Consider the following 55,708-nt stretch of genomic DNA (forward strand, 5'->3'; position numbering starts at 1 on the left):
TAAGATATTCATAAAGGAGACCATATCATATATTGAACATTAAGGGGATCATTTTAAATATTGTGCATTAAGGAAACCATTTAATATATTGTGCATTAAGGGGACCATTTTATATATTGTGTATTAAAGGAACTATGACACTTCGAAGAACCCAAAAGGGTCTAAGTCTTCAAAAATCTGAAATTCAGAATATAATACATCATATAAATACGGTTTATACTGAGTACATTTCACGGGAAAGGTGTTTAAGCAATGTGAAATAAAATTCATTTAATAAATTGTTTCTTTTTGTTTGGCCTTTTTTTTGTTTACATTTTGACGTTTCTTATTTACATATTGGCGTCATAATTTTGAATGTTCAACGTCACTGCAGGTATGACATCCGTAACAAGCAAAATAGCTCAGTTGGTTTAGACGCTGTATCATATTATTTCCTTTTATGACCCCTAACGGCCATCGTGGTTACACATTAAAATCCAGAGGGCGACACTGCGATAGTGCGAAAGTACGATGGCGACAATGCGATAGTACGATGGCGAAAATGCGATATTACGATGGCGACAATGCGATAATACAATGACGACAGTACGATAACGCGACAGTACGATGGCGACAATGCGATGATACGATGGCGACAGTATGACAATACGATGGCGACAGTGCAATAGTACGATGGCGACAACATGACAATGCGATAGCGCGATAATACGTTGACGACAGGGCGACAATACGATTACGACAGTGAGACAATACGATGGCGACAGTGCGATAGTACGATGGCGACAATATGACAATGCGATAGCGCGATAATACGTTGACGACAGGGTGACAATACGATTACGACAGTGAGACAATACGATGACGACAGTGCGACAATACAATGGCGACAGTGCAATAGTAAAATGGCGACAATGCCACAGTGCGATAATACGATGAAGACAGTGTGACAATACGATGGCGCCATCGTATTATCGCCTTATCGCCATCGTACCATCGCGTTGTAGGATTGTCGCCATCGTACTATCGCGTTATTGTACTGTCGTCATCGTATTGTCGCATTGTCGCCATCGTACTATCGCACTGTCGCCATCGTACTGTCGCACTGTCGTCATCGTATTATCGCATGATCGCATTGTCGCTCTAAGGATTTTAGTGTGTAACCACGATTGCCCAAATAGTAACAAACACACAGCGTGCTACATTTTAATGTGTGTGTAAGGATAACGTGTGCTACATCTTCGGTGACAGGCTAATTCACTAGTGTGCTACAAATAATGAGTGTGTGTTACCCAGCGTAACATACATCAGTTGTATGTACACATATTCCTGATTTAGGCATTAGAGGAACCGCACTATATATTCTGCATTAGGGGGACCATTTGTAAATTTGTTATATTTTTTTGTAATTGGGTGGTTTTATTTCAATAGATTTTCTATTTCCGAAAGCGCGTTTTCTAGCTCTAGAATGCCTACGTTACATCCGGCGACCTTCAACATTGGCGCACGATTAGAAGTCGTGGGAACTGACAAAAATTGCACTGTTCTCGGAATTATAAGTGATATTTTAGATATTTCAGCTGGTTGTGCTTTCCTTATTAAGCCGCGAAAACGGCACTATGATATCATTACAAAAGAATGCTAAAAAGAAATGTACAAAAATACATATATATTTTTTTATTCCCAATCTACATTTACAGTGATTTTCCTTGATTTATTCGTCTATTTATTCAAATGAATTTATTTGTTAAGTAATAAGTTCCTAATTCGATTTGAATAAGGCATAAGGAACCAGTTGTAAGGAGCATAAGGAACATTAATGGAGTTACCAAGACTTTCCCTCACGAGTGCGTATTCAAATTAAAAATGAATAAAAATTAAATGTGTCACTTATGTGACCAACATAATTCAAAGTTGCTTAGGCAATCTACAACAAAAAGGAATACTAATAAAGAATATAAATACATTGTAAACCTAAGGTGAATATTGGGATATGCGCCTTAGTAAACTTTTCCGAATTTATATTTAATTACGAAGACCCCCCCCCCCCCCCCTCCACCTTACAGTCAGTAAATTCACGGAGCATATATTGACTCATCTAGAGTCAGTGGTAATTTTTTGGTAATTCTGATCATTAATAAATATAATAGTTAAAATTAAATACTTGTAAACAAATTAGTTTTAAAATGAAAAATCACCTTTAGTGGCCATAAGCAACATGCAAACTTAACAATGACACCCACACTAGCATAAACGGGAGATATCAGGTGTCGTTACTGCCTTGGCAAACTTTTTCAGAATTCGTCAGTTGCAAATCAATAATCAGGTTTTGCTACTTCGACATACTTCGTGTTTTTGGTGTTTATACTAAGATATTAAAATGCTTGAAATTGTAAATACTTATCGGACGAACAAAGCGCTGAAACCGCAGTGTCTGTCTATTTAGCGAAAACACCATAAACAGCATAGAAGAAACACCGAACACGCAATTAATATTGTTTTAATGAATATGGCGATCGTCGTTATGTCGAACGCACAAACAAACGAACGTACGAACGAACGACCAAACGAACGAAATGAATAGATAGATAAATAGATAGACAGATAAATAAATAAAATAATTAATAAATGAATGAATGAATGAATTGATGGATGGATGGATGGATGGATGGATGGATGGATGGATGGATGGATGGATGGATGGATGGATGGATGGATGGATGGATGGATGGATGGATGGATGGATGGATGGATGGATGGATGGATGGATGGATGGATGGATGGATGGATGGATGGATGGATGGATGGATGGATGGATGGATGGAGAAATGGATGGAGGGACAAACGAACGAACGAATGGACGCACGAACGCACACACGCACTCATGAATAAATGAATGAATAAATAAATAAATAAATAAATAAATAAATAAATAAATAAATAAATAAATAAATAAATAAATAAATAAATAAATAAATAAATAAATAAATGAATCCATGTTCTTTTTACAAGTTTTGTTTATTATTTTTTGGTATTGCATACTTAAATATAATTTAACTACAAACAAATCATTATTTTTTTCAAAATTATGAATCTTTTGTACATTTCACAGGTATGACAAATAAACCCGCGGTGACAAGATTCGCTTCAGTATGTAATATATTTAATCTTAAAATGTTCCTAATTCCTTGAATCAAATATATATGCACTCAGGTAAATGTCAACTACCCAGTTGTGTGTCTTGATTTCACGCTAAACCATATGACCAAACACAAATAAAAAATTGAACAAAACAACACGCAAATCAACCAACTAAAACTAAACTTAAATGAAGGTCCACGGGTAATACAAAGCTAAGACATTACTATTTAAGCCAGAACAGTGATAGTGGTGTTTAAAATGATTCAATCTGGATAATATTGATTGAAATCATATCCAGTACGCCGGTCAAAGCAAGACTTCCACTGATTTTTTCGCAATATGTTGTTTGAGGTATAAATGATCAGGCCTAGAAAAAAAGAGAGAATGGCATGAAAGGGATAAATGCATGTGATTTTGTATTTTTAAATATTGTCCTACATCTGAAATTTAAACAAATGAAGATCATCGTAATTAAGGTAATACGGAAATTTAAAAATTATTTTTCCCTTCCATTTTTACCAAAACACTCATATCTCTCATATAGTCTAGCACTCCAATTGTCGAAAACTCATCAAAATTGTTTTCTTATTATGCTTGAAGATGAAATTCTGTGACTTTGAAACTCCAGTATATGTGCTTTTACAATTTAAATTACACTAATTCCAATCCGATAGGTTCCCATTATAATACTGCCAACTTTCAAACAATTTTTTGTCTGGCCTTTCCTTTTCTTGTTCCAAAGTATAATTTTAAAGACCGATATGTCGTCTTCCAATAATTTCAATACAATTTCAGACACCAGTTCAACCATCGTTTGGCAGCCATATTTCGACAAAGCATTTTTCGACATAAGCCCCATACAACATAAAACACACACTGAAAGTTAATATTTTAAGTTAGAATGTAATTGATGTCATCAAAATACTCAAGAAACATATATGATATCAGAAATAGCCCCATTATACAAGTCTCAGATTGTTAAATGGCTTCTATGCAAGAAGAGAAAAAACTCTTTAGAAATTACGCACTACGGAGGGATACTCGATGTTTTAGTGGAATGTAACCTAAGATGGCGGCGTTTGACAACGCATTTAACGAACGCACATAAAACATGCTTTTTAGTAACGAATAAAAACCTTATAATGTAATAAAAAGGTAAATATGCGTTTCTTACATGTATTACTCTCCATTTACTATAAATTTACGATGGTCTTATTCCTACAGTGTCAATTTCTGAAACAAATGAATCGCAAACTGAACATTTTGTCAAGAAAGATGAATGAGTTGCTCCCCTTTTCTTTAAATATCGTTCGGTGGCCTAGTGTCAAAATGGACCGTTTATCGATGATGTTGTCTACATTAATCAATGCGATGAAGGCAACGTAGTTGCTCGCCATTGCATAATATACAGACGTAACTCATTTTTCAAAATGAGATAATTGCTTTTTATGGTGGACAAACCAGTTATCTAACACCTAAGAAATTACGTAAAATTGCCTTAAAATTGAAACACGTACAATGACAAAACATTTTGTTCTAACAAATGACCAACAGTTCAATCATTGAATGATTTATCTGTAAAGTTTTCCAGCAAACTCCCTTCCAGAATTCATAACAATGATTCCCTGGTTATTGTAACCTCTAGCAGACAAAACAAAATGGCGGCCCATGTAAACATGACCTATTACCCGACACTTCATAAATACTACTCCAGTATATACCAAGTCACATGAATATCACGTGACCCGGACTCGGCGAAAAAATCTGTGTCTTCTGCAATCAAAATTGCAAACGGAAATATGCTTTTTGGTGTGTAAATGCACATTTTGATAAATGTATTCAAAAAGCAATAGCTAAAAACACATCAAACGGTGTAAATAGCAATAAATGCATTCCTTTAACCTGTTTTCGGCGCATTTGTTTCAAGCTAAGTAGGCAAGTAGGTCATGGACTTCATGTGCGACCATTTGTTTATCAATGTGTCATCATGCGCACTTTTGCGCATGTGCATACAGAACCAAAATAAAATGTCCGATAATAGGTGCTGTTCGATAACAGGTACTTACACCATAAATGCAAGATTGAAATAAACACAACCCACTGAAATTTAGAAAGTGTCTTTATCCAAGGTCGAGATGTGTTTGCACTGTTAATCATCCTATTTATGTTATAGCAATAATAAGACTACCAAATATAATGAAATGTCCCTTTAAGATGTTCTGAGAGCATTGTAAATATGATGAAAATGGTATATATAAATGAGATTTAATTAATATAAAAAAATTAATCAATCACCATTAAAATATCAGTGCTCACGCTGCTGCCAGACATTATCGCCATTTATTTGATCAAACTGGCTATTATGTCTTTAAATTGTATAGAAAAAATTGAGATTATTTTATTCGCCTACATCAAAAATAAATTTGCCTCTACAAGTTTTCCGGCGAATGCAAAACGCCTGTAAATCGGGCCATCAAGCAGGATAAATCGATAACAAGATTACCTGTGTAAACATTAAAGCCGGTGTATTATCATACACGTGTCAATAACTTCTGCGACATCGTGGCCTAGAGCGTTTTTCTAGTGTCAGACAGAACTGATTTATTTCGGAAATCAGGGGTTTTTTTTACTAAGAAAGTGACGCCGATATTCGGCGTCTTCCCCTACCAAAATTTTTCCCCTAAAACTACCATTTTCCCACCAAAAATATAATTTTCCCCAAAATATAATATTTTACCCTCAAAGAAATGTTTTTTTTTCTTTTGGAAAAAGACACTTATCCAATTTGTACCATGTACAACGATCTCGCTCTCTCTCTCCCTCTCCCGACGAACACTCAAATCTGGGAATCCCAGTGATTTTATATATAGCTCTTAAATTACGACATGGAAACCGGGCAACTAATCGTATTAATCATGTGACTATTTTACTGGATTCCGGTCTTGTGCGAGAAGGGTGTTTCGTCAATTAATTACCGGAAACCAGTCGAACTTTCATCCGGGTTATTGTGAAAGCCAAGATATAAACGTTAAAACAGAAAAAAGTCTCACAATTGGCGTTCATACACGAACAAAATAAAACGTTCGGACTCGGAAAATATTAATTGCGTTGACGCATTTTTTAAGAATGAATCATCAAAAACCGTTGAAACCCAGCAGGATTCGGAGGTACATGTAATCAACATCGATTAATACTGTCGGATTATTGTGAAAGTGAAAGTAGACAATCGGCAGCTGCCCCACCTTGCCCTTCCAATACTGTAGCAGATCTAGATAGTCAACCCATTCATCATGAAATTGAAATCACAATATTGACATCGTTCCCCGGCCCCAGTTGAAAACATTTCCCATTATTAGATCTACCCCTGCAACTTTATTTAGGACTTTGACTTTAATATCATACTTGTTCATGTGTTTAAGAAAAAAAGGTCAGAGACATGCCTCTTTTTCTAAAAAAAACAACCTGAAGTCTGTAGGCGAGTTATAGACATTGAAATGAACAGTTTTAATTTTTTCCCCAAATATGTCTCTTTCGCGCTCGATTTTCCCCTTTTACCCAGCGTCCAGCGTCTTCCCCTTTTTCTAAAAAGAAACCCTGGAAATAAATGTCTTAAATCTCCCAGTGTTCTACCAATTATGGTTAAATGTTAAATTTTCGTTATTTTTTTGCCAATTATTATGTAAGCGTCATTATTGAAAATCGCCGCGAATATTGTTGGCTGGTTCAGTTTTTCACGATGCTATTTTTTTCTGCAATAAGATTATGTTGAACATTGTTGATCGTATAATTATTAAATCGCCATCAACTACATGTAATTACATGTATCCCCGTCATTACCGCTATCTGTCATCTGCTTCAACATTTCTTGATGTGTGATAATGATTTCAATTTTTTGTGTAATTATTTTGTTTGCATTGCTCAAATGATACCGTAATTCCTTTAAAGTCAGCGGGTGCTAATTGTCGTCTGCTTTAATGTTTCTTTATAATAAAGAAGCCGATTGTGTTATTTTTCTATTATTTATGTGTTTTTGTTGCTCAAAATACTAATTAACGTTTAAACATTCGACACTACTGAAAGGTAAGTAGTATAAAAACTTAAGTTAAGCAATGTTGCAATTATTCACTTTTTCGCTTCTTTCTGAAAACTGTACCATTCTACACATGTTGCAAATGTCCCCCATCTCGCAATTTTAAATTATGTATCTATGGGTAAAGTAAAGCACTGCAATATCACATTTTAAAACAATATTTCAACCTACAGTACAGCCAACGCGGAACAAACATAATCCTCGGTTACGCCACGGACAGAATCTTAGTACTCGGCGGCCAAGTCGTGTAATCACGCGGCGTATCACTGAGCCACGCCGCATCGATCCGCGCAACGATGCTGAGTCTATATTAACCTTGCGTGCTTTCGCGGAATAAATCCGCCGCATATGTGCGGGGCGGATCGAGTGAAAAGATATCCACATACGTGTACATTTGTGTAGCGTAGAAACCTAGATTTACGCGAGTTTCATAATTATTATTTTCACGTTTTAGTAAGCGATATGACACGTAATGCGCGTTAACAAGTTATCGTTGAATTAATTACGCAAAACTGTAAATGTTTTGTTTAATTCTCAAATTATCATTTTTAGTTAGGCTGTTTTCGGAGAAAATCCGAGCTATTGTCAAAGCCAGCTTGTCCGCCGTAGGCGTTGTTCTAAAACCTTAACATTGGCTCTAAAATCAAAAAGCTTCCACCTACAATTTTGAAACTTCATATGTAGATGCACCTTGATGAGTTCTACACGCCACACCCATTTTTGGGTCACTAGGTCAAAGGTCAAGGTCACTGTGACCTCTTATATAAAACTTTAACATACATGTAGGCTCTTAAATCAAAGTGCTTCCACCTACAACTTTAAAACTTCATATGTAGATGCACCTTGATGAGTTCTAAACCCCATACCCATTTTTGGGTCACTAGGTGAAAGGTCAAGGTCACGGTGACCTCTTATATAAAACGTTAACATAAACCTTAACATTAGCTCTAAAACCAAAGTGCTTCCACCTACAACTTTGAAACTTCATATGTAGATGCACCTTGATGATTTCTACATGCCACACCCATTTTTGGTCACTAGGTCAAAAGTCAAGGTCACTGTGACCACTAATATAAAACTTTAACATAAACCTTAACATTCGCTCTAAAATCAAAGTGCTTCCACCTATAACTTGGAAACTTTATATGTACATGCACCTTGATGAGTTCTACACGCCACACCCATTTTTGGGTCACTAGGCCAAAGGTCAAGGTCACTGTGACCTCTTATATAAAACTTAAACATAGGCTCTTAAATCAAAGTGCTTCCACCTACAACTTTGAAACTTCATATGTAGATGCACCTTGATGAGTTCTACACGCCAAACCCAACTTTGGGTCACTAGGTGAAAGGTCAAGGTCACTGTGACCACTAAAAAAAAACATTTTCTGACAAGCTTTCGCAGCCGAGCGTGGGCACCCGTTATGCGGTGCTCTTGTTAAATTTGTAATCCGAAACACACTTCCGAACTGTAATGCTAACGCGACCTTTGGCAAATTCTAGCGTCAAATACACAGTGCTAAAAGATCCTTTGTCTCATAAAAAGCGCGCGAAAATTATGCAGACATGTAGAACATTGTTTGGAAAGTGTTGGTGTATTTTGTGTTTTATAAATACATGAACATCACGTCAGGCGTTAATCGCATGTTCAGTAGGAAAAAACGCCCCATTAGACGTTATTTCATCATCTCTTTAAATAGTAACAAATGCCAAAATGTATTTGATACTTAAAAAATATGGGGAATGTTTGTGTATCGTAAATATTTACCAGCATTTCCTTTAAAACTGGAATATACGGGATTATCAGGTAATTAGTATCGATTTTAACTGTATAATATGAACAAAATGAAACCAGTTTATATAAGCATATTCAAACGATAGTTATAATAAGACAATAATCAACAAAACAACAAATACGTCTTGACCGTCTTGATTATTGATGTGGCTTCAAACTGCTAATGCTAATTGGGTTGTTTACCCTCGGGACTTCGGTTAAAAACCATTGCCCAAGCACACTGCTTAACATAAAACTCTGCGTTAAAAAGCCGAAAACGGCCATAATATGGTTAGCCCGATTTTACTGGGCTGTACCAATTATAATATAACATACTTTGCAGTGTGGATGCAGTGCTTTGATAAAAATCTAGTAGTTTAAAAAATAGCTTTACTTTATTATTCAAAAGACGTTAAAAACGCAATACACAATAATTGGACAACGCCGTGCCTAACGCTGTTAAAAAGCGGAATTTTTATTGGCTGACAGCATTTTAAAAACATGGCTCTGATTGGTCGAATTTCCTTAGATGTAGTTGCAAGTAGGTAAATCCGTTTAGAGATACAAAAGTTTGGACAAAGATCTACAGAACACCACCAAGGGACCCAGAACACACGTGTGGGACTTGCCCACACACATTACCCATATGAGCGGTGTGTGTGTGTGGGTGTTGTATGTGTGTGTCCTGGTCGTACTTTCCGGGTGATGACGGGGTGTGGGTCGTGTTGAGTGTCTTGTATATAAGTAGTATGCGAGGCACTCTGCGTGATCCACACAACATCATCACCACATGGTACAGGGCACATTAAGGCCTCATTGGCCAGCGTGCACTGAACTCTCTTCAAAATAAAAATCATTTGGCGAATACCCGGGGAGCCGGGGTAAATTTGACTTACTTTGGCTCCAAATTAATCTTTTTCCCCTGAAAGGTCACAGGGGCAGGTCCAGCCTTAATGACCCCGTGAAGGGGCTCGACTGGACCTGTAAATAAACTCTGAACAACAACAACAACCTTGACATTAAGTTTGCTATTTATAAATGTAAACAATGTAGAATTTCATTAGAAAATATATGGAACAAGAAATGATAATTACATCCATTAATACTTAAATTTAATTGCATGTAGTATGATTGTTTTATACTGTCAAGGCCCTCAATCCATTTTAGGGGAAGCGGGTCGCTACCCTCATGAGGGGGCATTTTAGGGGAAGCGGGTCGCTACCCTCATGAGGGGGAATTTTCGCGGCATTTCCCTTTTTGGGGGATTTTTTTACTACTCTCTAATTATTACATTTGTACATGTTTGCACTATATTCATTTCTTTTTTCATAATTAAGTATGTTTAACAAGATTATATTGAAATAGAATTGAGATATAATAATCATGAGACACATCTTTAAAATATTTATTTTTTTTAATTAGGGGGAATTTTTCCCCACAAAAGGGGAAAAAAATATACTTTTCAGGTGGGGGACTGCGGCCGAAATTCGGCCGCAGATTTGATAGATTGAGGGCCCTGACTGTTGAAGTACCACGAAGATGTTTTATTATTATTATATTGATTTTATTTATGTTAAAAAGAAAGAGGAAGGAAGAGAATAGCCAAATTTATATAAGTAGTGTTGGTGAAAACACATATTATTATATGTGGCATCATCATTACTAGACTCATTGTTCACCATATGCTGCAATGAGTTTAGTGGAGTCTTTTAACTTTGTGGTTTGCATATAACAGTGTCCGACAAATCCATTGCCCGGAGCCCGGGGGCTACCAAAATTTTTCATCGGGCTACTGAAATTTTCCAGCTGACGCCCGCTGGGCTACTATAAATCTACAAGAGCGGTAGCCCGGTTTATTGTCAGACATACGTAGAATAAACACGCTGACCTTGTGTTTGTACACGGTGTATTGCTTATAATCCGATAACAACGTGCAATCAATTATCTAATCAGTCATCCATTGCCTGCGGTAATGTCGATTGTAAACAGTAACAGTGTATTTTAATCATCCAATCAGAATCAACATTTGTCGTCTGCTAATAATATAATGAGAGCCGAATGGATAATTTGCGCACGTGATGCAACGTCATTTCGCAATTTGGAATTCTTTGTTTTAACCGCAATAATGAGTAATAGCAACAACGTTTTTGATGTCGTTAAATATCCAAGGACGCCGAACGGTAACGAAACCGAAAATGAATATTAATTACACTGGTGTTAACGCGGTAACTGAGTAATAGCGACAACGTTTTTGATGTTAAATATCCAAGGACGCCGAACATTAAAGACATCAAAACAATAACGGATTCTTCAAAGCGGTAACGAAACTGAAAATGAATATTAATTACACTGGTGTGAAAGCGATTAACACCTGCTAATTAGTTTGCATTGTCAATTAATGATTCGATTAAAGGAGCGACTGTTAATAATAAAGGTAAGTTTGATTTCAATTGAGACAAACACTGTTTTAATTATTTGATCGAGTTGTATATAAGATGCACCGAATTTGTATCTTTTATTATAACGTATTAAATTAGTTTTGTTGGTGAAATGCAATATGTGACTGGATTAATATAAAGTGATTGGATTTATGAGCTGTTGTGTTTTTAATTTGAATTAAAGTGCACATGTGTTTAAACTATATATGCTCTAGGATATTTGTGCAAATAGATTTAATTACAAAATGGACCGTTTTGTTGTTCGTTCTTCAGGACCACAGGAACCAACTGCAAAGAAGAGATGTCTAGATGAGCCACAGCCGGACACATTAAAACGTGCAAAATTCTCGGACGAGGACTATGATGCAAATAAAAGATTGCGGAAATTCCAGGAATCTTGGAAAGTGACATACCCCTGGGTGACGCATGAAGCTTATGACGATGACCAAAAACCAGGACTCATGTTCTGTGCTACATGCAGGGCCTATCCTGACTTGGCAGACAAGAGTTCAGCACTCTATGTTGGATGCAGCAACATGAGAGTGGATCCTTTGAAAAAGCATGAATTCTCATCAGCGCACATCAAAGCCACCAACAAGAAAACAAAGGACACAATGACCATGAAGGAAAGGAGTGAGTTGGCAACCAATAGCCCTATAGTCAAAGCAACAAAACGGTGCATGCAGATAACTATGAACATCTTAGTAGTCATGTTTAACACTGTATACTCACTAGCAAAGAAATGCAAACCGCTAAGTGACTTTGAAACACACATGGAGCTTCATGTAAAGAACAAAAAGGACATTGGTGGTGACTACATGGATATTGGAACTAATTATCACAATGAAAAGAGAGCGAAAGAGTTCTTGATGTCGATAGGGGAACAACTGAGAGTAACCAAGACACGGCTTATTGAAAAAGTAAGGTTCCTCACAGTGCTGGCAGATGGGTCTACTGATTCTTCGATGACTGAACAGTACACTGTTTTAGTGAGGTACGTCAGCGAGGGCTATCCGGTTACCACACTAGCATCGATAGAGGACATTGAGAACGCCAATGCATTTGGAGTTAAGAATGGAATTGAGAATGGACTCAACAAAATAGGGATAACAGATTCTTCCAAAATAGTAAGTGTGAACTTTGATGGAGCAGCAGTTATGATGGGATGTAAATCTGGTGTGAGTGCTTTGATGAAAGAAAAAAATCCTCGAATTGTGTTAATTCATTGTGTAGCGCATAAACTTGAGCTGGGAGTACTGGATGCCGTTAGAAGTATTGACTACCTCCTTAAATTTGAAGACATTGTAAAATCCATCTACAAGTTCTATGCAAGAAGTACCAAGAGGAGACGTGATCTTCAAGCATTCGCAGATATATTGGAATCGGAGTTACTACACTACGGGGACGTAAAAACTGTACGATGGGTAGCCAGCAAAGCCAGAGCCCTGAGAGCCATACAGCAAAATCTCTTTGCCACCCTTGGGCACCTAGAACACGCTGCGTCTGCGAACAAAACGGAAGAAAGCGGCAAAGCAAAGAAACTGCTACATGAGATGAAATCTGCAAGGTTCGTAAAATATCTGCACCTCATGATGGACTACCTTGAAATCATCACAGCTACATCCAAGAAATTCCAACAGAACAAACTACTGATCATGGAGGTACCAGATATCATCAAATCCACCACAGATGAACTGACGCTGATGATAGAAGAACCGGGACATCAAACATCTACTTTCTATGACCACTATGATCCAGAGACTGGGGACTTCACAGACCATGGAGACCATGTAATGAAACTGTCTGGACAACGTCTCACCACCTATGAAGAAGACAATGACAAAACCACTCTTCTCAAGCAAACTGTCAAATATCTTGAAGTGAGATTTATGGACTTTAATGAGAAACCCCTTAAGTGTTTTGATGCCTTCAATCTGAACAAATGGCCAACCAATGACACGGAACTTGTGAAGCATGGACGTGATGACATTAAAGAGTTGACTCAGCACTATATCGACATCCTGACTGACACTGAGCACTCTTCAATGCTTCGAGAATGGACCATCATGAAAAACCTTCTGAGGAAGAAGAAAACTGGAATAAACTGCCATGACCTCTACTGTGAGTTGCTCCAGACCCAGCCTGCTGATATTCAGAACATTCTAACCCTCGTGAACATCATGGTGTCAATATCACCTTCCACAGCAGAGTGTGAACGCCAATTCTCTGGTAAGATCAATATGTATATAAATTATATTAAATAGATCAACCACAGAATAGTGTGTTAATTGTCACTTTTAGTCTTTTAAAATGGTTAAAAACATTATGATTTGCTAGTACATATATGCATACATAAGATTCACAAAATACATGCATATTTCTTCACCTTTGGAAAAAATAGCAATATACAGGGTACAACAATATTACAGGCTTTAAAAAGTTATATTGTAAACAAAACATGTAAATAAAGTTAATAAACTCTTAATTCTATAATTTATATTTCAGCCATGAAACTCATCAAGAGCTGCAGGCGTTAACACATGCACCAGGACACGCTGGAAGCACTCATGAGGGTGCATGCAGATGGACCGCCACTCCAGGAATACAAGGCGGAAGGGGCTATCCACCACTGGATGGACTGTGGACCTGGGACACGCCACCTAGCAGGCCACAAGATCTCGTCAGCTAGTGACTAGTTAATAAAGTCGTTGTTGTATTGTTTGTACACAACTTTGAGGTGTATAGTCAGTGTATGTCAATGACATGTAAAATTGCATACACAACTTGGACAATTAAACAGAATTATATTTTTGGAATGTTATGTCTGAATAACTTTTAAACTTTTAACTTTTAAAATACATATTCTTTTCTTTGATGTCACTGTCCACCGAAGATTATTCAATACATGCTGATATGATATAATTTCTTATGAATGAAAATGAATAAATAAAATAAAGAAGAAAAGATGTCTCTTATCATTTGGTTGGTAAATTTTATGGGCTACCAAATATTTTTTCTGGTAGCCCAGTGGGCTACCTGAAAAATAAGAAATTTTTCGGACACTGATATAAGTTGTTAATATCAAATGAAATTACTTTAATTTACATGTTATTTGAACAGAAAAGAATTACACAAATGTGTGAAATGTTTGAAATAAACAAACTACACTGATGTTTAATATATTTAAAGTAAATACAAATTAAAAATATTAATATTACTGGGATATTCCAGATCACAAAGTGGTCCAGCATTGCCACTATATGTTTTAGATGCATAATAAAGACAAGAGATAGATGTAAATCTCATGTTTGGGTTATGTATATCATGTGATATACAAGGAAACAGAAGTAATGGGGTGATATGAAATTTATGTTCATTAATTATTTGGAGGGGTAGAGCCTGATTTAATAGTTCTCCTCTGTGAAAGGGGATTTGCATGTTTAAATGTATTGTAATTTATAAATATTAGTATGCGTGGTTCAATGCTTGCAGACAGGGAATATAGCCGTAATGCTCCAACATAAGACCCTGTCTGTTTGGAACCTCATGAGAATTGGGCTATGAAGAAGAAACAACCCCCCAGAGTGGCGTTTAGACAATATTTAAAAGGGATATATGTAATAACCCTTATAAAAACAAGGATAATGATAACGTGTCGCCAAACGGTCACCTTTATAGGGCCACATAAAAATTATAAGTAACAAGAAATATCTTTAAAAAAGATATACGGCGTTGATTGTGGTCGATGTTTATGAACGATCAAAAGTTATCTCCATGAGATAAAAAGTAGCGGATGCCTTTTTTCTGCCCAGTTCTTAGCTACATCATAAGCAAATCAATTACGGGGTGTTGCGCCAGATTTCGTGGCTTATTTTGCTTTATGTGATATTATTGCTCAGATATCTATATTTACAGAATAGAAAAACACAACATGAAAATAAACGAGTGCATATAGGCCAGCCGGCAATACTCGAATCTTATTTAATTGAATAATTATAGTATAGTGAATTATTGTGCTCATGCTTAATAAACTGGTCTAAATGGATAAAAATTTCTAATTAATTTTATCAAAATTGGTCCTTATCATGCAAATGTTGAAACCATATTAAAAATCGATGATTGACATACCACAATAATATCGCCGAATATCTTTATTTAGTATCTTTCTGATCAAAACAGACTTCAAGTGCACAAAGTTTACGAGACGGCGTTTATATAAAGATTTCTGCAACTGACCGCAAACTGACCTTGATACCTTGCGGATTGAATACATTGCATTACAGTCACTACATTATTGTCAGTAAGACCGGTGTAACACAATGATCGCAACCCCTTCTGCGAACTCCGGTGATGAACTGTATATAAACTCTGACTTTCACAAATGGCCGCTTTTGCGCTGGTAATTCTCTGAAAATAAAAGGTGAACGCACAAACTGTATTTATTTGGAAAATTGATTGTAAAACTGTTCTATCTATTGAGCCTTTTCATTAGAGATAAAATTGTTTCATGCAGTAAAACAGTGTTACAAAGACGCGGATATGTTTCCAATGTTCTGGTGTTATACTCAAATCAGCCAATGGAATAAATGAAGTGTATTCATTCGTACCTAGCCGCGGGAAATTTTATTTGAGTATTATTGGACACTTACAAAGGTCAAGTCAGGGTGAAAAGCTGGCTTAATACAGCTTACGCCGAAAAAAATGAACTTTACAGTTAAGAATGGGACAGGACAGATAAATTTATACATAAAAGTATATTATTTACATTATGTACAGTACTATATGCATTTATTTATATAAAATACAAGTTGCCACCCTGGAGGGTTTAAAGAAGGAGAGATTTGGAAGTGTAGGCTGGCGTGAGTGGGGAATAAACCAGCAGGGGCATTACTAATAGGTTGGTCTAAGGGAGGTAATTGTGGAGGTGGAGTATATGACGGTTGTTTCCCATGGACCAGAGGGAGTGAACGGTAGAGGAAAAAAGTATGAAAACAATTGAAGGAAAATTAAAATAGTGTAATATAAAATTGGTAAAAAAGACCAAATAATACCTCAATGCAGGGGAAAACCCACAAAGTGCTTTATCCAACCAATATTAATTAAATATAGGGGATAACAAGAGAGAAAATAGTACAAAAGTACCTTATCTGCTAAATAAAATAGCAATTTAACACAAAAATAAGGACATTTGCTATATAAAATAGCAATTTAACACAAAAATAAGGGAATTTGCTATATAAAATAGCAATTTTAACAAGAAATAAGGAAATGCAAGGTACAAAATTTACTATGATGGAAAAATAGCAATACTAAGAAAATTTACAATAATACATGTGTACCAAAGAATTGGTATTACCCTGGATAGGGCTAAATAAAGGTTTTGCTAGGTATAAGGCCCTGCACCCTGCACTCCAGTCCGACATGGCTCTTCGAATTTGAAGGGAAAAGGGTGGGGTGTCAAGAGGGAAGGGAGGGGTGCAATGCAGCCAACATACCCGGGTTACTGGACAGCCTCGTCCTTTCTTTTAAATAAAAACTGCCATAAAATATAAATATATTAAGAATCTGATAATGTAAATGGTGGACTAACGTAATACTCTTATAAAAAAATAAAAATATGGAGAACCAGGTCAATACCATTGGCCTGATTTAGAAAGGGCAAGGTGAACAATAATCACGTTAAAAACTATAAAAACGAAGTTGTGTCGAAATGACACAAATCCAACACAATTACAATGACTACGTCAGATTTGTGTAAAAATTACACGGTCTAAAATAAATCTGTCACATGACTGAATAATTTATTTTAAACTGTGTAAATTTTTACCAAATCCGAGGTACTAAACTGCTAATTTTCTCAGCAGAAATATAAAAGCAAAATCAACATGAAATTAATTTATATATCCACCATATGCTGGAGCCTTGACCACTTATACATGTATATGCGAAAACATAATTACGTGACCTTGTTTATGTGTGAAAAACATGCACTATGGCGGGAGACAAACTTAATTGGCCAGACACATTAACTATGCTTACATGTAAATGCTAATACAATCCGCGCACATTAAATTTATTATGATCTTAAATATTATTATAATTGTTCTTTTAAAATTTGTTAACTACATGTAACTAATCATTTTAAATTTTTTTTATAGTTATTTTATGATGCACATCGACTCGGCAACATGTCGCGAATTGTAGCTTGCCTTCGGTGCACAGATGCGTAGCTTCGCGGCGAAATTCCACTTGCCGCCGCATACTGACGTGGCTTCAACAGCTGACACGGCATCGACTCGTTTCGCCTTGCGGCCGCGGATCACGAAATACTTTGTACCGCGTTGGCTATACTGTATATTAATTGCGTATTCGCAAGGTTACGGGTTTTATTTTCTGCAGTAAAACGATTTCATGTGCAAATGAGATATCTCTACATGTTTTCGGACAGTCGTTTTCGGAAACGGTACGGTTTGTCGATTATAATTTACTTTCATCGTTCTTTATTACATTTTTATAGAATGACGAATACATATGCAGTGTTACGGATGGTCTGGTTGACAATAATTTGTAATGTACTAAGTAGAACAGGGGACAAAAATTCCACTCGTCCGCTCGTATTGACGAGTGAAATCTTGAAAGGACGAGTGAATTTCCCTAAAGCTCTTGTCCAACAGTGAAAAAAAGCTGATGTTAAAATATGTATTTTCTGACCAGTAAGACTCTTTTTCATTTAATAAAATCATTTTCTTAAAGCATATCTATTCCGAAAGTAGCACGCGAATGAAATGGACATTGTAATTGTAAATTTCATACAGCAGGTGCGCGTTGTTATGCGAGACTGTGTCCCGATTAAATATTGGCTTTTTGGTGTAAAATTTGCGCGTCCATGATGACAGGGAACCATCCGATTGCATTCACGGTAAGTATTGATATTTAAAGAATTATTTTACCGCTAAGTACAGTTTTAAACCAGTCTGAATTTCGTCTGAAAAATGTCTGGCATACGAGCGTTTGTTAAAGGGGGCGGGGGCGATGTTCAAACGTCCGAAACGGAAAGCATGCAAGCATTATAAAAATATTTTTGTCCCCTGCAGAACTGGACAGACTTCAAAAATTGAACAATTTGAAAGGGCAGTTTTCTTATTTTATTAGAAGTACTTTAATAAAAGTATTTATCGTTATATTTTAAAGTATATATGTATGTAACTGTAGCTGATGTCTGGTTTGTTAAGTCACATTCACAACCTTGATTGTATTCTTTTTTGTAAAGCCATGATAATACAAAAGTGTATTTTATAATAAAACGACACTGATATTAAGCTTGTTTTTAAGTATATATTATAACTTAAATCCATTAGATATACATTTGATAAAACATAGATAAAATGAGATTAATTGTTTTTTTCTTTTTGCCTTCAGTACCATTTTGCTGAAAAAGTATGCGTCTATTTTGGCTATTACTTTGTTTAAGGAAAACGTTATGGCTATTATTTTCTGAAGGCCAGTGTGAGCACTGAAATATTATATGAACACTGTTGGAATATTGATGATACCTATAACACTAAGAAAATAAATTCATGATGGAAAGTCTCTTTAGAAAACTTTTATCATATTAACACCATAAACAAATTCAAAATATACAATATAATAATTGGTGAAAATAAATAAAAAATAAATCTGCGAGCCATACTTTTTACTCATGAATTACATGTAAGTAGTCATAAACACAGTGCTGCTGACCCGTACTTTGTTTGTTGATGCATTACTTTTTACCCTAACAGTTCACATGGTGTTAACCAGTCTCTGACCTTAACATCGTTATTATCAAACACTAATGCGCTTTTTCAGCATTTGCTGTTTTACCCAGCTTTTCACCTTGAATGACCTATACATAAAACCAGCAGACACAATTGAATAAATTCAAATATTTTATTGGTTGATTTGAGAGAAATCCCTTGAACAGACTACTCACTGCATATTCAAACGACAAATAAACACAAATTGTGGCCCAGTTTCAATTACGCGTTACAACCCATGTCGCAGAATTTCATGGCTTGTATTTGGTCACTAAATTATCAGGGGAAGTGTTAATTGACTATTGATAAACACAGTTTTGCTTTCAAGATTAGAAAATAAACACTGCTTAAAATACATAACACAAATGTTTACTGTACTTGATCAGCACCTCTGGAAATCATTCTAATAGGCTACCCTTATTTACCCGGTTTGCTATATTTGCTATTTTGAATTCAATTTTATATTGAAAAGCATTGTGCTCGATTGTGCCATTTACAATATGCTATGAGATTTTTAAAGACCTGTGTCATGCAAAAATGGGTCTTATGCCATATGCGCCCATCATAGCAATAGCCCACCCAGCCTACGCATCTTGCAGTCTGATCAGGAGATGCATAATTAGACTATGACAACTTTGAGTGAATTTATAGGGAATAGCTTGGCCTCTGACCAGACTGCGCAAATGCACTCTTAAAGTCTTAGTTTTAGTCAAATCTTCATGAAACTTGGTCATAACATTTGTTCTAATGATATCTCAGCTGAATTTGAAAAAGAGTCCCGTTGGTTGAATAACGTGGCCTCTAGGGGACGGGGCTAAATTTTTCCTTGTATGGCTATAGTACAACCTTGTCAAACATACATGTAGAATACAAATTGGGACTGTGGATTAATTAGGCATAGGAAATGATTAAATTCCGAATCACAAACAAGACATGACGCATTGAAAGTCTATCATGTCGGAAAAATTGTTGCTCAATAATTTATGAAAATAAAGTATTGACAAAATTAAAAGTAAATTTATATTAATACATGCATCAGTTTATTAAAACAATGGTAGTGATCAGGTAATGTGATATTTAATTGTTTGGTGAAACTAGTAACAATGTTTCTTTAAATTTATCTGTTAAATGCTTTTTAAACAATACTTGTTTGGTCATTCCTGATCAAGAGCTTTGTATAAGTACAGCTAAGGGAAGTATGTATAAATAATTATGTTAACCGTATCTTCACTTTATCAAGTTTCACTGGTATGATACTCACACATGTAATATTTTTAGCACCATGTTCTGACTGTTCGAAATCTTTTGAGTAAGTAATCAAATATTTAAGTACGTTTTGTAACACAACATTGAACTAAAGCAGTTTATATTAACTTCCTGATGCTTCAGATAAAACTTTGAAAACGCTGTCAATTTTTTATGGCTTCAGGGATTAGCAGGTATTGTTTCATGTAGTTTGCTAGTAACTAAGTTTATTTTGAAATATTCTGATTGCGTGTTTAGATCTCTATCATGTGAAACGTTGAAATAAATCTTCCTGTTTTGGTGTTTGATAAATCGCGATAACGAAACATAACTTCCCTGCATTTGTATTTTGTTTATTAGTTTTGAAGAACTAAACACTCAGAATGGGTGTGTACTAAATGCCTTACCAGAATGTTTGTAATGTCTGAATTGAACACAAGATAAAAGAAGATCACATCAGAACTAGCAATTTAGTTGATAAGGTCAATGATACACTTCTACAAGAACAGAGTCTTGGTCAAAATTAGACTCAGTAAATTCAGACTTGTAGAATCATATCATATCTAGTAGCCTAATACTATAGCACAGAAAGTGTCATCAAACTTATTGGTACCCTACTACTAGTAGGGTATCAATAAGTTTGATAACAGTAGTAGGGTACCAATAAGTTTGATGACACTTTCAGTGCTATACGTGATGGATACTGTGGCTGGTATGAAACTAATTAAAACAACACATATTTGTGAACATATTTTAATTAAACGTAATTATCCCCTTGCTTTTTGGAGAAAAAGTGGGGATATTGTGGTTATCTCCGTCTTCCGTCCGTCCGTCCTGGCCACTATCTCCCCCTACACTATAAGCACTAAAACCTTGAAACTTACACGCATGGTAGCAATGAGCATATGTGCGACCCTGCACTATTCGGAATTTTTATCTGACCCCTGGGTCAAAAGTTATGGGGGTTGGGGTGGGGCCGGGTCAGATATTTTTACTCATGTTTTTAGGTTATTTTACTATAATGTCTTCATTTCTACACCGATTGTCTTCATATTGATACTAAACCTCTCTTATTACAATACAGTCAATCTCAACTATGCATGGCCCCATTACCAACCCTGGGGCGTCCCACCTACATAAGCCACGCCCACCCAAAATTGCCTTTTACTATAATTTCTTCATTTTTACACCGATTCACTTCAAATTGATACTGAACCTCTCTTATGACAATACGGTCAATCTCAGCTATGCATGGCCCCATACCATCCCTTGGCCGCCCCGCCCACATAGCCACGTCCACCCAAAACTGCTTTTTACTATAATTACTTCATTTCTACACCGATTCACTTCAAATTGATACTATTCCTCTCTTATGGCTATACGGTTAATCTAAACTATGCATGGCCCCATTACCAACCCTGGGGTGCCCCGCCCACATAGGCCACACCCACTTAAAATTGCCTTTTACTATAATTTCTTCATTTAACACCGATTCACTTTAAACTGATACTGAAACTCTTTTATGACAATACAGTCAATCTCAACTTTGCATGGCACCATTACCAACCCTGGGGCGCCCCGCCCACATAGGCCACCCCACTAAAACTGCCTTTTACTATAATTTCTTCATTTCTACACCGATTCACTTCTAATTGATACTGAACTTCTCTTATGACAATACGGTCAATCTCAACTATGCATGGCCCCATTACCAACCCTGGGGCGCCCCTGTGTCAAACATTCAGCGTGGGGATACGCGTTGGCCTCTGCCGCGCCATTTCTAGTTGTAAATGTATTCCTCTAATACGAAATATATTGTTTAAACTAATTGCTTATTACCAAAACTGGAAGGCCTCATTTTGCTTTTTCATTGATATAATTTGATGGTGCACATAAGTTCGGCAGTCAATATGTACTGATATTTTCATTTTTGTCAAGAATGGGATGGGCTATCGTTAAAAAGTCAAGTTATTTTTTGTTGTTATATTTGTTTGTTAATGTTCAAAATTGTGTTAGATGAACACTTAAAACATATCTTTCTTAAACTGTATTTGGCAAGTGTTTTTGAAATACAGTTAACTAAAATTGTATCATCTGTGTTCTTTGTCCATAGATGTAATGTATATGAAGTATAAGTCATCGTCTGTGCTGGGATAAGTTTCAAACACCACTGCAACTAGTGGTCTTTCCTATACTGAACTAAAGCCCTGAATTCTACACTGGCGGAAAGCTAATTTGTATCAGTATTCTTGAAAGGATTTTTGGGTAATTGCACGTAACAAACTTGATCTCACTATAAGCTTTAATGAGCACCTAGACGTGTCAGAACTGTCAGTTGTTGATTTGTAGTGTGTAATGTTACTAACAAACGCAAAAAAGTAATTCTAATACAATAGTTTTGCAATGAACATCTTAACTCTCAATTTTTAGCTTGGCTGTTTTCGGAGAAAACCAAGTATTGCCATAGCAAGCTCTCGTCCGCCGTCTGCCATCAGCTGTCCACGTTGTGCTAAAACCTTAACATTGGCTCTAAAATCAAAGTGCTTCCACCTACAATTTTGAAACTTAATACGTAGCTGAACCTTGATGAGTTCTAAGCGCCACATCCATTGTTGGGTCACTAGGCCCAGGCCAAGGTAAATGTGACCTCTAATATGAAACTTTAACATAGGCTCTGAAATCAAAGTGCTTCCACCTACAACTTTGAAATCCATATGTAGATGCACCTACACGCCACACCCATTTTTGGGTCACTAGGTCAAAGGTCAAGGTCACTGTGACCAACGGTAATTCATTACACAATGCTTCTAAAATGAGAGTTCTTCCACCTACAGCCTTCATACAGTACACTCCACGCGTTTTCCCCAAAAAACGCGCTCCCTCCGCGGGTTTTTTTTGCTAGCGAGTGTTCACGCGGCATTGGAAGAGCGAGGTGAACTCGATTAAACGCTCGGCGTTACGCCGCGTTCGCTAATTCCCGCGGCGTGTATTACTTTAGGCTAGTAGGTAAATGCAGACACTTTCCGTTCTTATCAGTGATCGCCACGCAACGCCGCGTTAGCAGTGTGCTACTGGGCATGCCAAAAAATAAAAACATTGTTATAATAAATTGTTTAAATACTGTAGTACATGTATAATAAAAGATAATTGTATAGAAAATTAATACGTATAAAAATTATGTTTTTTAATTCACAGGTACGTCTACAATATGAATTAGTCTAATATAATACATTTGACAAATTAATATTTAAATCATAACACATATGACACAAGAATAAATGTCCCGTAAAATTTCCAATGAGAATAATAATTAGTAATCCGAAACACACTACGATTTTTAATTGTTAACACGATGTTTACAAATGCTTCCAATATTCAGTCATCATGTATTATTTCCCGACAAAAGCGCGCGAAAATTATGCTGCAATGTACAAGGTCAAGGTACAATGTATACTCCTGCAAAGCGTGCGTTTATTGATTTTTTTGATACAAACTTTGTAGCGCAGAGAACATTGTTGATTTCGGTTAAAAGTTTCTTTGGTATTTATTAACGAAATTATATCGCGAATAAGTTGATATTTCCTCTAAAATAATTTCAAATCGAACACGCCGAATCTTTATCGTTACGGTGTTTTAGTAGAGAAATTATTTTAACACTAATTGTATTGTAAACTGATTACAGAAGACATCTGGGCGGAACTGGATTTTAAGTGTTTGATGTTATGAAAACACGCAAAGCTTGTCTACTGACCTATTGTTAAGACTGCTGTCTGCGGTGTTTTGACAAAAGGGATTAACATGTGTGAATGTCACTTTGCCGATTTGGTCCATAATTACTGGTAAACATTGTTTAGAATGTCGACGCAACAAGAATACAACTGTGACTATTAAATGCAATTATCAACTCAATAGTTACCAACTTTCAGTAATCAATGGAATAACCTTCAAACAAAGAGAAAATCAATGCATGAGCGAGCAGAGAATTGACTTTGTTCCGACCATTAAAACCATTCCTTATGCATTCGTTGAACGTGTTTACTTGCATAAGTTATGCCTTTAGACAGGAAGCGGCTTTTCTTTGATTACGTCAAACTGTCAATTCACACAGATTTGCGAGATTTTAGGGTCCTTGGTCATTTGTATACATGTTCAGTAGAGAAAATCACCTGCTTACATGAAAACTTTGGATTAAATTATCCAAATAAAAACAATGTTGCAAACTGTGTTTATATTAATTGGTAAGTATTAGTTAAAAGACGACGTTTTGTGTGTCGTAAATCAACGAGTTTTCTATACAACAACAACTACTTCTACAACCACGTCGGAATCGATCTATCTTGGTTGTTTTTTTTTAATTGTAAACATTATACTACATGTACATGTATGTACTTGTAATAAATGTAATTTTATTTGAAAATCAGGAAGTCAAACAAAATTAAATTGATCGTTATCTCGTAAAACGCGGAGTTTCCCCCGCGTTGCCAACGCCGAGGGCCGCCGCGTCGGCTTATCAGTTTTGCCGATCGTTAACCGCCGCGTCCAAAATCATGCAAACGCCGCGTCTGGCGGGATTTTCTTAATCTCCCTCCAGGTCGAAACCCGCGGAGTATGGAGGGAAATTGGGGAAAACGCGTGGAGTGTACTGTAGTTTATGCACCTTAATGACCTTTAGAACCATCATATTCTCTTTTGTTTCACTATGTTAAAGAAAGAGGTCATAATGTGTTGTCTAATACCCAAATTTCTTTGATACTTAAAGTATGTGGACATTTTACAATAATTCCTTTACAAATTTTTAGTCGTCACCTTATGTTACTTTATTTGATGTTCTGTTGTTTATTTTATATCAGACAAATACATTATTATCGTGAGTATGCAAGTAAGTTAATTCAATGTTTTTCAAATACCAAATGCATATTCAACCATACATTATCATCAATTACATTTTGCCATGCATGATAATGTCTGCTGATCTGCAGGACCATTTTGGCTCCAATCAACTCACTGGCTGGGATTACGTGGTAGTTCTTAAAATGAAAGTATCATATCTACAGATGCAAAGTCTCTTAGATGAGTTCTTCTCGCCATGTACCTTTCTTCCTTTTCTTCTGGCAAGCTTTCATTTATTCAAAGCATCACCCACAGCCAAGCTTTGGCACCTGCTATGTGGTGCTCTTGTTTAATCTAAATTATTGTTTGGTATTTTCAATGCATATTTATGCCTTTAATACACAAGAAAATATGCCTTCTTTGGGCTGAGAACACACACTATGAAATAAATTCCAATAGACTTAAAAAACTTACTGACTGTAGCTTGAATTGTGTGTTGTCCACTCTAAAGTCATTGTATAGCTACAGTATAGCCAGGTCTTGAAACTCACAGAATGCAGACGGCCAGTAAAAATTCAATGTGCATACATTGTTTTGTAAGCAAGTAATATATGATGCCAAATGTATGTCCAGTATGTCATTGTATGTCCACTGTGATAACTGTATATCCAGTTTGTCATTGTATGTCTAGTATGAGTACTGTATGTCCACTATGTAATTGTGTCTGGTGTGATGACTGTATGTCCAGTATGTCATTGTATACCCAGTGTGATGACTGTATGTCCAGTATGTCATTGTATGTCCTGTGCGATGACTGTATGTCCAGTATGTCATTGTATGTCCAGTATGATGACTGTATGTTCAGTATGTCATTGTATGTCCTGTGTGATGACTGTATGTCGAGTATGTAATTGTATGTCCAGTGTTATGACTGTATGTCCAGTTTGTCATTGTATGTCTAGTGTGATGACTGTATGTCCATATGTCAATGTATGTCTAGTGTGATGACTGTATCTCAAGTATGACATTGTATGTCTAGTGTGATGACTGTATGTCTAGTATGTCAATGTATGTCTAGTGTGATGACTGTATGTCCAGTATGTCATTGTATGTCTAGATTGATGACTGCATGTCCAGTATGTAATTGTATGTCTAGTGTGATGAATGTACGTCCAGTATGTCATTGCATGTGTAGTGTGATGACTGTATGTCCAGTGTGCCATTGTATGCCCAGTGTGGTGACTGTATGTTTAGTATGTAATTGTATGTCCATTATGACATTGTATGTCCATTGTATTGACTGTATGTCCAGTATGCAATTGTATGTCTAGTGTGATGACTGTATGTCCAGTATGCAATTGTATGTCTAGTGTTATGACTGTATCTCAAGTATGACATTGTATGTCCATTGTAATGACTGTTTGTCTAGTATGTCATTGTATGTCTAGTGTGATGACTGTATGTCCAGTATGTCATTGTATGTCCAGTGTGATGACTGTATGTCCAGTATGTCATTGTATGTCTAGTGTGAAGACTGTATATCCAGTATGGCATTGTATGTCCAGTGTGATGACTGTATGTCCAGTATGTCATTGTATGTCTAGTGTGATGACTGTATGTCCAGTATGCCATTGTATGTCTAGTGTGATGACTGTATGTCCAGTATGTCATTGTAGTTCTATTGTGATGACTGTATGTCAAGTATGACATTTTATGTCCAGTGTGTTAACCGTATGTCCAGTGTGTGCATTCTTTTGATTTTTATTTTTGCTCAACAACGTTATTACTTGTTTATTGTCTGCCATCTAAAAATCATGTTTGCCTGCAGAAAGAGAGTTGATGCTGAAAAGCACTTGTTTAAAGTCATTGTCATTGTTTTTACAACGCGTAAAAGTTTTAAAGCAATAGACAAACATTGACAATAAATTTGTTGTCGACAGGCTGGACTGTACGTAATTTTACAAGCAATGTTTTGTAGCGACTGAAACAAGCAATCATAGTGGTTCATTTGGCTGGCGTTTTGCCAGACATTTTTAACTAAGTGCATAGAGTGTTATTTTTAATAAAATAATATATACAGAACAATTTTACTTAAAATCATTTGAAGGAAGATAACTATTGATTTCAGGGCCATAAGGTAACAAGTATTTAAAAAAAAATGAGACTAGGGGCAGGGTTCTAGAACCATAACTCTTTATGAACTGTTATTCGGGTTATTGCCATTTGCTTGTTATTTTGCTGAGCATAACTACAAATCGTAAAAAACAGTTCACTTAAGAAATGTATGTTAACTTCCTGATGCTTCAGATAGCATTGTGCAAAAGGTGTCATGTTGGTGCTGGGATAGGCAGTTTTTGTTTCATGTGGTATGCTAGTCCATATTGAAATATTCAGATTGCGTGTCTATCATTCGAAACTTTGCAAAACACGCATACAAAACTTCCTGTTTGAGTGTTTGTTAAATCACAAAACAAAACACAACATCCCTGTTTTCGATGTACATGTATTATTTTTGAATACAAATGAATTCTCTGACTGGGTGTTTTTTCGAGATTGCTATCAGAGTAGCACATCACATTAACCATTGTGTGAGATACTCAACAATTCATAGCTGATTTCCTTGTCATTGTTAATAATGTCTGATTTGAATGACAGATAAAACAAGTGCACAGTAAAATAATACCATCTGTCGAACACTTCTATTATAACAAACTCTTGGTTCAAAGCCAGGACTCAGTTAGTGCAGACTCGAAGAATCATATCTAAAAAATTTATTTTTCAAATATTCGCCAAAAGGCAAAAACATATTTATCCAAATCACTTGTATAGTGTATCCATTCCTTCAATGTATAACTATTCAAATAGTCATAGTTACAGTCCAATGTTGAATTAATATGATTACTAAGTATAAATATGTCAACATGTTGACATTATGTTACCAAGTTGTTAAATGAGGACATATGGCAAGTTGTAGCACTGGGGATGAAGGAAAAGTACACAAATATGGCGATACAGAACATTATATACTTGAATTTGTTTTAGCTCGACTATTATATATGAAATATATATAGTGGAGCTATCCTTAACTCACCCCCGACGTCGACATGAGCGTGAGCGTTGGACTTTTAAAGTGTGCATATCACCTCGAATATTTTTATGTCCCTTTTTATATCATCAGGCCTTTTCCGCTCCATTTTGGGAAAACGCCACACTGGAATTTTGGGAATTTTGCGTCATGAAAAATCCCATTTTGGGGAAAAAAAAATAATCGCAAAACTGGTTCAATTGGGAAAAATAATCGCATGTAAATAGTGTTTCTTATATAACAAAGAAGCCATTAACTGGTATTAATAACAACTATTTTGAAAACATTTTATTAAAATTTTACAAAATATTATGAACATATGTGATAAGTGCAGTTTTTTTTTATCTGATTTTGGGGAAAGAGCCTGGCCTTTTTTGAGGATATAGAAATTGCATGAAACGCGAGATTTTGGGGAAAATTAGGAAAATCTTAAATAATAAATTTAACATATTTTACTTTTTTATGCCCCCCTTCGAAGAAGAGGGGGTATATTGTTTTGCACATGTCGGTCCGTCCGTATGTCCGTCCGTCCACCAGATGGTTTCCAGATGATAACTCAAGAACTCTTAGACCTAGGATCATGAAACTTCATAGGTACATTGATCATGACTCGCAGATGACCCGTATTGATTTTGAGGTCACTAAGTCAAAGGTCAAGGTCACTGTGACCCGAAAGAGTAAAATGGTTTCCGGATGATTATAATGGTTTAATAGATTTGTTTTAAGAAGATTCAATTCGTACTCTTATTATGCAATTTTAAACAAGCTCCACAAGATACTTTGCACATTATTTGTTAATGACGGACACGTGTATTTAAACATAGAAAATATCAATGTGCTATGTTTTTTCCTAGACCATCAATGACAGTTCAGTACTTGCATATTACTGCATATATTGTTATCATTCCAATGGTTTTTATACCTCGATACAAGCAATAATTTCCTTTTTAGCCTTATACAAATGGCTTGAACAAACGTTTTAGTTCGAATTGTAGCATTACATGATTTTTAACAAGTTTGCAATTCCACTGCAATTAACATTATCATTTTAAACTTTGTTTTAATTAATAATTATTCTACCACCACTCGTATCTATTTTTGTAGACAATTTATGAAATGAAAGACTCCTATAAATATTGTTAGGGCTGTTGTTTGCTTTTTTGCATGTGGCCTAGCTGGGTCAGCCATCTCACAATTTTGACGCAAGCATTTCACATATCTTATGAATCCAAATTATTTTACAAAAACAGTCTTTGTAAACTGATTGACATTAAACAGACATTTTATATTCAAAGGTAAAATTTCTGTTGCTGTTTTTTGTTTTTATTTCTTATTTCGCAAATCAGGTTTCCTACTCAGGTAACGGGCTATGCTTGTTTAAATGGATTATACGTATTCCCCGCCAAAGGAGGAGGGCTATGCTTTTGTATTAGTCCGCCTTAATAATCAGGCCATCCATCCGGCTGTTTGTCACAAACTTTTGAGGGCTTTATCTAAGTAACTATTTAAATTTCAACATGAAACTTCATGCAAGTAGGTGTATAGATATATATAAGAAGAAGGCTAGGGATATCAATTCAACGATTTTGCTTGATGTTATGGTAATAAAAGTATGAAACAGGTAAAAACAGTTTAGTAACGTAACATGGGCTAATAAACCTCACCATTGCATTATAAAATAAGTAAAGTGTATTGTAAAACTTGATATCCTTTGTTTAAAACAGTCAAAATGGGGCGCAGATGCAGATTTGTTCAAGTCTGCAGTCTCTTTAATGAAATCACAGTAAGATTTAAGCAGTCTCTTTTACAACGGAAATAGCTTGAATAAGAAAGATCATGTGACAAAAGTAAAAACCCATAAGTAATTAAGTGAAGGGAAATTGCGAGACAAGTGCAGCAACCAGGAGTTGATTTTTGTATTCGTATCCATGTTTATGCATTTATATTGTTTAAAGTTAGATTCATTTCTATTCAAATTGATTAAATTGCATTCTTATGAAATACATTACAATTTCAAACAGTGTAAATATTTGTTATGTGTAGAGAATCCTATGGGACATAGCACAATTGTTAATGACAAAGATTTTAAACTTGGTAAAACATATGGCGTACAAAAGAACACAAAGTCAGTGTATATCTCCAGCCAAACAACAGACCAGGGCTCGAATTTAACTTTTCTTCCTACTAGCAAAACATTGCGAGCAGCTTAAATACCAGCTCACAAAATCAAAAACATTCTCGCAAATTTTGCTGGAAATATATAAAAGCAAGTTTGGACATTAGTTTAGTGCTATTACAAGTTCTTTTCCCCACTTTTTCACTGTTTTCGTGGAAGAATTTAATTTCCGTTTGTTTTCTCTCAACTCAACGGTTAACTTTGCTTTATATTTCGTGATGTTATTTCAATCTGTGGGCAAAAAGAAACTAGTTATTTTTCGCTTCGACCACATGAATGTACAGGTTTTTTGTCTTTTATAGTGAACATGTGTGGATAATCGACTGTTTCATTATCTTTGTACCAATACCATCTGCATATATGTACTATAAGTATACTGAGTTATCCGTCCATCTGTCAGTCCGTCCGTTCGTCTGTCACAAAACCTTTTAGGGCTATATCTCAGAAACTATAAAAGATATCAACATCAAACTTCATATTTGTATAGATATCAATGAGGAGACATGCCATGCACAAGAACAATAACCATACACTTAATTATGCTCCCCCAAAAATTTTTGGGGGGAGCATATAGTGGCCGCTTCTTCTGTCCGTCCGTCCCTGTGTCTGTCCATCCGTGCACAATTTTTGTCCGGGCTATTTCTCAGCAACTAATGACCCAAATTCAATGAAACTTTATGGGAAGCTTCACTACCAAGAGGACATGTGCATATTTTAGCCGGTTTTCGTCGGATGATTTTTCACAGACTTATGGCCCTTTAAAATTTTCTATTGTACATATAATGCACTTCTTGTCTGAGCTATTTCTCAGCAACTTATTACGGGAATTCAATGAAACTCTATGGGAAGCTTCATTTCTAACAGGAGATGTGCATATTATCAGCCGGTTATGGTTGGATGATTTTTCACAGAGTTATGACCCTTTGAAATTTTCTATAAACTGTACATATTGTGCAATTCTTGTCCGGGCTATTTCTCCCAAACTCCTGACTGGAATTCAATGAAGCTTTATGGGAAGCTTAACTACCTTGAGGAGATGCGCATGTTATTTGTGGGTTCTGGTTAGATTATTTATTTAGAGAGTTATGGCCCTTTGAAATTTTTAAGTTGCTAAACTATCCATCGCATTATTTTGTCCAAAGTTATGCCCCTCAAGACGTTTCCTTTTATCTGAATATATAGTGCAATATTGTGACCAAAAAAAACTTTTGGGAGCATCTTGTTTAATAAGAGCTAATTCCTTTTGTTTGTTTTTAGTATATTTGCGTTTACGCAAATATACTTTAGTAATACCGTATTTCAAAAACACTGCGCAAATCGGTTGGCTTTTTTGATGCCTTACCAGATTTTGGGCAGACGGAATAGACATTTAACATGGCATTTTGTTATTCTTACAATTTTTCACTTAAAAACGTTTTTCTAACATTTTTCTCAAAAGATATTGCGTACACCATTTTTAGTGAATTTTTCTAAGACCGTTTTACGTGAAAAAACGTTATAAGAAACTGAAACAAATTTCGTTCGTAAAACAATTTAGAACTACGGGCTGGAAGTAACCCGCCCACGTGATTCCGAGAGAATGTCATAAATCGGCTTGTTTGGCTATTTAGAAACTGTTATTTTGGATATATCAGTTATGTATTCACTAAATATCGCTAATGACTACAATGGATGGAATTCGAAGAGTATGTTCGATGTGAATGAAGGACTTTCTGGATCTTGACAGCTTGACACGGCAAAACTGGCATACTGGTATTTTTAGTTATCAATTTAAAATTTAAATTAAATCACATTTTGCTTTATAAATTTTATTCGAGCATTTTGTGACTTATTGAATGACTATGATACCCGATATCAACATATCATATGGGATTTGCAGATCACCAAGCTGCCCTGAAATTCAACATTGATTACAAACCCTTTACTGGTTTGTATTCTTTCTTCTTTCTAGTTCGGGCTTCCATAACTTTAAATGTCGCTTTTTATGATTTTTGACTGGCGCGACTTTGTACAGGTATGTCAATACTATATAAACTGTACGCTGAAGTTTCTTAAGCTATCTTCTTTCTATTTTTAAAGTTAAATGAACTGTGTCACAGTAAAAGACATATTAAGGCGATTGTGGCCAGTTTGGATCCAAATCAGCATGCGAAGGCTTGAAGGCTGTTTGCTTAAAAGCGGTTTTTTGGCAACAACAAATAGTTTAATTGGATACCTAGTTTAATTGGATACCTATTAGACTGCGTTTTTATGTCCCCCACTATAGTAGTGGGGGACATATTGTTTTCGCCCTGTCTGTTGGTCTGTTGGTTGGTTGATTTGCGCCAACTTTAACATTTGCAATAACTTTTGCAATATTGAAGATAGGAACTTGATATTTGGCATGCATATGTATCTAATGGAGCTGCACATTTTGAGTGGTGAAAGGTCAAGGTCATCCTTCAAGGTCAAAGGTCAAATATATAGGTCAAAATCGCTCATTTAATGTACACTTTTGCAGTATTTCAATATTCAAGATAGCAACTTGATATTTGGCATGCATGTGTATCTCATGGAGCTGCACAATTTGAGTGGAAAAAGGTCAAGGTCAAGGTCATACTTCAAGGTCAGATGTCAAATATATGTGGCCAAAATCGCTCATTTTATGAGTACTTTTGCAATATTGAAGATAGCAACTTGATATTTGGCATGCATGTGTATCTCATGGAGCTGCGCATTTTTAGTGGTGAAAGGTCAAGGTCATCCTTCAAGGTCAAATATATGGGTCAAAATTGCTCATGTAATGTCACTTCTGCAATATTGAAGCTAGTTTAATTTGAAATCAATCTCAAAACCAGAATAGTATTTTATAAATTGTCTGTCTGTTCCACAGAACTTCATAAGAAGAAACAGATATTTATTGAAGAGAAAACCTTGCTTACTATTATTTCAGGAAAGGCAACTATCTTTTACAGTGAACAGTGTATTTATTAAAATAAAGAGTTATCCTTCTTGTGTTGAGAACTTAACAAACAGCAATATATATATTAAGTGAAAAGAAAACCCTACTAATACAGTGTTACTGGACTTAGGGGTCATATGGCATGAACGGTCTGTCTACCCAACAACATTAATGTACAAACAACAAATGAATGAATTGTAATTTACATTGAATGCAACATCTGCAAGGTATAATACAAATAATATTAGTAACGTTATTACATCAAACACAAATGCAGTGGGCTTTAAAAAAAATGTCCTGTAACAATATCATTTGGTGGCAATCAGTAACCGCAGTCATTATAAAGGCTCGATTGGTCATTGTCGGCTCGGGTTCTACTAACATGTACCCTGGGTACTCTTAAGTATACTTACATGTACCCCGGGTACGGTAAATATACTAAAATGTACCCGGGAAATGTAAAGCTAAATCGGTCGTTGTCGGCCTTTTTCTTAATTCAATTATATTCACATTTATGTCAATTTTCTGTAAAATGGCCTATCGAAACTCACACTAAAAAAGCGTGTTGATGCAGTTTTTTTTAAGTGAAATTTGTTTAAGATAATCGGTAGCGCGTTTTACGACATCGGATTTTGGGCTGGAATACAACTCGGGTACAGTCTAATATCGACCAGGTACAATTACGTATATTTACCGTACCCGGGGTACATGTAAGTAAACTTAAGAGTACCCGGGGTACATGTAAGTAGTACCCGAGCCGACAATGACCAATCGAGCATTATAAAGCCATTTCATGAGAGCGTGACAAATTCAAAAGATCATAATCGCTGATATTGTGTCAATAGCAACACTATAGGGAGCCGTGTTGTTATTATCAGGCACAAAAGAGATCAAATGGAGCTTGACTTGCAAATTTTAATGCACCTGTATGGTATGTATAAAAGTAACAATTTTTGCAAAGCTAAATGTGATTTTTTTCATATTGCATTTTAACTACATGTACATGCAAGTGCACTTGAAAAGTGTACATATATTTTTGTAACACTTTTTATCAAAGTTTATGCTTTAGGTGTTTGTTTCTCTGAATGAGTTTGTTACTTGCAGCAAAACAACCATCAAACAAGTGGTCACCTGCCCTTAGCAGTCACCTGAGTTTGACCACTCTGACAGATTGTAAAGTGTATTTTCAGGAGTCCCCTGTGTACTTAAGAGCCCCACTTGCAGTGAACGATATGATTACCTTTAGTTTCCCCTTGTTCTTAACAAATAGCAACATATAAGTGTATTTATTGGAGGGAAACCATTACTAATAGTTGTATGTATATGTTAAATTAAATTCAGTTATATAAGTTATAATACTTGTTTCAGCTTTTTCATGAAAGACAATGCCATCTTTCACAAAGAGGAATGTATTTTTATGATTTATCGCTTTTGTACTTTGAGACGTCCACATATTAAAACAGCAGGCATTGAAATATGATATTGATTTTTTTTTCCGTCAAATTTCATGTTTGTATAAGAAAGACAACTCTGTCAGCTAAAATGAGACCGGTATTTTCATGAGTTGTCCCCCTTGTACTTCAGAGCTCCACTATATCCTACAGCAACAGAATTTACCGGTAGTAAGCAGATAGCAAACCCTTCTTAAAATTGCAAATTTGCATAAGAAAGACAACTCTCTTTGATACAATGGTACAGGTATTTTTGTATGCATTGTCCCCCTTGTACTTCAGAGCTCCACACATTCAAACAGCAACAGATTAAGTAATTGAATAGAAAAAAAGACTACTCTTCAATTTATAAGTTGCCTCCCTTGCACTTCAGAGCTCCACAAGCAGCACCAGGACAACCTGGAGGACATCACGGGCCGGTTTGATGGCAACAAGATGACCCTCTCGGAGAAGGTGGAGACCTTGCGCAGCGAGTGTGACCGCCTGCGTGATCGCGCCAAACACTGCGAAGAGGCCCTCCAGAGGGACTCTGACTTCAAAGTACAGGTAGTAGATCTTTATAGTAGTAAAGTGGCTGGTTTACAGATTTCTCGCGTTTGTTTAAAATCACCTTTGTACTTCTAGTTAGCTTTTGTACCTTTCTTTATTTTCGGCATGGGTCATAAGCTGTCAACTTTTACATCGCCTGAGTTCAAAACTGGGACCTGTGGAGTCAAAAATTAGGTCACTATATAAAATACAAGAAAAAGCTTGTAGAACAACCATGAGGAGATGGCATTTTGTTTTACACCTGTATCCTGCAGCTGAGGTCAAGGTCACACTTAGAGGTCAAAGGTCGAATTTGACTCTAAAACAGCATGTCAGTGCTGTTACTTTGTCATTCATTATTCAATTTGTAGATAACTTACCACAAATGACTACCATGAGGAGATTGAGTATCACATATACCAATCATCACATTACCTCAAATTTCAAGGTCACACTTAGATTTCATAAGTATAAGTTGGTCATTGACAGGTGTTTTTACTAAACCAGAGTTTTGAGACAAAAGTAGACTGTAGGACATCAGTGCCCCATAGGCATACGTCTTTTTTTGTCTATCATTTTGCCTTTAATTGTTGAAACCTAATAATTGTGTAAGGCAGACATGTTTATATAATACGGCTACTTAGAAACCCAAGCCAAGATATTCAGCATTTAAAGAGTGTTGTGTTTTGTAGGCTAGATACACAATTTATTTATTTCTGTTTACGAATGAAGCATTCTGATCACAAACCAAAAGTAAAAAAAATGTTCATAAATATGTTCAGTTCTAGTTTTTTATGCTCCCCCCCCCAAAAAAAAAATTGGGGGGAGCATATCTTCACCGCTTCGTCTGTCCGTCCGTGCACAATTTTTGTCCGGGCTATTTCTCAGCAACTAATGACCGGAATTCAATGAAATTTTATGGGATGCTTCACTACCAAGAGGAGATGTGCATATTATCAGCTGGTTCTGGTCGGATGATTTTTCACAGAGTTATGGCCCTTTGAAATTTTCCATTAACTGTACATATAGTGCAATTCTTGTCCGGGCTATTTATCAGCCACTAGTGACCGGAATTCAATGGAACTTTATGGGAAGCTTCACTACCAAGAGGAAATGTGCATATTATCAGCTGGTTCTGGTCGGATGATTTTTCACAGAGTTATGGCTCTTTGAAATTTTCCATTGTACATATAGTGCAATTCTTGTCCGAGCTATTTCTCAGCAACTTATTACGGAAATTCAATGAAACTTTATGGGAAGCTTAACTACCTTGAGGAGATGCGCATGTTATAAGTGGGTTCTGGTTAGATGATTTTTCACAGAGTTATGGCCCTTTAAAATTTTCTATAAAGTGTACATATAGTGCAATTCTTGTCCGGGCTATTTCTCCCCATCTACTGACTGGAATACAATGAAGCTTTATGGGAAGCTTAACTACCTTGAGGAGATGCGCATGTTATAAGTGGGTTCTGGTTAGATGATTTATTTAGAGAGTTATGGCCCTTTGAAATTTTAAGTTTCTAAACCATCCATCGCATTATTTTGTCCAAAGTTATGCCCCTCAAGACGTTTCCTTTTATCTGAATATATAGTGCAATATTGTGACAAAAAAACCTTTGGGGAGCATCACCCGTCTCCGACAGTTTTTTGTTTACGTTTGCATAGCCTTAAACTTGAAAATATGTGCAATTCCAGTGACAGTCTAATTTACCACTTTATAAGTGAATTTATAAAGAATATTTTTTTGCTAAATAGAATCATAAAAATGTTGCCATTTGTTTATTAAACTGTCAAATTGCAGTTTCTGTCTGTCATAACCGGCAAACTGAAGTTTCAGACACACACATATTTCAACACCATGCTTTGGTGAGTGAATATAACACAGATATTTTAGTAAAATTTGTAAGAAATCCAAGTCACTGTTCGGTAAATTTATATCACAGGGTACATATGGTTTGTGTCTCATGTTCAGTGCGCACTGGCCCCCTACCGCAGTCTGCCGCAGGAGTTATATCACAGGGTACATATGGTTTGTGTCTCACGTTCAGTGCGCACTGGCCCCCTACCGCAGTCTGCCGCAGGAGTTATATCACAGGGTACATATGGTTTGTGTCTCATGTTCAGTGCGCACTGGCCCCCTACCGCAGTCTGCCGCAGGAGTTATATCACAGGGTACATATGGTTTGTGTCTCATGTTCAGTGCGCACTGGCCCCCTACCGCAGTCTGCCGCAGGAGTTATATCACAGGGTACATATGGTTTGTGTCTCATGTTCAGTGCGCACTGGCCCCCTACCGCAGTCTGCCGCAGGAGTTATATCACAGGGTACATATGGTTTGTGTCTCATGTTCAGTGCGCACTGGCCCCCTACCGCAGTCTGCCGCAGGAGTTATATCACAGGGTACATATGGTTTGTGTCTCATGTTCAGTGCGCACTGGCCCCCTACCGCAGTCTGCCGCAGGAGTTATATCACAGGGTACATATGGTTTGTGTCTCATGTTCAGTGCGCACTGGCCCCCTACCGCAGTCTGCCGCAGGAGTTATATCACAGGGTACATATGGTTTGTGTCTCATGTTCAGTGCGCACTGGCCCCCTACCGCAGTCTGCCGCAGGAGTTATATCACAGGGTACATATGGTTTGTGTCTCATGTTCAGTGCGCACTGGCCCCCTACCGCAGTCTGCCGCAGGAGTTATATCACAGGGTACATATGGTTTGTGTCTCATGTTCAGTGCGCACTGGCCCCCTACCGCAGTCTGCCGCAGGAGTTATATCACAGGGTACATATGGTTTGTGTCTCATGTTCAGTGCGCACTGGCCCCCTACCGCAGTCTGCCGCAGGAGTTATATCACAGGGTACATATGGTTTGTGTCTCATGTTCAGTGCGCACTGGCCCCCTACCGCAGTCTGCCGCAGGAGTTATATCACAGGGTACATATGGTTTGTGTCTCATGTTCAGTGCGCACTGGCCCCCTACCGCAGTCTGCCGCAGGAGTTATATCACAGGGTACATATGGTTTGTGTCTCATGTTCAGTGCGCACTGGCCCCCTACCGCAGTCTGCCGCAGGAGTTATATCACAGGGTACATATGGTTTGTGTCTCATGTTCAGTGCGCACTGGCCCCCTACCGCAGTCTGCCGCAGGAGTTATATCACAGGGTACATATGGTTTGTGTCTCATGTTCAGTGCGCACTGGCCCCCTACCGCAGTCTGCCGCAGGAGTTATATCACAGGGTACATATGGTTTGTGTCTCATGTTCAGTGCGCACTGGCCCCCTACCGCAGTCTGCCGCAGGAGTTATATCACAGGGTACATATGGTTTGTGTCTCATGTTCAGTGCGCACTGGCCCCCTACCGCAGTCTGCCGCAGGAGTTATATCACAGGGTACATATGGTTTGTGTCTCATGTTCAGTGCGCACTGGCCCCCTACCGCAGTCTGCCGCAGGAGTTATATCACAGGGTACATATGGTTTGTGTCTCATGTTCAGTGCGCACTGGCCCCCTACCGCAGTCTGCCGCAGGAGTTATATCACAGGGTACATATGGTTTGTGTCTCATGTTCAGTGCGCACTGGCCCCCTACCGCAGTCTGCCGCAGGAGTTATATCACAGGGTACATATGGTTTGTGTCTCATGTTCAGTGCGCACTGGCCCCCTACCGCAGTCTGCCGCAGGAGTTATATCACAGGGTACATATGGTTTGTGTCTCACGTTCAGTGCGCACTGGCCCCCTACCGCAGTCTGCCGCAGGAGTTATATCACAGGGTACATATGGTTTGTGTCTCATGTTCAGTGCGCACTGGCCCCCTACCGCAGTCTGCCGCAGGAGTTATATCACAGGGTACATATGGTTTGTGTCTCATGTTCAGTGCGCACTGGCCCCCTACCGCAGTCTGCCGCAGGAGTTATATCACAGGGTACATATGGTTTGTGTCTCATGTTCAGTGCGCACTGGCCCCCTACCGCAGTCTGCCGCAGGAGATAGAGAGTCTAAAGACTGTCCTGGAAATGAAGAACGAGGAAATCAACAAGCTACGCACCCACAATATTGAGCTGCAGAAGAAAGTAAGGCTCATCTGTCAGTTGCAGACATAGTTAACCCTTTGCATGCTGGGAAATTTGTCGTCTGCTAAAATGTCGTCTGCTGAATTTCTAAAATTAGCATTTTCTTCAATTTTTTTTCAAAGAATACTATCAGAATAGCAAACAGTTTGGATCCTGATAAGACGCCACGTTCTGTGGCGTCTCATCTGGATCCAAACTGTTTGCAAAGGCCTTCAAAATTTGGTTCCAGCACTGAAAGGGTTAACCTTTGCCTGCTCAGAAGCAAGTTTTAATGGCTGTATGCAACTCGCAGTCTGTTCAGGTTTTATGCTGTTTGCAGCTAATCTGTATCACAGGGTTCGATAAAAAGGCTTTAAAACTTGAAGAAGGTCTTAAATTTAATTTGGTTTTCTAAACCCATCAAAGTGGTAAAGAGGTAAGCAATGGCCCTACCTGCCTTGCACATGCCTATTACCCCATACTTCCCAACCCTTCCCCCCTGTCCCACCTATTCAAAGATATCATGGTATATGAATTTTCTGATGTCAGCCATTACACTACTTTTGTATCGTCCCTCACGATCAGATATTTAAACAGTTTTACATAGATTTCATATTTACCAGAACAATTTTTACATTTTACTTCATGATTGGGCATAAATGATTCACAAGAGTTCTGATATTTGAAAGTCGTTTTCCAATGATACCTCAGTTGCACAGTTCACAAACTCTATTTTAACCTGTTTTACCTGTTTTCCAATGATGCCTTAATTGCACAATTCATGGGCTCACGTTTGTACCTTCAGCTTGAGGAGCTGCCCGTTGCTAGGGAACAGATCATCAGTCTGCGGCAGAAGAAGGAGAACTTGGAGGCCATTATTAGCATGAAGACAGACCATGAGAAGTAGGAAACCTTTATTGTATTGTTTATATATGAGCCTTGTACTGGGATTAATTTTTTGTGTGTAGTGTCGTCCCTGATAAGCCTGGGCAGTCTCCACAGGCTAATCAGTAATGACACTTTTCGCTTTTATTGAAGGAAGTATTTTGTACAAAAAATCCAGTTAGGTGAAAAATGTCGCTGTGACTGCACAGTCTTATCTGAGATGACACTTTACGCACATGCATTATATTAGTAAATTTTTCCTACAACCAAGGTCACATTATAAAATATATATCCCAGATTAGTCTGTGCAGTCTGCATAAGTTATTGAGGGATGACAATTCTGCTTTTAATGATTTTTTTTTTTATTAAAGGAAGTCTTCTTTGCAAATATCCAGTTTAGGCGGAAAAGGTTGCTGTACGCACATGCATTAAACCTGTTTTTCAAAAGCATTAGATACTTGTAACTTATATTTGAGACTACAACTTTCAACACATTATGATGAAAATGTTTATGTAACTTATTTTGAGTCTGATTGAAAATATCAACATTTGTTGGATAGCTTTAGGATAGGACTTTCACTTCCAAGTTTTCTGTTGACACATTTTATTAATAACATTATTTGTCAACATATATTGGTTGTGCATACACATTTTTGGACAAGAACATTTTCCACAAATTTCAGAGTCCTTCATGAGCGATGCCCGAGTTTGATGAAGAAGTACGACAAGGAATCGCGAGCAAACAAGCGCCTGTCCATGGATTACGAGGAGCTGATGTGGAAACTGTCCGAGTCATTCACCGACCCTGACCTGGGAACCCTGGAGTTGTACCAGAAAATGGGAATGTCCCCCAACGGTGATCTAACTTCACCCGGCCTTGGCAGAAAGTTGAGAACGCCGTCTAGTTCGGAAAGCAGTCCCTCCAAAAGTCCTGCCACCAGAAGGACTTTGTCCTTGAGTGCTGACGATCGGGATGAGAAAAAAATGAAGAGACGTTCTGGAAATTATTTAATAGACGAAATGAAGCACAGGGCCACTAGTCCTCTTGCAAAGCAAAGTGTGTAAAACCCACTCACGAAGTCGTGGTCACCAGGTAGTGGTTCTCTGTCAAGTTCGCCAACGCGCTCGAATGGTCATAATGGCACTGCCATGTCCCAGTCCTGGTGTGTTGAAATGGAAAAAGATGAGAACCAATCGCAAGCAGTAGTCAGCAAGATTCCTCGGAGCAAATCCAACACAGATAAACAATCGCATGGGAAGTCAGTTTCTCCAGAAGTAAGTGATAGATTGAGAACTGAACAAGTTTCTATTTTGAAAATGGAAACGGATAATTCCAATTCCAACAGCGTAAACGGCGATGTCCAGACATCCGTTGAGTCTGAACTTGTCACGTGCAAGAGTGGAGAATCACCACAAAAAACAGAGCCAAAGGCTGTCCCAGAAATGGTGCCATTTTCGGAAAGTGACCATGTGTTCAACGAAAATTTCTGTGTGATGAATAATAAACATGCCAATACTGATTCTGATACAAATTTCTCTACCTCTTCCATTACTTCTGTCGACACACTTCAATCTGAAACTCTTTCCTGCCCATCTTCAAAACTGCCAGTAAACATTGAAGAAGAAAATGACACAGGATCAGCAAGACGTAGAGGTCACACAGAAAAAACTGTATGATCTTTTTTGTATTGAACAAACTTTTCGTTTAAGTAGTTACAGTGTTTGTGTTGAAAAGCAATTACTGCAAAACCATTTTTATTTGTAAGCATAAAATGTTGCGGGGGATTTTTCCCCAGACTCACAATTTCGTTGCCATGTGAATTCTAAGATAGCTGATAAAAAAAACAACAACTTTGGAATGTTTGTCGGTCAGTCATGTGTACAAGTGTATGTAATGCATGTCTAAGATCATTCCTAGTGGGCAGGGGGGGGGGGGGGGGGCGGTCACTTTGATGTGCAGGCCTTGAATATCACTTGCCAATTAACTTGTCCATTGTTATGAGGTGATAGTCAAAACATCTCTGTTTTTTACGTGCTAATAAACTCCCCAATTGATAAAATGATAGTGAACAGATAAGCAGGACTGAATCAATATTACTGACTGTTAGTAGCGTAGAAGTCAATTTTAAATGGGTCTGATTGAATTAATCATGGCCAAAGTGAGGAAATTCTTACCTCTATCCATGTCAATTATAGAAGGTTCGAAGAGTATTGATTTATAATTAATGTTATCAAATTATTTTGCTTAGTTTTCAATTAAGCTTTATTATACCCCCACAAACGAAGTTTAGGGGGGTATATAGAAGTGAACCTGTTGGTCGGTCTGTCTGTCGGTCGGTATTAAGTGTCCGCTCTCTAATTCAAGTAGTTTTCATCCGATCTTCACCAAACTTGGTCAGAATTTGTATCTACATGATGTTTAGGCCAAGTTCGAACATGGGCCTTGCCGGGTCAAAAACTAGGTCACGGGGTCACTTAGTGCGTTTTAAACATTCAGCATGTTGTCCGCTCTCTAATTCAAGTAGTTTTCATCCGATCTTCAACAAACTTGGTCAGAAGTTGTATCTAGATGATCTTAAGGCCAAGTTCAAACATGGGCCTTGCCGGGTCAAAAACTTGGTTACGGGGTCACTTAGTGCTTTTTAAACATCACAATGTTGTCCGCTCTCTAATTCAAGTAGCTTTCATCCAATCTTCACCAAACTTGGTCAGCAGTTGTATCTAGATGATGACTAGGTCAAGTTTGAATATGGGTCATTGCCGGGTCAAAAACTGGGTCACGGGGTATCTTAGTGCGTTTTTAAACCTCACCATGTTGTCCGCTCTCTAATTCAAGTAGTTTTCATCCAATCCTCATCAAACTTGGTCACAAGTTTTATCTAAATGATCTCTATGACACATTTGAACATGGGCCATTCCGGGCCTAAAACTAGGTCACGGGGTCACCAAGTGCGTTTTTTAACATTCAGCATGGTGTCCGCTCTCTAATTCAAGTAGTTTACATCCGATCTTCACCAAACTTGGTCAGAAGTTTTATGGAGATGATCTAAAGGCCAAGTTAGAACATGGGCCTTTCTGGGTCAAAAACTAGGTCAAGGGGTCACTAAGTGCGTTTTAAAAATTGAGCATGGTGTCCGCTGTTTTTTGTGAAGGCGACATGCAAAATATTATGTGTCAATGCGGCATGTGGAGGTATTTGTCACGTCTGTGACAAAGCTCTAGTTTCAGATGAATAAATGCATAAAACTGTTTCATTCAGGTGATTATCACACATTGTCATCTTACAATTGCATATTTGTCTCCTGCCGCTGAAACCGGAGGGGAATTATGGTGTGCGCTCTGTCTTTCTGTCAGTCAGACACACTTTTCTGGATCCTGCGATAACTTTAAGTTATTCATATTTTTTCATGAAACTTGTAACCTGGATAGAGATTATGCACATCATTTCATTTTGTTCCTACGTCAAGAATTATGGTTGCTATGGCAACAAATATATATAAAAAAAAAATATAAAATTTTTACTGACAATGGGGAGTTTCACCGGTAGGGGACAATATTGCTTGGCAATCGCTTGTTTGTTATTGTTTCCCTGTGATTATAATACATTAGGAAGTTGAACCTCCACATTTTTAGCTCGGCTGTTTTCGGAGAAAACCCGAGGTATTGTCTTAGCCAGCTCGTCGTCCGCGTCATGCTAAAACCTTAACATTTTGTTGAACATTGGCTCTCAAATCAAAGTGCTTCAACCTACAATTTTAAAACTTTATATGTAGCTGCACCTTGATTAGTTCTACATGCCACACCTATTTTTGGGTCACTAGGGCAAAGGTCAAGGTCACTGTGACCTCTAAAAAAATCTGAAAAGCTTTAATTTATTCAAAACTGCACCCGCAGCCAAGCGTGGCACCCGTTCTGCGGTGCTCTTGTTTTATTTGGCTTCATAACTTATTATTGATTGTCAGCATAACTACTGACCAGACTGCAGGAGTGTGCAGGCATGTTCACATGATACCCCTCATATAACCTTTGATTACTTATCAAACTTGGATGTTCATGATGATTGGTGATTTTTTTGATTTTTTTCCATATATGCACAAACAATTACTTTAATATTTATTCTAGTTAATACTCCCAATCACCAAAGTGAAGTGTTTTTATGTCTTCCACCACTATAGTGGGGGACGTATTGTTTTTGCCCTGTCCGTTGGTTTGTTTGTGTGTTTGCGTCAAACTTTAACATTTGCTATAACTTTTGCAATATTGAAGATAGCAACTTGATATTTGGCATGCATGTGTATCTCATGGAGCTGCACATTTTGAGTGGTGAAAGGGCAAGGTCATCCTTCAAGGTCAAAGGTCAAATATATGGGGACAAAGTGTTTCACAAACACATCGCTTGTTTTATAATACATCACAGACCCAAATTATATTCAAAGTTTAGATATGGGACCTGCAAATTGCTTTATGTTATTAGATAATGTTCAAAATATATATATCAATCATAAGTAGTGCCCCCCCCCCCCCCCCCCCAACAAAAAAAGAGTATGATTTACAATTTTGAAGTTACGACAAGTCCCATCTACATTAGATTCACAGGAACTTGTAGTTAAAAGTTGTAGCCGGCAAAAATCCCTGCGTGATACTTGTTCTGGAGGAGTTAACATGAAAAATTATTCAAATTGTCATTTTCAATGGGACCAATATGTAAATTGTGTTATTTCTCTTTAATATATGTATTAATATGTATGTGGCATGTTTCATTATTGTTTAAATATATATTGTACCTAACAGATGTAATTAAGGTTAAAATTCCTGTGATGTTTATAGGTTTGTTTTAGTCGAGCGGTAAGTGTGAGTTTACTTTACAAAACTTTATGAATTACCTGGAAAACTGTGTATAAGGATAACAGGTCTAGGATACAAGTGTCTACAGTTATTTGTTAAGTTATTTGCCACTTTGATTTAAATATAAACAAGTGGGAATTGAAATCCTAACATCATTTTGTATTAAATCCTGTTTATGAAAATCTTCTATTTCTATTGTTAAATATTTGTTATGCGTAGTTAACTATAATAGATGGTTTGGTATTTCACGTGAATGTTTCATCTGTGCTGTCAGTGTCTGGATTGAATATGCCTTAATTATTCACATCCATGAGTGCTTTTGTGTTCCAGTCAATTGTGCATTTTGATTTATGATCTGTGTTGTTTCAAACTACAAATTGAATATGGTTATACAATTTCTAGTTTAAATTATTTATATTTTGAAGTTTGTGATTGATGGCATTTGTATTGTTTAACTTGAAAATGTATTTGAATGCCCTGTAAAATACTATATATATGCAAATGAGTGTGTTCAGTTATTTTCCAGCATAATTGTACCTGTAAATATTTAATGAAGGAATATTAGTTGGAACTGCCTTTTCCACTTTGTGTTATGCTGACCTGGACAATTCAATGTGCGTCATCTATTGCGCAGTATTTGTTGACATTAGCTACAGTTGCAAAGTTGCCAATATGACTGCAACTCTACATGCCTTAAAGGGAACGTCAATCAGATTGACGAAAAAAAGAAAAGTTCTAAAATACCGTGTGTTTTTTTACAATTATTAGATTATATTGATAAAAATATCACAAATTGTCTATTACATTACTTGAAAAAGTTGTTAAGTTTTCATATTTTCAGTATATTTGCTAATAAAAGTTTACTGGGTATTTGATCCAGGTAACTACCAGCTAACTATAAATAACGCAAGTAGATTGATCATCAATGTCACGTGGTAAACCCAGGAATGCAAATTGTGCATGCGAAGTGAATTGTATATATTTTATATATAAATGATCAATCTACTTGCGTTATTTATAGTGTGTATATTGTTATGTCACCTATTTTCGCGATGTTCTTTCGATTTCACATCGCAAAATTTTATTACAGAATATACTAAAAATATTAACTATTTTCAAGTAATGTAATATACCAGTAGTGATATTTTAGTCAATATAAACTTATAATTGTAAAAAAAATTCAGTATTATAGAACTTTTTTTTTCGACAATCTGGTTGACGGTCCCTTTAACTCTAGTGTAAGTGCTGTCAGTGAAAGTAACAAAATAAAGACATGGAGAAAAAAACATTAATAATAGATTCATCAACTTTTAAGGAAACAAAATAAGAATTTCACGTTTTTACCTGTGGAACTTTATGAAATTGTATGGACTGAACAATAAGAATAATCATGATTTTGTTAATCAGGCTGTAATATTTGTTTGCTTTTAGCTTGACTTATAAAGTAAATGTAAGCTTTCAATCTCACCATGTTGCCAACATCTGATTCTTGTGCCCCCTTGTTATGAGAGGGAGGGATATAGAATAGCTATTGCTCTTCCGTCTGTCCCACTTTTTTGTGTCATGCGTAACTCAAACATTTGTGCTAGAGAGATAAATCTTTGCAATTGTACTAACTACAATATAAACTGGGCATCTCCATATTTTCGTTCTAATGTTTGCAACATAACCTGAGTTGTGGAACCTTGCTCAGAGAATTTGTTGTTATGCCCCCGGATGAATGATCGGGGGGGTATATTGTTTTTGGCTTGTCTGTCTGTCATTCTGTCCCAAACTTTAACCTTGGTCATAACTTTTGCAATATTGAAGATAGCAACATGATATTTGGAATGCATGTGTATCTCATGGAGCTGCACATTTCAGTCTTGAAAGGTCAAGGTCATCCTTTAAGATCAAAGGTCAAATATATGGCTTCAAAGCGCAGTAGGGGACATTGTGTTTCACAAACACAGTTCTTGTTGTGACCTGGCTCAATAATAGAATTGTCATTAATCAAATGATTTTATTTCGAACATTAATCAAGTACTTTTTTCTGGTCCCTCGGGATCAATGACTCCAGCGCTGTAGTGTTGAGAATTGAATACCGCTTAAGGCGCTGCTAGGGGGGCATGAGAGATGTTGCACCTTCCATTATCTCTCATGAACCGACTCAGTAAAACCGAGTCGGCAATATATGACTTAAGTTTTGGTTTGGTTGCACTCGAGGGATAATTTGTTTCAGAATCTTCCTAAAAGCCTAGTGTTAGAGTGTAGACTTTGATTGCAGGAGGTTGCACTGCGGGTTTGATCCCCAGAAGCGACATTGAAAACTAACATACTTTGTAATCTAAAAGGCTTCTAAAACTGATGTACTAAGATAATGTGAATTTTCTCTCACATGATCGATGGTCATCATGAGTTATATTATTTAAAAACTCACAGCAGTAGTAAACAATGGGACAATAATTTATAAACGCATCTTTCATTTGTCTTTGACACTTTGAGTTGATATGGCCTAGATTTAAATATATGACTTGACTTAACCAGCATTCTTGTGACAGAGCTAAAGTGTGAATGTCCTATTGAAGATCACCTAAATCCAGATTTGCTATTATAGAACTGTGGAAAGTTTTAAGGGTGTGCCAAGTAAGCAAACAATGGGTCATTACCAACACGCCACAACTGATCTATGACTGTTTTAAAACAAGAAAAATCAGTGCCTGATTTAGATTTCCTTACATAGTTCAATAAAAACTAATTTCAGAAGCCTGGTAACAGTTTCATTTAAATGTAACCAATGTTTCAGACCAGGGCCTTGATATTGAAATCTAGGACATGCATGGTCAGATGATGTCATTAAAGATAAAAACAAATTTCAAATACATACAAATGTAAACATGTATCTTTAACTAATGTAGATGTTATAAATAGTAAAATGCACTAAGTCAGAAGGCATTTGAATTTTCTGCTGGTGCGTCGGCACACCAGGTGACTTGGCTGCAATGGTTTGATCAACTGCTTGGATGTGTAGTTACATTATAATTGACCAGTCGCCAGCTGTCAATCAAACTCACGAAATAACCAATAAGATTTCGTTTATTGCGGCCACATGGTCCGACAAACAAAGACTGTCGGAGTAATGGATAAAGCGTTTTATGAAAACACAACTTAGTGGGCGGAGCGATCTCGTAAAAGGCGACTGGTCAGTTATATTATACAGTATATCAAACTGTATTATTTCAACTATGTTTGCATCTAGTAAACATATATTGATAATATTTACAAAATTAATGTATAATAGGAATGATAAACTTGATTGAAATCATTTAAATGATACTGAAATCAAAACAGTAATTTATACTGATAATTATTTAATATATGTTGCTTGATACAATCATGTACATCATGTATATCAAATGAGATCATACTGTAACTTCAATGATGAATTTCAGTGAATTATATTAAATCCAAAATTTAAGTCACTCCTATCTCTCTCCCGCAGCGAGCATACCGAAAGGTCCTGTTGTGTGCAGATCCAGATCCAAAAATATTATACATAATTATGTATCATGTTGTTAAGAGGGGATGATTTTCCATCTGTTGTATCAATATATTGTTTTACTTCTTTAATCAATGTGTTTGATATATAAACATAGCCCCAGGGTCAGAGCTTCAGGCAATGCATATTTCACCCCCTGATCTTTTTTCTAATGGATATTTTAGCTAGTTCCTACATTCAATACAGTCAAATATATTTAAGTAGTATCTGTACACATTGCTAGATTAAATTTTTACATTTAATGTTATTAGTATTAAAAAGATATACATTGTAGTACAAATGTTCATGCTAGATGAATTAAGAGCCTCAGTCAAGCGGTTATTTAAACATTTTTAAATGGTTTTTTTTTTTAAATGTATACCTATTTTCTCTTGAGCACTGGTCAAATATAAAATGAATATCATTTTACCACTTTCATATGGAGCACTGACCAGATCTCAAATGTGTATCCCTTTTCTCAGGATCCCTGGTTATCTCCTTTTTATCACCTAACAAACACCTATCAAAATGGCAAATTATATGCAGAATAATTCATTTTATGCAATAGTTGAATGAAATACTTCAGAAAAAATCGACATTCTTTCCACATGGAAATTTCATTTTTCAGTCATGGAAAAAGAGCTTGCACAACACAGATCAAAAATACTTTTTATTTGTGGATCACCCCATATCTTGATACCCTATGTGCATAAATATCTCAAGTCTTGATGAATTCAGGACAAAAAAATTGTATTTTAAGTCCTTAATTGCCCTGGCTATAGTTATCAGATTAATATAAGCTCAATCAGTATATTTATATCAATATAATAATTTAATTATTTGTGCTTTGTGTATTGTAATCATATACACAATCATGCAATTACATGATAGCAATTAAAAATAACAAAGCCGCTCATACTATGAAGGTCATTGACAAAGCCTTTGGTAAAAATGTGAAAACATTGTCAGAGTGTTATCGCCCTCTCGTGCCAGCAAAAACAACACGTTGACAGGTTGTCATTTGTGACAGTTCTACTTTCACTTTCATTTTGTGATATTCATTATCATCAAACTATTAACACTTATGCGGCTGAGAAAAATATCGCTTTGCTTTTTTATGCCCCTCTTCGAAGAAGAGGAGGTATATTGTTTTGCACATGTCGGTCCGTCGGTAGGTCGGTCTGTCCGTCCACCAGATGGTTTCCGAATGATAACTCAAGAACGCTTACGCCTAGGATCATGAAACTTCATAGGTACATTGATCATGACTGGCAGATGACCCCTATTGATTTTGAGGGTCACTAGGTCAAAGGTCAAGGTCACAGTGACTCGTTCTTGGATGCAGGTTTTGCTTCCAAATGACCACATTTGCAGATTATATTATGTACTGATGTCGTGGGGTCTATCTACCAGGGCTAGCGCTGTCCCAAAATTTGTTCAAGCCAACCAGTTTTTTGTTTTTCGGTGCGCAAAAACTGGTTTGGAAATAATTATATATACATGTACTATCAACTTGTTATGCCCCCCTTCGAAGAAGAGGGGGTATATTGTTTTGCACATGTCGGTCCGTCGGTCTGTCGGTCGGTCCGTCCACCAGATGGTTTCAGGATGATAACTCAAGAACGTCAGGCCTAGGATAATGAAACTTCATAGGTTGCATTGATCATGAATGGCAGGTGACCCCTACTGACGTTCATGTCACTAGGTCAAAGGTCAAGGTCACAGTGACTCGAAACAGTAAAACGGTTTCCGGATGATAACTCAAGAATGCTTACGCCTAGGTTCATGAAACTTCATAGGTACATTGATCATGACTGGCAGATGACTCCTATTGAATTTCAGGTCACTAGGTCAAAGGTCAAGGTCACAGTGACTCGAAATAGTAAAATGGTTTCCGGATGATAACTCAACAATACTTACGTCTTGGAATCATGAAACTTCATAGGTACATTGATCATGACCGGCAAATGACCCCTATTGATGTTCAGGTCACTAGGTCAAAGGTCAAGGTCTCAGTGACTCAAAACAGTTAAATGGTTTCCGGATGATAGCTCACGAATGCTTACGCCTAAGATCATGAAACTTCATAGGTACATTGATTATGACTGGCAGATGACCCCTATTGATTTTCAGGTCACTCGGTCAAAGGTCAAGGTCACAGTGACTCGAAAACGTAAAATGGTTTCCGGATGATAACTAAAAATGCTAAGGCCTAGGATCATGAAACTTCATAGAAACATTGATCATGACTGGCAGATGACCGCTTTTGATTTTCAGGTCACTAGGTCAAAGGTCAATGTCACAGTGACTCGAAATAGTGAAATGGTTTCCGGATGATAACTCAAGAATGCTTACGCATAGGATCATGAAACTTCATTGGTACATTGATCATGACTGGCAGATGACCCCTATTGATTTTCAGGTCAAAGGTCAATGTCACAGTGACAAAAAACGTATTCTCACAATGGCTGCCACTACAACTGACAGCCCATATGGGGGGGCATGCATGTTTTACAAACAGCCCTTGTTTAATATATTTTCTGTACATTTTTTCAATAAACTTACATAAATACACATTTTTCTTCGTTATTCAAAACTTCCTGAAAGGCTATCGCTTTGTTTACATCTTACGCTTACAACAAATATCTCAAAGGAGCATGTAATAGTTATATGAGTTACTTCATCTTTTCAATAAACAAACAACGGACAGATCTGTTGGGAACTATTTTTCTCCAATTTAAAACAAGACATTAATAAACGTCCGGCAAATCAAAATAACATTTAAACCCCGGGCATTAACTCGCTCGCAAAATACCAAGCTCGCTTGGTACATGTTTCCGTGGTTGTTTCCGATTTTTTCCGATTGATATAGGATGTTTTTGCCAATATTTCATCACTTCTTGTTTAACTGATTTGTACTTAATCTTAAAAAAAAATCTTTTCTTCTTGATAGCATTTTAGATTTTCATTCAGTCAACTGTACCCTTAACATTTACTTCAGCAGCAACTTTTCTGTATCTTGCAAATATACTTTCAACGCCATCGGCGCTCTCGTTTGTATTATGGAACTTTTCTGGGCTATATCTCAGATACGATATATAAGTTTGACATGGAACTTCAAGGGTGTTTAGAAATAAATGGGAAGGAATTTCAATGCACAAAATCTCTGACCCGGCCCCCACCCTAACCCCCATAACTTTTGACAAAATTCCAAATAATGCACTGTCGCACATATGCCCATAGCTACCATGTGTGTAAGTTTCAATGTTCGAGTACTAATAGTGTAGGAGGAGGACAGATTACAGACGGCGGAGATTACCACATAATAGACTTCAAAATCTAAACGCCAACCCTAAGTTCAAGGTCAAGGTTACAGGGGTCAACAATTTTATGCCCAAGGTCTTGTCCAGATACGCCACGCGCCCTTCTTTTCAAAGGCAAATTTCGCCACAACGCCCTTATCGATAAATCTTTATTGCCTTACGATCTAACTTGGTCCGCAAAATCAGCTTCCTTGATTGTCTGTGACCGACTGTGCTTGATTTACTCGAGAGACGTCAACGTCTAATCGACTACATTAATCGAAGTAGATTTAATCTATAACAGTGCTCGATTTATAGGTAGTCAAAACTGACTGCTCCAAAGCTGTGAATTAGTCATGCGTGAATAACCCCGTGTCAGTATCAATCGATAATGCCAGAGGCATACCAAGCGCACTTTTCGGTCGGCAATGTGTAAATCCTCCACGATAAAATCATTATTTTGGAGACTTTTTGGGTGAAAAAACTCGTTGTTATTCTCGTGGCAATGTGCATTGCATGCATTATTCAGTTTATATCAAAAACATATTTTTTACGCATAATTACATTTAAAAATCACAAACAAATTTATTCTTTATCGTTTTTGTCTTTAGATAATTAGATCTAATAATTAAAATAATTACTGAGACGTATACTTATTTAACAAAATGCGAATCGCGTATACGATTTAATGTTGCTATGCGCACCTGTCGCTTACATCATTTGACATTTATGAACATGGCGGACTATACAGAATTAAATTGTGACTCTGCAAAAATGGCAAATAACGTCGTAACGATCGAATTAACGATGGAGATATACATGAAGAAGAAATTGATGAAATGTCTGTGATAATCAACGATGCATAAAAATGTGTTAGATAGCAACAATATTATTTATTTATTTGTAATCTACTCGGTGGATGTATGTCACGGATACGAGTGTTTGCATATTGTTGGCAACAATTTACTCGCAATGTTATTTTAACATCTGTCAAGATTATTGTTAGAAAATGGGATAAGACAAACATGGTTTCATTTATATGTTAGTGGATCTGTGTATAATCAGATTCATATGCATATATTGCTTTATGTTTGTCGTGCTGAACAGTTTATTGAAACAGCATGGAACTTAAAGGTACATTTCAAGGTAAATATATTAATATAAATCATAGTATACTAAATACATCTATTACCAATAAATGTGCTTGTTTATATGTTATTTTTTCCACAACTGCTTCTGATGCGATTACATGTTTCCCCGTAATTCAGGTATTCTGGGAACGTTTTTGCCCTTTTTTGCCTAAACTGCGGGCTAAAATGCCCTTTTTGAAAGTAATGTGCCATGCCCCTTTGCCCTCCTGGGAAAAACACTAATTACACATATGAGTGCACAAATCATTGATCATTGATTATTTGGCCAAGGACTCAGACACTGGGTCACCCAATTCTGGTGCCTTCAATTTTGCCTGTGGCTATAAATCATCATCAGGATTTTCATCATCAAAATCATTAAAAAGAGAAATCTCAAATCTGTTCAAAAACGAAGAATTTACGTTTGATTTTGACTTGTTTTGATAATCCAAAAATGAATCTTTATCAGACATTTCTGCCTCATAACTATCGTTTTCTGCATGAGCTATTCAACATACCATGAATAGGAATCGAAGCAGTTTGTTTCTGTAACCTCAAAACTGCCCTTAATTTGTCCACAGTATCAGGAGTGAGCTTATTAAATCAACAATATTATCCGAGACCACACCCTGTCCGCCATTGTGTTTTGTCAATACAAGGCTAATTACTCGCTCGTGTGATTCCTCAGTCTTTATCGTTACGCGTTACCTTGCGTACAAATGACCACAGTGGGGCTCTCTGCGGGGAATTATTCATTATCTCGTATTCGTCATTCGACCCTAAATCATTCAAATTACTTGTGTCATGAGATTCGTAATGAACTGAATTGTGTTCACTGTGGTCAGAGAGAGACAAGACATCGTTTTGCTTACCACTTCTTATGCGTCTTTGACATCTGTCGTCAAGAAAAAATGTGGGCATTAAAGAAAGCCTACAATTCAACAACGTTGAATAAATACTATACTATATTAACAAACAACAACACAATTAACAATTCGCGTTCGAATTCAAACAAATCAAGAGCATGCCACGTGGTCACTTACCAAGCTTTTCAATGTTCAGCTGTGTTATAGAACCTGCGACCGGAACGCTAAAATGACTATAAGATTTGCATGTGGATCTCAAGCTTATATGTATGATTGGTCATGTGGTGTAAGGTCAGTTTTGACCTTTAAAGTGCGACTATTTTGTGGGTCACTTGAGTAATATGCTTGTATATGAGAGCCGTAGGCCATCAAAAAAATGAGCTAATTTATTGAAAAGCTAGTCATCATTGAAATTGTGAAACCTTATATCATGGTGAATATAATGAATTAATATTGGTTTGATGGCTGGATTCAAGGTCTATGTGATAAGTATAATTGATAATACACACAAGTTTTGTCCAATTAATTTAAATTGATTTATGCTATTGTAATGGCAGTTTGCATTGCGCATGGTGTGGTTTTGCAATTAAAAATTCTAACTGCAGTGAAAATATGGTTTCCGCTCTATAGCTTTAAACATTAAAGTATATTGTCTATCTGAATTGTTGATGCATTTTGGTTCAAAATTGTATCTATTGTTTAACTAGTATAGCTTCATATGTAAATTAAAGGTTAAACAGTATGTCACTTTAAATGACTTTATATTAAAATTCCAATTGTAAAATAAATGTCGGCATACAAAAGGCAGCCATTGGTATATAAGCACATTGTTGTAAATACAAAGCAATCAGATTGCTTCTTTGTTCCTGTCATTGATAAAGACTGAAACAATTTTGAAGAGTTTATAGGCTTGATACATTAGCAGGGTTTTTTTTTTGAAAAAGGGGAAGACGCTGGACGCTGGGTAAAAGGGAAAATCGAGCGCGGAAGAGACATATTGGGGAAAAAAACAAACTGTTCATTTCAATGTCTATAACTCACCTACAGACTTCAGGTTTTTTTTTAGAAAAAGAGGCATGTCTCTGACCTTTTTGTTCTTAAACACATGAACAAGTATGATATTAAAGTCAAAGTCCTAAATAAAGTTGCAGGTGTAGATCTTATAATGGAAATGTTTTCAACTGGGGCTGGGGAACGATGTCAATAGTATGATTTCAATTTCATGATGAAAGGGCTGACGATCTAGATCTGCTACAGTATTGGAAGGGAAAGGTGCGGCAGCTGCCAATTGTCTACTTTCACTTTCACAATAATCCGACAGTATTAATCGATGTTGATTACATGTACCTCCGAATCCTGCTGGGTTTTAACGATTTTTGATGATTCATCTTAAAAAATGCGTCAACGCAATTATTTTCCGAGTCCGAACGTTTTATTTTGTTCATGTATGAACGCCAATGTGAGACTTTTTTCTTTTTTAACGTATCTTGGCTTTCACATAACCCGGATTAAAATTCGACTGGTTTCGGTAATTAATTGACGAAACACCCTTCTCGCACAAGACCGGAATCCAGTAAATTAGTCACATTAACGATAGTTGCCCGGTTTCCATGACGTAATTAAG

The 55,708-nt window shown here is 36.7% G+C and overlaps 2 protein-coding genes across 4 annotated transcripts; both read left to right on the forward strand.

Moving 5' to 3' along the window:
* The first annotated feature begins 9,503 nt into the window (after positions 1-9,503).
* On the forward strand, positions 9,504-14,416 carry LOC127859817 (zinc finger protein 862-like). The gene is made up of 3 exons (XM_052397321.1): positions 9,504-9,543; positions 11,714-13,669; positions 13,946-14,416. Exons 1-3 carry the CDS (start codon positions 9,504-9,506, stop codon positions 13,975-13,977), a joined length of 2,028 nt encoding a protein of 675 aa, XP_052253281.1. The 3' UTR covers positions 13,978-14,416.
* Positions 14,417-32,402: 17,986 nt separating this feature from the next.
* LOC127860597 (microtubule-associated tumor suppressor candidate 2 homolog) lies at positions 32,403-41,597 on the forward strand. Of its 3 annotated transcripts, none has more exons than XM_052398738.1 (5): positions 32,403-32,499; positions 35,338-35,510; positions 39,441-39,560; positions 40,345-40,442; positions 41,108-41,597. In XM_052398738.1, the coding sequence occupies exons 1-5, from the start codon at positions 32,439-32,441 to the stop codon at positions 41,487-41,489; spliced, it is 834 nt and encodes a 277-aa protein (XP_052254698.1). In that variant the 5' UTR covers positions 32,403-32,438; the 3' UTR covers positions 41,490-41,597. The 3 variants fall into 3 exon arrangements, with proteins under 3 accessions (XP_052254698.1, XP_052254700.1, XP_052254699.1); XM_052398739.1 differs by lacking the exon at positions 32,403-32,499 and adding an exon at positions 34,313-34,444; XM_052398740.1 differs by lacking the exon at positions 39,441-39,560.
* The last annotated feature ends 14,111 nt before the right edge of the window (positions 41,598-55,708 follow it).

This window comes from Dreissena polymorpha, chromosome 15 (assembly GCF_020536995.1).
Source record: "Dreissena polymorpha isolate Duluth1 chromosome 15, UMN_Dpol_1.0, whole genome shotgun sequence".
Lineage (NCBI taxonomy): Eukaryota > Metazoa > Mollusca > Bivalvia > Myida > Dreissenidae > Dreissena > Dreissena polymorpha.

Coding starts and splice junctions, on each gene's coding strand:
- LOC127859817 (XM_052397321.1), top strand. CDS start 9,504: ATGGCTCTGATTGGTCGAATTTCCTTAGATGTAGTTGCAA. Junction 9,544..11,713: donor TTCCTTAGATGTAGTTGCAA/GTAGGTAAATCC, acceptor TTCGTTCTTCAG/GACCACAGGAACCAACTGCA. Junction 13,670..13,945: donor GTGTGAACGCCAATTCTCTG/GTAAGATCAATA, acceptor TTTATATTTCAG/CCATGAAACTCATCAAGAGC.
- LOC127860597 (XM_052398738.1), top strand. CDS start 32,439: ATGGGATTTGCAGATCACCAAGCTGCCCTGAAATTCAACATTGATTAC. Junction 32,500..35,337: donor TGATTACAAACCCTTTACTG/GTTTGTATTCTT, acceptor CTTGCACTTCAG/AGCTCCACAAGCAGCACCAG. Junction 35,511..39,440: donor ACTCTGACTTCAAAGTACAG/GTAGTAGATCTT, acceptor TCTCATGTTCAG/TGCGCACTGGCCCCCTACCG.